We start from the raw sequence: 71,703 nt of genomic DNA, 5'->3' as shown, positions 1-71,703 counted from the left end.
TGCAACAATAAGAACATCATTGATCCTTCCCATGGTTTTCTTGACAGTAGAATCCGCAAGATGCAAATTAAGAGAACACTCTTCAATCTCATGAAAACCAAGAATATCACATAAAGACTTTGGAATCGCGGAAACACTAGCACCCAAATCACACAAACCATTGCATTCATAGTTTTTGATTTTGATTTTGATAGTAGGTTCCCACTCATCATGAAGTTTTCTAGGTATAGAGACTTCTAATTCGAGTTTCTCTTCAAGAGATTTCATCATAGCATCTACGATATGTGCGGTAAAGGATTTGCTTTGGCTATAAGCATGTGGAGAGTTTGCAATGGATTGCATCAAGGAAATGCATTCAAACAAGGAGCAACTATCATAATTGAATTCCTTGAAATCCAAAGTGGGAGTTTCATTACTACCCAATATTTTGATTTCTTCTACTCCACTCTCCACACCTTTATCATCAAGATAGGTGGACTCCGAATCATTGGGGCGTTTTTCAACCAAAGTGGATTCATATCCAGCCCCTTCATCAATAGGTTTGACACGCCAAAACAAAGATTCAAGAGGAGTCACACCAAGCACTTTAAGATCTTCGTGATTTGCATCACTAGAACACACCCTTTTCAACCATTCATGCTTAGCGTGAATTTGGGCGGTTCTTTCTTTGCTCTCATTCATGGAGACACGCATAGCTTTTAAAGTTTCATCCAAGTTAACCTTGGGAGGAGCACATCTAACTTTCAAAGCATCAATATCACAAGACATCCTATCAACGCTCTTAGCCAAATCGTCTATTTTGAGTAGTTTTTCCTCTATGGACGCATTGAAAAACTTTTGAGAGTTGATGAACTCTTTGATATTACTCTCTAAATCAGAGGTTAATTTGTTGTGATTTCCATAGGTGTTGTTGTAGGAATTGCCATAATTGTTAGAGGTGTTACTAGGAAAAGGCCTAGGAACATAATTTCCTCTAAAAGCATTGTTGTTGCCAAAATTGTTCCTACCAACAAAATTAACGTCCAAACTAGCGTTGCTACTCTCAGTCAAGGAAGATAGTGGCATGCCATTAGGATCTAAAGGAGCATTTCTACTAGCAACCAAATTCATCAACTCGTCCATCTTAGCACTAAGCGAGTTAATTTCTTTTATAGCGTGTACCTTTTTGCTAGCAGGTGACCTTTCAGTGTGCCACTGAGAGTAGTTGGTCATGATATCATCTAGGAGTTTTGTAGCTTCTCCTAACGTGATTTGCATGAACGTTCCACCTGAGGCGGAGTCCAAGATATTGCGAGAAGCAAAATTCAAACCAGCGTAAAAGATTTGTATAATTGTCCACAAACTCAAGCCATGAGCGGGACAATTTATAATCATTAACTTCATCCTCTCCCAAGATTGTGCAACGTGTTCATGATCAAGTTGCTTGCAATTCATGATACCGTTACGGAGAGAGATAATCTTAGCCGGCGGAAAATACTTGGGTATGTAAGCATCTTTGCACTTATTCCAAGAATCGATACTATTTTTAGGCAAAGAAGAAAACCAAGTTTTCGCACGATCACGCAAAGAGAACGGAAAAAGCTTCAATTTAACAACATCATTATCCACATCTTTATTCTTTTGCATATCACAAAGTTCAATGAAAGTATTGAGATGGGATGCGGCATCTTCACTAGGAAGGCCAGAAAATTGCTCTTTCATAACAAGATTCAGCAAGGCAGCGTTGATTTCATATGATTCCGCACTAGTGGCGGGAGCAATCAGAGTACTAATAAAATCATTATTATTAGTATTCGAGAAGTCGCAAAGTTTGGTATTTTCAGCGATGATGACTTCAACAAGAACACAAGCAAGCAAGAAAGCTGGCAAAGGAAAACGGCAAAAGGAAAATGAAAATGACAAATGTGAAGTGGGGGAGAGGAAAACGAGAGGCAACTCGCAAAAAAGGTAAATGCAAGAGATGAGTTTGTGACACTTACTTGGATAGATCTTGACTTGATCTCTCCCCGGCAACGGCAATAGAAATCCTTCTGCTACGGCAACAAAAACCTTTCCCGGCAACGGCGCCAGAAATCCTTCTGCTGCTGGCTACGCCTATAGGGATTTCCTTGGAAAATATGCAAAGGATTCTCCCGAGGCCTTGGAGCCTTGCGTTGGTGTTCCCTTGAAGAGGAAAGGGTGATGTAGCAATGCGGCGGTAAGTATTTCCCTCAGTTTGAGAACCAAGGTATCAATCCAGTAGGAGGATCGCGTCAAGTCACAAGTACCTGCACAAACACAAAGAGCTTGCACCCAACGCTATGAAGGGGTTGTCAACCACTTATAGATTGTTTGCAAAGTGAGAACTGAAAGCAAAAAGTAGACAAAGCAAAGTAAAAGTGAAAGCTAATATGATAGTTGTGAATAGACCCGAGGGCCGTAGTGTTCACTAGTGGCTTCTCTCATGAAAGCAAGTAGACGGTGGGTGAACGAATTACTGTCGAGCAATTGATAGAACCGCGCAAAGTCATGACGTTATCTAAGGCAATGATCATATCTATAGGCATCACGTCCAAAACAAGTAGACCGATACTTTCTGCATCTACTACTATTACTCCACACGTCGACTGCTAACCAGCATGCATCTAGTGTATTGAGTTCATAAGAACAGGGTAACGCCTTAAGCAAGATGACATGATGTAGATGGACAACCTCCAATCTATGATGAAAGCCCATCTTGTTACCCTTGATAGCAACAACACGATGCGTGCCTTGCTGCCCCTTCTGTCACTGGGAAAGGTCACCGCACGGTATGAACCCAAAACCAAGCACTTCTCCCATTGCAAGAATCATAGATCTAGTTGGCCAAACAAAACCCAAGACTCGGAGAGACTTACAAGGATATCAAATCATGCATATTAGAAATCAGCAAAGACTCAAATATAATTCATAGATAATCTGATCACAAAACCACAATTCATCGGATCTCGACAAACACACCGCCAAAGAGGGTTACATCGGATAGATCTCCATGAAGATCATGGAGAACTTTGTATTGAAGATCCAAGAGAGAGAAGAAGCCATCTAGCTACTAACTACGAACCCGTAGGTCTGAAGTGGACTACTCACGAGTCATTGGAGAGGCAATGATGTTGATGTAGAAGCCCTCCAGGTCGAAAGTCCCCTCCGGCAGGGCACCGGGAAGGGTCTCCAGATGAGATTTTGCGGAAACGGAAGCTTGCGGCGGCGGAAAAGTGGTTTCATGGACGCCCTGATTTTTTCTGGGATTTTAGGGAATATATAGGCCAAAGAGCTAGGGTAGGGGAACGCCAGGGAGGCCACAAGCCTGGTGGCCGTGGCCCCCCTGGCCGCGGCCACATGGCTTGTGGGCCTCTTGCCTCGGCCCTCAAGTCCCTCGATCTTCTTCTGTTCTGGAAAAATTTATTTCTGGGATTTTATTCCATTTGGACTCCGTTCCAAAATCAGATCTGAAAAGAGTCAAAAACACAGAAAAAATAGGAACTGGCACTTGGCACTGAATTAATAAGTTAGTCCCAAAAAAGATATAAAAGGTATATAAAACATCCAAAGTTGACAAGATAACAGCATGAAACCATCAAAAATTATAGATACGTTTGAGACGTATCAATTATCATAGAGATGCTTACCGCCGAAACTATTCTCGACTCACGTGATGATCGGACTTGAGATACTGGATTTGGATCATGTACCACTCAAATGACTAGAGAGATTTACTTTTTGAGTGGGAGTTCTTAAGTAATATGATTAATTGAACTAATTATCATGAACATAGTCTAATGGTCTTTGAAAATTACGATGTAGCTTGCGCTATAGCTCTACTGTTTTTATACGTTCCTAGAGAAAATTTAGTTAAAAGTTGATAGTAGCAACTATGCGGACTAGGTCCGTAAAACTGAGGATTGTCCTCATTGCTGCGCAGAAGGCTTATGTCCTTAATGCACCACTCGGTGTGCTGCACCTCGGGCATCGTCTGTGGATGTTGCGAACATCTGGCATACACGTCTTTGATGACTACATGATAGTTCAGTGTGCAGTACTTAATGGCTTAGAAGCAAGGCGTCGAAGACGTTTTGAAAATGTCACAGAACATAAGTGATGTTCAAAGAGATGAAATTGAGATTTCATGCTCGTGCCCTTGTTGATAGGTATAAGACCTCCGACAAGATTCTTTTCCTACAAAGTAAAGGAGAAAAGCTCAAATCGTTGAGTATGTTCTCAGATTGTCTGAGTACAACAATCACTTGAATCAAGTGGGAGTTGATCTTCTAGATGAGATAGTGATAGTTCTCCAAAGTCACTGCCACTAAGCTGCTAGAGCTTTGTGATGAACTATAAAACAAATCAAGGATAGATATAATGATCCTTGAGTGATTCACAATGTTTGACACTGCGAAAGTCAAAATCAAGAAGGAGCATCAATTGTTGATGGTTAGTAAACCACTAAGTTTCAAGAAAGGCAAGGGCTAGAAGGGATACTTCGTGAAACGGCAAAACAGTTGCTGCACTAATGAAGAGACCCAAGATTAAACCCAAACCCGAGACTAAATGCTTCTGTTATGAGGGGAACGGTCACTGAGGTAGAGCTACCCTAGATGCTTGGTAGATAAGAAGGATGGCAAAGTCGAAAGAAGTATATTGGATATACATGATGTTGATGTGTACTTTACTAGTACTCCTAGTAGCGCGAGGGTATTGGATACCGGTTCGGTTGCTAAGTGATTAGTAAACACGAAATAAAAGCTACGGAATAAACGGAGACTAGCTAAAGGCGAGGTGACGATACGTGTTGGAAGTGTTTCCAAGGTTGATATGATCAAACGTCGCACGCTCCCTCTACCATCGGGATTGGTGTTAAACCTAAATAATTGTTATTTGGTGCTTGCGTTAAGCATGAACATGATTGGATCGTGTTTATTGCAATACGATTATTCATTTAAAGAGAATAATGGTTACTCTATTTGCTTGAATAATCACCTTCAATGGTTTATTGAATCTCAATCGTAGTGTTACACATGTTCATGATACTGGTGCCAAAAGATACAAGGTAATGATGATAGTACCACTTACTTGTGGCGCCGCCGCTTGAGTCATGTTGGTATAAGTTGCATGAAGAGGCTCCATGCTGATGGATCTTTATACTCACTTGATTTTGAATCACTTGTAACATGCAAATCATACCACATGAGCAAGGCCTTGTTTTCATTGAGATGAAACAAGATAGTAACTTGTTGGAAGTAATACATTTTGATGTATGCAGTCCAATGGGTGCTGAGGCACGCAGTGGATGTCATTATGTTCTTACTTCAATGACGATTTGAGTAGATACATGAGTATTTACTTAATGAATCAAAAGTCTGAAATATTGAAAAAGTTCAATTCTGTTTCAGAGTGAAGTTCGTCGTAACAAGAGGATAAACTATCTACGATATGATCATAGAGATGAATATCTGAGTTGCGAGTTTGGGTACACAGTTAAGACAATGTGGAAGTTGTTTCGCAATTCATGCCACCAGGAACACCATGGTGTGATGGTGTCATAGCCGCGACCTATTTGATATGGTGCATACTATGATGTCTCGTATCGAATTACCACTATCATTTATGGGTTATGCATTAGAGACAACCGCATTCACTTTAAATAGGGCACCGCGTAATTCCGTTGAGATGACATAGTATAGACTGAGGTTTAGAGAAATCTAAGTTGTCATTTCTTGAAAGTTTAGGGTTGCGACGCTTATATGAAAAGGTTTCAGCCTGATAAGCTCGAACCCAAAGCGGATAAATGCATCTTCATAGGATATCCAAAACAGTTGGATACATCTCCTGTCTCAGATCCGGAAGCAAAGTGTTTGTTTCTAGAAACAGATCCTTTCTCGAGGAAAGGTTTCTCTCGAAAGAATTGAGTGGGAGAGTGGTGGAACTTGATGAGGTTATTGAACCGTCACTTCAACCAGTGTGTAGCAGGGTGCAGGAAGTTGTTCCTGTGGCGCCTACACCAATTGAAGTGGAAGCTGATGATGGTGATCATTAAGCATTGGATCAAGTTACTACAAACCTCGTAGGTCGACAAGGTCGCATACTACTACAGAGTGGTACGGTAACCCTGTCTTGGAGGTCATGTTGTTGAACAACAATGAACCTACGAGTTATGAAGAAGCAATGGTGGGCCCGGATTCCGACAAATGGATGGAGGCCATGAAATCCGAGAGAGAATCCATGTGTGAGAAAGAAGTGTAAACTTTGGAAGAACTACTTGATGGTCGTAGGACTATTAAGTAAAGATGGATCTTTATAAGGAAGACAGACGATGATGGTGAAACGTCACCATTAAGAAAAGCTCGACTTGTCGCAAGGATGTTTTCCGACAAGTTCAAAGAGTTGAGTATGATGAGACTTTCTCACTCATAGCAATGTTAAAGGTCTGTTGGAATTATGTTAGCAGTTGCTGCATTATTTATGAAATATTGCACATAGGATGTCAAAACATTGTTTTCCTCGACGGAAAGGTTGTATGTGATACAACCGGAAAGTTTTGTCGATCCTAAGGATGCTAACAAGTATGCAAGCTCCAGCGATCCTTCTATGGACTGGTGCAAGCATCTCGGTGTTGGAATATATGCTTTGATGAGTTGATCGAAGCTTTTGGGTTCATACAAGGTTTGTGAGGAACTTGTATTTCCAAAGAAGTGAGTGGGAGCACTATAGAATTTTTGATAAGTATATGTGGTTGACATATTGTGGATCAGAAGTAATGTAGAATTTCTGTAAAGCATAAAAGGTTGTTTGAAAGGAGTTTTTCAAAGGAATACGTGGATTGCGCTACTTGAACGTTGAGCATCAAGATCTATGGAGATAGATCGAAACGCTTAATAGAAGTTTCAACAAGATGCATGCCTTGACAAGTTTTTCAAGGAGTTCAAAATAGATCAGCAAAGAAGGAGTTCTTGGTTGTGTTGTAAGGTGTGAATTTGAGTAAGACTCAAAACCTGACCCCGGCAGAATAAAGAGAATAGGCGAAGGTCGTCTTCTATACCTTAGCCTTAGACTGTAACGTATGCCATGCTGAGTACCGCACCTGATGTGTGCCTTGCTACAAGTCTGTTAAGAGGTACACAAAGTGATCCAGGATTGAATCACTGATCAGCGGTCAAAGTTATCCTTAATAACTAATGGACTAAGGAATTTTTATTGATTATGGAGGTGGTTAAAGAGTTTGTCGTAAAGGGTTACGCCGATGCAAGCTTTGACACTAATCCGAATAACTATGAGTAGTGAAACAGATTCGTATAGTAGAGTAGATATTTGGAGTATTTCTGAATAGCACGTAGTAGCAGCATCTATAAGATGACATAAGGATTTGTAAAGAACACACGGATCTGAAAGTTTCAGAACCGTTGACTAAAACCTCTCTCACGAGCAAGACATGATCATACCCCAGAACTATATGGGTGTTGGATTCGTTAGAATCACATGGTGATGTGAACTAGATTATTGACTCTAGTGCAAGTGGGAGTGATACGTCTCCATCGTATCTACTTTTCCAAACTCTTTTGCCCTTGTTTTGGACTCTAATTTGCATGATTTGAATGGAACTAACCCGGACTGACGCTGTTTTCAGCAGAATTGCCATGGTGTTGTTTTGTGCAGAAATGAAAGTTCTCGGAATGTCCTAAAAATTTACGGAGAATATTTCTGGAAAATATGAAAAATACCTGCGCAAAGATCCACCGGAGGGGACGGGCCAGTGGGCCACAAGCCCTAACGGCGCGGCCTCCCCCTGGCCGCGGCAACCAAGCTTGTGGGGCCCACGTGGCTCTGCCGCCCCCAACTCCAGCGCTATTTATTCCTTTTCGTCCCGAAAAAATGAAGAGAGAAGATTTCATCGCATTTGCGATACGGAGGTGCCGCCACATCCTGTTCTTCATCTGGAGGGCAGATCTGGAGTCCGTTTTGGGGTCCGGATCAAGGAGATCATCGCCATCGTCATCATCAACCTTCTTCCCTCTCCAATTCCATGAAGCTCTTCATCTTTGTGAGTAATCTATTCGTAGGCTCGCTGGGCGGTGATGAGTAGGATGAGATCCATCATGTAATCGAGTTAGTTTTGACGGGGATTGATCCCTAGTATCCACTATGTTCTGAGATTGATGTTGCTACTACTTTGCCATGCTTAATGCTTGTCACTAGGGCCCGAGTGCCATGATTTCAGATCTGAATTTAGTATGTTGTGACCAATATATGTGTGTTTTAGATCAGATCTTGCAAGTTGTATTTACCTACTATGTGTTATGATCCGGCAACCCCAGAGTGACAATAACCGAAACCATTCCCGGTGATGACCATAGTTTGAGGAGTTCATGTGTTCACCAAGTGCTAATGTGTTGGTTCGGTTCTTTATTAAAAGGAGAACCTTAATATACCGTGGTATCCATTTGGACCCCGCTGCCACGGGAGGGATGGACACTAGATGCCATGCAAGTTCTTTTCCCTAAGCACGTATGACTACACACGGAATGCATGCCTACATCACATTGACGAACGGGAGCTAGCCACATATCTTTCCGTGTTATAACTGTTGCATGATGAATGTCATCCGACAAATCACCGATCCATTGCCTACGAGTTTGCCTTGCTACTGCTGTTACTCGCTACTGCTGCTACTTGCTACTGTTGTCACTATTGTTGTTCCTTGCCACTGTTGTTACTCGTTACACTGCTACTACCTGCTACAATACTTTTTCTGGCACCGTTGCCGGGAAAGAATATTTCCCGTCCACGGGCAACTTATTGGCGCCATTGATACAACAGTTAGGAATAGTCTGCCGTCAACAGATCGTTTCTTGCATCATTGTTATGATACTACTTTGCTACTGATACTTTGCTTGTAGACACTAATCTTTCAGGTGTGGTTGAATCTGACGCATTCAGCTCCTGATACTTGAGAATATTCTTTCACTTCCCGTCGTGTGAACCAACAAATTTGGGTTGAATACTCTATCCTCGAAAACTGCCGCGATCCCACGCGCTGGTGGGCTATTGCAAAACAATTACTAATTGTTGAGCAACTGGAAGCAACTCTTTTCTGGCTCCGTTGCCATGGAGGCATCAAGTCAGGAATAGTTGCACGTCAACAACATTTTTCTGGCGCCGTTGCCGGGCAAGGATAGCTATATTCTCTGAGTTACTTGGGATTTATATCTGCTGATCACTATGAAGAATCTGAAAGATCCAAAAACCAAAGTCTTGCCCTCAACTACGAGGGGAGGTAAGGAACTGCCATCTAGCTCTGCACTTGATTCACCTTCAGTTATGAGTAAGTTTGCGACACCACCTCCTGCTAGAAATCTTGATATGTCGCTTGTGCTTGATGATGCTTATGATGCTACTATGCCTGATACTCCTAGAGATGCTATGCCTGATACTTCTTTGCCTGATGATGCTAGAGATGCTATTTTGCCTGACGATGCTATGCTTGATACTGCTAAAGATACTACTTTGCCTTATATGCCACTAGGGGTGCTCCTTAATGCTCATATTGCTAGAGTTACTGCCAATGCTCGTGATGCTTCTGAAACTGTCGATACTATTAAGATAGAACCTACTTTTGCTCCTGCTAGATCTAGCTCTCCTAGATATGAATTGCCTGATATACCTGAGGGTTATGTTATGGAGGGAGAGATAGCTGAGGATTTTCTTGCGTGTAAGGATGCCTATGACGCTGAGAAATTACTTCTCAAGTGGAATGAAAAATCTCTGAAAGCTAGGATGAAATACGACCCGAAGTTTGCCACTTCACCTATCTTTATCACCGATGAGGATTATGAATTCTCTATCGACCCTGAGATAATCTCTCTAGTTGAACCTGATCCTTTCCACGGTTGTGAGTCTGAGACGGTCGTAGCCCATCTTACCAAACTACACGATATAGCCACCCTTTTCACTAGTGAGGAGAAGATCCGCTACTACTATATCCTTAAGTTGTTTCCTTTCTCTCTAAAGGATGACGCTAAAGCCTGGTTCACTTCTCTTGCTCCTGGATGTGTGAGTAGTCCCCAGGATATGGTCTATTACTTCTGTGAGAAATATTCCCTGCCCATAAGAAGCAAGCTTCCTTGGAGGAAATATACAACTTTGCTCAACTCAAAGAAGAGAGTCTCCCACAAGCTTGGGGGAGCCTCATCCAGCTACACAATGCTTTGCCTGATCACCCTCTTAAGAAGAATGAGATACTTGATATCTTCTATAATGGACTTACCGATGCTTCTAGAGACCACCTAGATAGTTGCATCGGTTGTGTTTTTAGGAAACGAATTGTAGAATACGCTGAGATCCTACTGAATAACATCTTGATCAACGATAATGCTTGGACTCTTCCCGAACCACCTCCTAAGACAACTCCTAAGAAAAGAGGTATTCTATTCCTCAGTCCCAAAGATATGCAAGAAGCCAAGAAATCTATGCAAGAGAAAGGCATTAGATCTGAAGATGTCAAAAATCTACCACCTATCGAAGAGATCCATGGTCTCGATAACCCGATACAGGTAGTAGAAGTAAATTCACTGCGTAGGTTTGATGAGAGTGATATTCCTTTTGGCAAACCTGCTAGCTTATGCTTTGATGAATTTGACAACTTTGTTGCCAAACAACAGAGTTTCAATGATTATGGTAGCACACAATTGGAACGAAGTACTCGTATGCTTAGTCATTTAAGTGCTTGTGTAGACAGAAATGTCAATGATCTGAAGCTTCTGAGTAAACATGCCTCTATGATTACTACTCAGGTAGAACAAGTACTTAAAGCTCAGAATGACTTGCTCAATGAATTAAATGACAACTCTGTCAGAGTCGTTACTAGAGGAGGCAAAATGACTCAGGAACCTTTGTATCCTGAAGGCCATCCTAAGAGAATTGATCAAGATTCTCAAGGAATTAATGCTGATACACCCAATCATCCTAAGAATAAGAAGAAGGATGATAGAAACCTACATGTCAGTTCACCAAATACTGTCACACCTGAAGGACCAAATAATATTTCTGCGTCTGATGCAGAAACACAATCTGGTGATGAACATGAACCTGGTGACAATATGGACAGCGATGTTCATAATAATGCTCAAACTAGCAATGATAATCCTGATAACCCACAACCTAAGAGATACGATGAGAATGACTTCACTGCTAAGAAGCATGGTAAAGAAAGGGAGCCATGGGTTCAGAGACCTATGCCCTTTCCTCCTAAGCCATCCAAGAAAAAGGATGATGAGGATTTTGAGTGCTTTATTGAAATGTTGAGACCCGTCTTTCTGCAGATGCGGTTAATTGATATGCTCAAAATGTCTCCATATGCCAAGTACATGAAAGATATCGTGACTAATATACGGAAGATACCAGATCTTGAGATCTCCACCATGCTTGCCAATTACACTTTCAAAGGTGGAACTCCTAAGAAACTTGGTGATCCCGGAGTGCCCACTATACCTTGCTCCATTAAAGGAAACTACGTAAGAACTGTCTTATGTGACCTTGGAGCCGGTGTTAGTGTTATGCCTCTCTCTCTCTTTATCGTAGACTTGAACTGGATAAGTTGACACCCACTGAAATTTCTCTGCAAATGGCCGCAAATCAACTGCTTTCCCTGTCGGTATTTGCGAGGATGTGCCTATTGTGGTTGCTAACACCACTATCTTAACAGACTTTGTTATCTTGGATATTCCCGAGGACGATGCCATGGTTGTCATCCTCAGAAGACCCTTTTTAAACACTACAGGGGCTGTTATAGATTGCAACAAAGGCAATGTCACTTTCCATGTCAACGGTAATGAGCATACAATGCACTTTTCGAAGAAACGATATCAAGTACATTGCATCAATGCTATCAAAAAAACTTCATCGGTTCTTATTGGGAGCTTTGAATGCCCTATTCCTCGTGTTAAGATGAAGTATGATTTGCTTGTTGGGGAGATTCATATCCCCACTGAGGTGACTTAGTGGCTATTCGACAATTCTCCGTTTCCTTTTGCGATTCGGAAAAGTTTTGTCATGAGGATTTGATCAACCCCATTGACGAATTTCTTTCGATGACCATGAAATGGATGAATCAAGGAGTCACATACCTTTGTTTAAGCTTTCACTTTCTGTTGCTTAGAAGAAAAATGATAGATTTAGTTTAGTTTTCCCTGTTTCCTGTTTTAGCGTCCCGGAGAAAAAGTACCCCGAAAATAAAAGTTCTCCGATGGTCCTGAAAATCTAGTATGATTTTTTCTAGAATATTTGAAAAATACTGGGACTGAGAGCTGGCCTCGGGGCCACACCAGTTGGCCACAAGCCCTGTCACCGCGGCCTCCCCCCTGGCCGCGGCCACCAAGCTTGTGGGGCCCACACGGACCCCCTCCACTCATTCCAGCTCCCATCCTCTTCTTCTACCTCCAGAAAAAATCGTTTCGCAGCTCAAACCCGTGTTCTTGCTCATTTGGCTATGATTTTCGATCTCCTTGCTCAAAGCACCATTATCCGACCCGTTTTGGGGAAATTACTCCTTGGTAAGTGACTCCTCCATTGGTCCAATTAGTTTTTGCTCTAGTGCTTTATCCTTCGCGTATTCTTGCTACCTTGGTGACCGTGTTCTTGAGCTTGAAATGTTGATTTTAGCTAGTCCCAAGTAGTTTTAGCGCGTGATACGGTCTCTAGACACTAGTAGGAGTAGTTTCTACAAGGTGTGGTTGGTCTTTATTCACTTTTCTCTTGAACTTCAAAAATTCAGCAAAAAGAAATTATGTTCCGGAGGAAGTTTCATGGTGGTTCCTCAAGTAAGAAGGGTCCCTGTCTTTCTATTCGGGAGCCCAATCCTTATCAACTAAGGGACGCACCGGTACAACCATGTGAATGGCCTTCCGATGAGTTCATGATCGAAGCAGGCTTCAAGGATGAGTTTGATACACTTGTCCGCAATGCCGGGTTAGAAGAATTCCTCTCTGATAAATGTAAACAGTATGCTTTGCTCACTGCCTCTTTCGTGCGTAGATTTAAATTTTCAGTTGGCCGTGACTCATCCATACTATTTGATCTGTATGATAAATCCTATGCCATGGATTTGGAGGATTTCAATAGGATTTGCAAGATACCCGATGGGGGTAATCTTAAAGATCCTGCTAAGTCTTCGGTTAGAGATTTTGTCTCTAGTATAACTGTTGGAGAAACTAGAGACATCACGCAAGCTACCATAGGAAGCATTCATTTCCCTGCCTTGCACTACTTTGCCCTCTTCATAGGTAGATGCATTAACGGCAAGGTTGAACATTGTAACCTATGCGCATCCGACCTTAGTATCCTTAAGAGCGCAGTGACGGGTGAAAAAAGCTTCAACATGGGAGCTATTATAGCAAGGAGGCTGAATAAGAATGCTATTGATGGGGATTTCTTTGGCGGCATCTATGCCACTTGCATAGCAAATTTTCTTGGAGTACCCATCCGCGCAGGAGATCCCCCGCTCCATACAGCTTTCCTTGACCGCATCGCTATGACACGCTACCAGTTCCTTGAGAGGGATGAATAAACCCTCCTATACCGATTGATATTTAACCGGCAGCGTGTTTTCCATATTACCCTTCCTGCTCCTGCTTTCTTTGACTTTCAGGTAAAACGGGGATACTACATAACCATAGGAGACGCAGAGGAGTATGAGAGGGAGGCGACGGCTGCTCGTCTCCGTGAGGCAGCTATTCAGGCAGTGGCTGCAGCGCTCCCGTATAACCCCGATTATGATTTTGGGTTTCGCCAGGACCGTCCTTGGGAGTAAACCAAGCTAGGCCAAAAGCCTAAGTTTGGGGGAGTACGTGTTTGCTACAACTTTACATTCATGCTTATGCTTTCACTTTGTTAGTCGGTGTTTACACTTTGCCACTGTATTATCCATGCTAGTTTATTTTCGTTTTCTTGTTTTCTTGTTTTGTGTCCTTTTGAGAAAACCCAAAAATATTTTCCTTTCTTCTTTTGCTTGTTGGGAGCTTTCCCGTGTAAATAGTTTTCTTTTTCTTTGGGTCAAGGTAGAAGATATTGGTTACAATGTTTAGTGGCTCTTGTATGCATACCTGTTTAGCTTTCAAAGAGCCATATTACTTTGTCTTCTCCTTTGTGTTTGCCTGCAGAATTCAGCTTAGTCCAATGCACGAGCACTCTTATTATTGTTCACATCGTTCGATCGTGCAAGTGAAAGGCAATAATGACGATATATGATGAAGTGACTGAGACTGGAAAAGCTGGTATGAACTCTATCTATTTTGTTTTTGTAAATACGACTAGCTTGTCGCTCCAGATTCAACTTTGTTGAGAGAGAACCATGTTTGCAATGACAACTTAGAGATCATAATTTCTCATGCCATGCTTAATTAGCTAGGAGCTTATAATGGTTTGTCTTGAATGCTGATACGTCTCCATCGTATCTACTTTTCCAAACTCTTTTGCCCTTGTTTTGGACTCTAATTTTCCTGATTTGAATGGAACTAACTTGGACTGACGCTGTTTTCACAAGAATTGCCTTGGTGTTATTTTTGTGCAGAAATCAAAGTTCTCCAAACGTCTTGAAAATTTACGAGGAGCAGTTTTGGAAAATAAGAAAATTATGTGCGCCAAGTTCCACCTGAGGGGGTGGGCCAGTGGGCCACAAGCCCTGGCTCCGCCACCACCCCCCTCGTGGCGGTGCGCAGGCTTGTGGGGCCCACACGGCTCTGCCGCCCCCAACCTCAGGTCTATAAGTTCACTTTCGTCCCAGAAAAAATAGAAAGAGAAGTTTTCGTCGCATTTGCGATACGGAGCCGCCGCCACCACCTGTTCTTCATCTGGAGGGCAGATCTGGAGTCCGTCTTGGGCTCCGGAGAGGGGAAATCATCGCCATCGTCATCATCAACCTTCTTCCCTCTCCAATTCCATGAAGCTCTTCGTTGTTCGTGAGTAATCTATTCGTAGGCTCGCTGGGCGGTGATGAGTAGGATGAGATCTATCATGTAATCGAGTTAGTTTTGATGGGGATTGATCCCTAGTATCCACTATGTTCTGAGATTGATGTTTCTACTACTTTGCCATGCTTAATGCTTGTCACTAGGGCCCGAGTGCCATGATTTCAGATCTGAAATTATTATGTTGTCACCAATATATGTGTGTTTTAGATCCGATCTTGCAAGTTGTAGTTACCTACTATGTGTTATGAGCCGGCAACCCTGGAGTGACAATAACCGGAACCACTCCCGGTGATGACCATAGTTTGAGGAGTTCATGTGTTCACCAAGTGCTAATGTGTTGGTCTGATTCTTTATTAAAAGGCGAACCTTAATATCCCGTAGTTTCCTTTTGGACCCCGCTGCCACGGGAGGGATGGACAATAGATGCCATGCAAGTTCTTTTCCCTAAGCACGTATGACGACACACGGAATGCATGCCTACATCACATTGACGAACGGGAGCTAGCCACATATCTCTCCGTGTTATAACTGTTGCATGATGAATATCATCCAAACAAATCACCGACCCATTGCCTACGAGTTTGTCCTACTGCTGTTGTTACTTGTTTTGCTCTGCTGCTATTACTACTGTTGTTGCTGTTGTTACTTGTCTTGCTCTGCTGCTACTGTTGCTACTACTGTCGCTTGCTACTGTTGCTACTTGCTACTGCTGCCACTACTGATGTTCCTTGCCACTGCTGTTACTCGTTACACTGTTGCTACCTGCTACAATACTTTTTCTGGCACCGTTGCCGGGAAAGAATATTTCCCGTCCACGGGCAACTTACTCGCGCCATTGATACAACAGTTAGGAATAGTCTGCCGTCAACATATCGTTTCTCGCACCGTTGTTATCATACTACTTTGCTACTGATACTTTGCTTGCAGACACTAATCTTTCAGGTGTGGTTGAATCTGACGCATTCAGCTGCTAATACTTGAGAATATTCTTTCACTTCCCGTCGTGCGAACCAACAAATTTGGGTTGAATACTCTACCCTCGAAAACTGCCGTGATCCCACGCGCTCGTGGGCTATTGCAAGACAATTGCTAATTGTTGAGCAACTGGAAGCAGCTCTTTTCTGACTCCGTTGCCGTGGAGGCATCAAGTCAGGAATAGTTGCACGTCAACAGGGAGACTGTTGGAAATATGCCCTAGAGACAATAATAAATTAGTTATTATTATATTTCTTCGTTCATGATAATCGTTTATTATCCATGATATATTTGTATTGATTGGAAACACAATACATGTGTGGATACATAGACAAAACACTTTCCCTAGTAAGCCTCGAGTTGACTAGCTCGTTGATCAAAGACGGTCAAGGTTTCCTGACCATAGGAAAGTGTTGTCGCTTGATAACGGGATCACATCATTAGGAGAATCATGTGATGGACTAGACCCAACTAATGAACTTAGCATGTTGATCATGTCATTTTGTTGCTACTGTTTTCTGCGTGTCAAGTATTTATTCCTATGACCATGAGATCATATAACTCACAGGCACCAGAGTAATGCCTTGTGTGTATCAAACGTCACAACGTAACTGGGTGACTATAAAGATGCTCTACAGGTATCTCCAAAGGTGTCCGTTGAGTTAGTATGGATCAAGACTGGGATTTGTCACTCTGTGTGACGGAGAGGTATCTCGGGGCCCACTCGGTAATACAACATCACACACAAGCCTTGCAAGCAATGTGACTTAGTGTAAGTCACGGGACCTTGTATTACAGATCGAGTAAAGAGACTTGCCGGTAAACGAGATTGAAATAGGTATGCGGATACTGACGATCGAATCTCGGGCAAGTAACATAACGAAGGACAAAGGGAATGACATACGTGATTATATGAATCCTTGGCACTGAGGTTCAACCGCTAAGATCTTTGGAGAATATGTAGGATCCAATATGGGCATCCAGGTCCCGCTGTTGGATATTGACCGAGGAGTGTCTCGGGTCATGTCTGAATAGTTCTGGAACCCGCAGGGTGTGCACACTTAAGGTTCGGTGACATTTTGGTATAGTTGAGTTATAGGTGTTGGTACCCGAAAGTTGTTCGGAGTCCCGGATGAGATCCAGGACGTCACGAGGAGCTCCGGAATGGTCAGGAGGTAAAGATTGATATATAGGAAGTCCTGTTTTGGTCACCGGAAAAGTTTCGGGCTTATCGATAGTGTACCGGGAGTGCCGGGAGGGGTGCCGGGGACCATCGGGAGGGGTGTCACGCCCCAAGGGATCTCATGGGCTATGGGAAGAGATAAACCAGCCCCTAATGGGCTGGAATAAGTTCCCACTAAGGCCCATAAGGTTTGAGAAGGAAAAAACACAAGGTGGAAAGAGTTTCCAAGTGGGAAGGTGGAATCCTACTCCAAGTAGGATTGGAGTAGGACTCCTCCACCTCCAATTTCGTCCAAACCTTGAGGGTTTGAGGCTGGCTCCTCCCCTCCATCCCTCCTATATATACTAGAGGTATTGAGGGTTTTTGAGACACAACTTTGCCACGGCAGCCCGACCACATACCTCCACGGTTTTTCCTCTAGATCGTATTTCTACGGAGCTCGGGTGGAGCCCTGCTGAGATAGATCACCACCAACCTCCGAATCGCTGTCATGCTGCCAGAGAACTCATCTACCTCTCCGTCTCTCTTGCTGGATCAAGAAGGCCGAGATCATCATCGAGCTGTACGTGTGCTGAACTCGGAGGTGTCGTCCGTTCAGCACTAGATCGGAACGGATTGTGAGATGGATCGCAAGACGGTTCGTGCAACGGATCGCGAGACGGTTCGTGGGACGGATCGCGGGACGGATCGTGGGACGGATCGGGGGACGGTTCGTGGGGCGGTTCGTGGGGCGGTTCGAGGGACGTGAAGACATTCCACTACATCAACCGCGTTTCTTAACGCTTCCTGCTGTGCGATCTACAAGGGTACGTAGATCCAAATCTCCTCTCGTAGATGGACATCACCATGATAGGTCTTCGTGTGCGTAGGAAGGTTTTTGTTTCCCATGCGACGTTCCCCAACAAGTATTAGACGCATGCTCCTAGGGGAAGGGTTGAGAGGAGTTAACCATCGGGCGATCCCGACCTCCACACAAAGGTTGACAATCATTAAACAAATCATGCTCCGACTTCATCACATAACGGTTCACCATACGTGCATGCTATGGGAATCACAAGCTTTAACACAAATATTTCTTCTGATTCACAATTACTTACTAGCATGACTCTCATATTACCATCTTCATATCTCAAACTATTTGCAAGGAATCAAACTTCTCATCATATTCAACGCACTTAATATGAAAGATTTTATTATATCCCTCATGGATGCCCATTATATTAGGATTAAATTCACAACCTACACCAGTTACCATTATTTTTAAAGAACTCTCAAAATAATATAAGTGAGGTACAAGAGTTTAACAATTTCTATAATACACAACACCGTCGTGTTCTAAAAGATATAAGTGAAGCACTAGAGCAAGATTGCCTAGGTCAAAAGATATAAGTGAAGCACAAAGAGTATTCTAATAAATTCACGATTCAACGTGTCTCTCTCAAAAGATGTGTGCATCAAGGATTATTTTGGAAAACTAAAAAGTAAAGACTCATGTCATACAAGACACTCCAAGCAAAACACATATCATGTGGTGAATAAAAATATAGCCTCAAGTAAATTTACCGATGGATTGAAGACGAAACAGGGGATGACTTCTGGGGCATCCCCAAGCTTAGGCTCTTTGGTATCCTTGAATATGGCTTGGGGTTCCTTGGGCATCCCCAAGCTTAGGCTCTTTCCACTCCTTATTCCATAGTCCATCAAATCTTTACCCAAAACTTGAAAACTTCACAAAACTTGAAAACTCATGAGATCCGTTAGTATAAGAAAAATAAATCACCACTTTAGGTACTATTGTGAACTCATTCTTTATTTATATTGATGTAATATTTAATGTATTACAACTTCTCCATGGTTCATAACCCCCGATACAACCCATAGATTCATCAAAATAAGCAAAAACACAAAGAAATACTTCTGTAACTCCAAATATTCTTAAAAAAATAGAAAAATCAGGGAAATTTTTATATAAATCTTTTGTAAAAATTTCATATCCAAAGCACGTTCCAATGAATTTACAAAATTCCTGGACTAAGAGCAAAAGTTTCTGTTTTTCAGCAGAATCAAATTGCAAACACTATAGACCATCCCAAAGGTCTTACTTGGCTCAAACAATAATTAAAACAAGAAAACAAAATTATTGCAGAGGTAGTAATGTGTGCAGAACTCAAAAACAGAAGCAAAAATAAAAGCATAAAAATAAAATTGGGTTGCCTCCCAACAAGCGCTATTGTTTAACACTTGTAGCTAGGCATAACGATTTCAATGATGCTCGCATAAAGGTTAAGAACTGAAACATAAACAGAGTATCATGAATCACATGGCAAGCATATTTAAGTCTATCCCACTTCCTATGCATAAGTATTTTGTGAGCAAACAAATTATGGGAACAAGAATCAATTAGCGTAGGAAGGGAAAACAAGTATAACTTCAAAATTTCCAACACATAGAGAAGAAACATGATATTATTGCAATATGTAAAAGCATATGTTCCTCTCTAATACTAATTTTCAGTAGAATCATGAATAAATTCAACAATATAGCTATCACATAAAGCATTATTTTCATGATCCACATGCATAAAAGTCTTACAATCTTCCAAGGTAGTGGGATTAACATTAACTAAAGTCATGACCTCTCCAAACCCACTTTTATCAAAAAAATCATAAGATTGAACAATCTCCAAATATTTGGGATTCTTTTTACCTAAAGTTGACACTCTTCCAAACCCACTTTCGATATCATATTCATCAAGAGTATTAAATAAATTATCAAGATAATAAGAAGCATTATCACCCCAATCATGATAATTGCAATAAGTATTGGTCATGGCAGACTCATCAAATATAGCATCCCCAAGCTTGTAGGTTTGCATATCATTAGCACAATTGATATTAATAGAATTTATAACAATATCATTGCAATCATGCTTTTCATTCAAGGAAACATCGTGAATCGCTTCATCACAATTCTCAGATTCACGAATCTCAAGCAAAACTTCATGGAGATAATCAAGTACACTCAACTCACTAGCAATTGGTTCATCATAATTGGATCTCTTGAAAAGATTAGCAAGTGGATGAGGATCCATATCAATAGATTTTTAGCAAGCAAAGATGCAAGCAAACAGAATGCACATGGCAACACAAGTAGACAAAAAGAGATCCGGCGAGAAAAAGGCGAATAAAACGGCAAATTGGTGAAGTGGGGGAGAGGAAAGCGAGAGGCAAATAATGTAAATGCAAGAGATGAGTTTGTGATGGTTACTTGCTAGGCTTGATCTTGCTATGTATCCTCCCCGGCAACGGCGCCAGAAATCCTTCTTGCTACTTCTTCAACTTGTGTTGGTTTTCCCTTGAAGAGGAAAGGGTGATGCATCAAAGTAGATAAGTATTTCCCTCAATTTGTTGAGAGCCAAGGTATCAATCTAGTAGGAGGAACAAGCAAGGCCCCAATCTTAGCACCTACACAAACAATCAAACAATTGCACCCAATGCGAAAAAGGGCTTGTCAATCCCTTCAGAGTTATTTGGAAGGATGAGATCTGATAGAGATAGGTATAAAATATAGATAGATCTGAAAGTAAAACAAATGTAAATAAATTGCAGCAAGATATTTTTGGTATTTTTGGTTTATAGATCTGAAACTATAATATGGAAAATAGACCCGGGGGCATAGGTTTCGCTAGAGGCTTCTCTCATAAAGGAAAGTAATATGGTGGGTGAACAAAATATTGTCGAGCAATTGATAGAAAAGCGAATAATTATGAAGATATCCAAGGCAATGATTATGCATATAGGCATCACGTCTGTGTCAAGTAGACTTAAACGATTCTGCATCAATTACTATTACTCCACACATCGAGCGACTCGTGCCTGCATCTAGAGTATTAAGTTCATGAAGAATAGAGTAACACATTAAGTAAGATGACATGATGTAGAGGGACAAACTCAAGCAATATGATGAAAAACCCATCTTTTTATCCTCGATGGCAACAATACAATACATGCCTCGCTACCCCTACTATGTCACTGGGTGAGGACACCGCAAGATTGAACCCAAAACCAAGCACTTCTCCCATTGCAAGAATTACCAATCTAGTTGGCCAAACCAAACCAATAACTCGAAGAGACTTGCTAAGATATGAAATCATGCATATAAGAATTCAGAAGAGATTCAAATAATATTCATAGATAATCTGAACATAAACTCAAAATTCATCGGATCTCGACAAACACACCGCAAAAGAGTATTACATCGAATAGATCTTCATGAAGATCATGAAGAACAATGTATTGAAGATCAAAGAGATGAGTTTGTGATGGGTACTTGGTAGGCCTGATCTTCCTATGTATCCTCCCCGGCGTTGTCGCTAGAAATCCTTCTTGGTACTTCTTGAGCTTGCGTTGGTTTTCCCTTCAAGAGGAAAGGGCGATGCAGCAAAGTAGATAAGTATTTCCCACAATTTGTTGAGAGCCAAGGTATCAATCCAGTAGGAGGAACAAGCAAGGCCCCGATCTTAGCACCTAAAGAAACAATCAAACAATTGCACCCAACGCTAAAAAGGGGTTGTCAATCCTTTCACAGTAATTTGGAAGGATGAGATCTGATAGAGATAGGTATAAACTATTGATAGATCTGAAAGTAAAACAAAAGTAAATAAATTGCACCAAGATATTTTTGGTATTTTTGGTTTATAGATTTGAAAGTATAATATGGAAAATAGACCCGCGGGGCATAGGTTTCACTAGAGGCTTTTGTCATAAAGGAAGGTAATACGGTGGGTGAACAAATTACTCTCGAGCAATTGATAGAAAAGCGAATAATTATGAAGATATCCAAGGCAATGATTATGCATATAGGCATCACGTCCGTGTCAATTAGACTGAAACAATTCTGCATCAATTACTATTACTCCACACATCGAGCGACTCCCGCCTGCATCTAGAGTATTTAGTTCATGAAGAATAGAGTAATGCATTAAGTAAGATGACATGATGTAGAGGGACAAACTCAAGCAATATGATGAAAAACCCATATGTTTATCCTCGATGGCAACAATACAATATGTGCCTCGCTACCCCTACTATGTCATTGGGTGAGGACACGGCAAGATTGAACCCAAAACTAAGCACTTCTCCCATTGCAAGAATTACCAGTCTAGTTGGCCAAACCAAACCAATAACACGAAGAGACTTGCTAAGATATGAAATCATGCATATAAGAATTCATAAGAGATTCAAATAATATTCATAGATAATCTGAACATAAACTCACAATTCATCGGATCTCGACAAACACACCGCAAAAGAGTATTACATCGAATAGATCTCCATGAAGATCATGAAGAACAAGGTATTCATGATCAAAGAGATAAGTTTGTGATGGGTACTTGGTATGCTTGATCTTGCTATGTATCCTCCCCGACAACGGTGCCATAAATCCTTCTTGGTACTGCTTGAGCTTGCGTTGGTTTTTCCTTGAAGATGAATGGGTGATGCAGCAAACTAGATAAGTATTTCCCTCAATTTGTTGAGAGCCAAGGTGTCAATCCAGTAGGAGGAACAAGCAAGGCCCCAATCTTATCACCTACACGAACCATCAAACCATTGCACCCAACGCTAAAAATGGGTTGTCAATTCCTTCAGAGTTATTTGGAAGGATGAGATCTGATAGAGATATGTATAAAATATTGATAGATCTGAAAGTAAAACAAAAGTAAATAAATTGCAGCAAGATATTTTTGGTATTTTTTGGTTTATAGATCTGAAAGTATAATATGGCAAATAGACCCGGGGGGCATAGGTTTCACTAGAGGCTTCTCTCATAAAGGAAAGTAATATAGTGGGTGAACAAATTACTGTCGAGCAATTGATAGAAAAATGAATAATTATGAAGATATCCAAGGCAATGATTATGCATATAGGCATCACGTGCGTGTCAGGTAGACCGAAACGATTCTGCATCAAGTACTATTACTCCGCACATCGAATGAATCCTGCCTACATCTAGAGTATTAAGTTCATGAAGAATAGAGTAACGCATTAAGTAAGATGACATGATGTAGAGGGACAAACTCAAGCAATATGATGAAAAACCCATCTTTTTATCCTCGATGGCAACAATACAATACGTGCTTCGCTACCCCTACTATGTCAGTGGGTGAGGACACCGCAAGATTGAACCCAAAACTAAGCACTTCTCCCATTGCAAGAATTACCAATCTAGTTGGCCAAACCAAACCAATAACTCGAAGAGACTTGCTAAGATATGAAATCATGCATATAAGAATTCAGAAGAGATTCAAATAATATTCATAGATAATCTGAACATAAACTCACAATTCTTAGGATCTCGACAAATACACCGTAAAAGAGTATTACATCGAATAGATCTCCATGAAGATCATGAAGAACAAGGTATTGAAGATCAAAGAGAGAGAAGAAGCCATCTAGTTACTAGCTATGGACCAATAGGTGTGTGGTGAAGTACTCACGCATCATCGGAGAGGAAATGGAGTTGATGTAGATGCCGTGTGTGATCGATTCCCTCTCCGTCAAATTACCGGAAAAGGCTCCCAGATTGGATCTCACGGGAACATAGGCCCTCGGCAGCGAAAAAATATTTCAGTGGATCTTTTTAGAGATGGTGGGATATTTGGGAATTTATAGATCGAAGAATAGGGTTAGGAGACCTGCCCCCTACTCCAAGTCTTTTGGGTTTCGTCTGGTCCAAGAAAAATCATTCCGGAGATTTTATTCCGTTTGGACTCCGTTTAATATTTCTTATCTGCAATACTCAAAAAATGGAAAAACAGAAACTGGCATTAGGCTCTAGATTAATAGGTTAGTCCCAAAAATAATATAAAACAACATATTAATGCATATAAAACATCCAAAACAGATAATATAATAGCATGGAACAATAAAAAATTATAGATATGTTGGAGACGTATCATTGACTACGATGAGACTTTTTCACCAGTAGCGATGCTTAAGTCCGTCAGAATCATGTTAGCAATAGATGCATTTTTGATTATGAAATTTGGTAGATGGATGTCAAAACAACGTTCCTTAACGGGTTTCTTAAGGAAGAGTTGTATATGATACAACCAGAAGGTTTTGTCGATCTAGAGAATGCTGACAAAGTTTGCAAGCTCCAGCGATCCATTTATGGACTGGTGCAAGCATCTCAGAGTTGGAATCAACGCTTTGATGAGGTGATCAAGGCGTTCAGGTTTGTACAAGTTTTTGGAGAAGCTTGTATTTACAAGAAAGTGAGTGGGAGCTCTATAGCGTTTCTAATATTATATGTGGATGACATATTGCTGATTGGAAACAATGTAGAACTTTGGAAAGCGTAAAGGATTACTTGAATAAAAGTTTTTCAACGAAGGACCTGGGAGAAACTGCTTACATATTGGGCATTAAGATCTATAGAGATAGATCAATACGCGTGATAGGACTTTCACAAAGCACATACCTTGATAAGTTTTTGAAGAAGTTCAAAATGGAACAATCCAAGAAGGGGTTCTTGCCAGTATTACTAGGTATAAAGTTGAGTAAGACTCAATGTCGAGTAACTGCAGAAGATAGAGAAACGGTGAGTGTCGTCCCCTATGCTTCAACCATAGGGTCTATCATGTATCCAATGTTGTGCACAAGATCGAATGTCAGCCTTGCCATAAGCATGCAAGGCAGGTTTCAAAGTAATCCAGGAGTGGAGCACTGGACAGAGGTCAAGAATATTCTGAAGTACCTGAAAAGGACTAAGGAAATGTTTCTTGTTTATGGAGGTGACGAAGAGCTCGTTGTAAAGGATTACTCTAAGTCACAAACCGGATACGTATTTATTCTTAATGGGGGTGTAGTAAGCTGGTGCTGTTCCAAGCAAAGCGTCGTAGACGATTCTACATGCGAAGCAGAGTACATAGTTGCCTCAGAGGCGGCTAAGGAGGGTGTGTGGATGAAGCAGATCATGTCAGATCTTGGAGTAGTGCCAAGTGCATTGGACCTAATCAATTTGTTCTGTGACAACACTCGTGCCATTGCTCTAGCCAAGGAACCAAGGTTTCACAAGAGAACCAGACACATAAAGAGATGCTTCAATGCCATCCATGATTACATCAAAGAAGAGGGCATAAATATTTGCAAAGTGCACACTTATCTAAATGTTGCAGATCCGCTGACTAAGCCTCTTCCACGAGCAAAACATGATCAACACCAGAACTGTATGGGTGTTAGATTCATTACATTGTAAATCACATAGAGATGTGAAGCTAGATTATTGACTCTAGTGCAAGTGGGAGACTATTGGAAATATGCCCTAGAGGCAATAATAAAATAGTTATTATTATATTTCCTGTTTCAAGATAATCGTTTATTATCCATGCTATAATTTTATTGAATGGAAACACAAATGCATGTGTGGATATATAAACAAAACAATGTCCCTAGTGAGCCTCTAGTTGACTAGCTCGTTGATCAAAGATGGTTGAGGTTTCTTAGCCATAGACAAGTGTTGTCAGTTGATAACGGGGTCGCATCATTAGGGGATGATGTGATGGACAAGACCCAAACTATAAACGTAGCATGTCATTGTGTCATTTTGTTGCTATTGTTTTCTTCATGTCAAGTATACGTTCCTATGACCATGAGATCATATAACTCACTGACACCGGAGGAATGCCTTGTGTGTATCATTATTGGGTGACTATAAAGGTGCTCTACAGGTATCTCCGAAGGTGTTCATTGAGTTAGCATGGATCAAGACTGGGATTTGTCACTCCGTATGACGGATAGGTATCTTGGGGCCCACTCGGTAATACAACAAGCCTTGCAAGCAATGTGGCTAAAGAGTTAGTCACGGGATCTTGTATTACAGAACGAGTAAAGAGACTTGCCGGTAACGATATTGAAATAGGTATAGAGTTACCGACAATCGAATCTCGGGCAAGTAACATACCGAAGGACAAAGGCAACATTATACGGGATTAACTGAATCCTTGACATAGAGGTTCAACCGATAAGATCTTCGTAGAATATGTAGGATCCAATATGGGCATCCAGGTCCCGCTATTGGATATTGACGGGAGAGTGTCTCGGTCATGTCTACATAGTTCTCGAACCCGCAGGGTCTGCACACTTAAAGTTCGATGACGTTTCGATGTAGTTGAATTATTGATGTTGGTGACCGAATGTTGTTCGGAGTCCCGGATGAGATCTCGGAAGTCACAAGGGTTTCCAGAATGGTCCGAGAACGAAGATTGATATATAGGAATGTTGCATTTGGCTTCCGAAAAGATTTCGGGCATTACCGGTAAAGTACCGGGAGTGATGAAGGGGTTCCCGGGTTTTAACTATTGGAAATATGCCCTAGAGGCAATAATAAATTAGTTATTATTATATTTCTTAGTTCATGATAATCGTTTATTATCCACGCTATAATTGTATTGAATGAAGACTTATATACATGTGTGGATACATAGACAAAACACTCTCCGTAGCAAGCCTCTAGTTGGCTAGCCAGTTGATCAAAGATATTCGGGGTCTTCTGATTATGAACAAGGTGTTGTTGCTTGATAACTGGATCACGTCATTAGGAGAATCATATGATGGACTAGACCCAAACTAATAGACGTAGCATGTTGATCGTGTCATTTTGTTGCTACTGTTTTCTGCGTGTCAGGTATTTGTTCCTATGACCATGAGATCATATAACTCACTAACACCAGAGGAATGCTTTGTGTGTATCAAACGTCACAACGTAACTGGGTGACTATAAAGATGCTCTACAGGTATCTGCGAAGGTGTTCGTTGAGTTAGTATGGATCGAGACTGGGATTTGTCACTCCGTGTGACGGAGAGGTATCTCGGGGCCCACTCGGTAATACAACATCACACACAAGTCTTGCAAGCAATGTGACTTAGTGTAAGTTGCGGGATCTTGTATTACGGAACGAGTAAAGATACTTGCCGGTGAACGAGATTGAAATAGGTATGCGGATACTGACGATCGAATCTCGGGAAAGTAACATACCGAAGGACAAAGGGAATGACATACGGGATTATATGAATCCTTGGCACTGAGGTTCAAACGATAAGATCTTCGTAGAATATGTGGGATCCAATATGGGCATCCAGGTCCCGCTATTGGATATTGACCGAGGAGTCACTCGGGTCATGTCTGCATAGTTCTCGAACCCGCAGGGTCTGCACACTTAAGGTTCGACGTTGTTATATGCGTATTTGAGTTATATGGTTGGTTACCGAATGTTGTTCGGAGTCCCGGATGAGATCACGGACGTCACGAGGGTTTCCGAAATGGTCCGGAAATGAAGATTGATATATAGGATGACCTCATTTGATTACCGGAAGGTTTTCGGAGTTACCGGGAATGTACCGGGAATGACGAATGGGTTCCGGGTGTTCACCGGGGGGCAACCCACCCCGGGGAAGGCCATAGGCCTTGGGGGTGGCGCACCAGCCCTTAGTGGGCAGGTGGGACAGACCAAGAAGGCCCTATGTTCCATAGGAAGAAAATCAAAGAGAAAAGGAAAAAAAAAGAAGGAGGTCGGAAAGGGAAGAAGGACTCCACCTTCCAAACCAAGTTGGATTCGGTTTGGAAGGGGAGACCTTCCCCCCTTGGCTGGGCCGAACTCCTTGGGGGTCCTTGGACCCCAAGGCAAGGCTTCCGCTCTTCCCCCTATATATACGGAGGTTTTAGGGCTGATTTGAGACGACTTTGCCACGGCAGCCCGACCACATACCTCCACGGTTTTTCCTCTAGATCGCGTTTCTGCGGAGCTCGGGCGGAGCCTTGCTGAGACGAGATCATCACCAACCTCCGGAGCGCTGTCATGCTGCCGGAGAACTCTTCTACCTCTCCATCTCTCTTGCTGGATCAAGAAGGCCGAGATCATCGTCGAGCTGTACGTGTGCTGAAAGCGGAGGTGCCGTCCGTTCGGTACTAGATCGTGGGACTGATCGCGGGATTGTTCACGGGGCGGATCGAGGGACGTGAGGATGTTCCACTACATCAACCGCGTTCACTAACGCTTCTGTTGTACGGTCTACAAGGGTACGTAGATCACTCATCCCCTCTCGTAGATGGACATCACCATGATAGGTCTTCGTGCGCGTAGGAAATTTTTTGTTTCCCATGCGACGTTCCCCAACAGTGGCATCATGAGCTAGGATCATGCGTAGATGTCTTCTCGAGTAGAACACAAAAGTTTTTGTGGGCGGTGATGTGCGTTTTGCTGCCCTCCTTAGTCTTTTCTTGATTCCGCGGTATTGTTGGATTGAAGCGGCTTGGACCGACATTACTCGTACGCTTACGAGAGACTGGTTTCATCGCTACGAGTAACCCCGTTGCTCAAAGATGACTGGCAAGTGTCGGTTTCTCCAACTTTAGTTCAATCGGATTTGACCGAGGAGGTCCTTGGATGAGGTTAAATATTAACTCATATATCTCCGTTGTGGTGTTTGCGTAAGTAAGATGCGATCCTACTAGATACCCATGGTCACCATGTAAAACATGAAACAACAAAATTAGAGGACGTCTAACTTGTTTTTGTAGGGTATGCTTGTGATGTGATATGGACAACGATGTGATGTGATATATTGGATGTATGAGATGATCATGTTGTAATAGATAATATCGACTTGCACGTCGATGGTACGGCAACCGGCAGGAGCCATAGGGTTGTCTTTATACTAATGTTTGTGCTTGCAGATGCGTTTACTATTTTGCTAGGATGTAGCTTTAGTAGTAATAGCATGAGTAGCACGACAACCCCGATGGCGACACGTTGATTGAGATCATGGTATGGCGCCGGTGACAAGAAGATCGTGCCGGTGCTTTGGTGATGGAGATCAAGGAGCACGTGATGATGGCCATATCATGTCACTTATGAATTGCATGTGATGTTAATCCTTTTATGCACCTTATTTTGCTTAGAACGACGGTAGCATTATGAGGTGATCTCTCACTAAAATTTCAAGACGAAATTGTGTTCTCCCCGACTGTGCACCGTTGCTACAGTTCGTCGTTTCGAGACACCACGTGATGATCGGGTGTGATAGACTCAACGTTCACCTACAACGGGTGCAAAACAGTTGCGCACGCGGAACACTCGGGTTAAGCTTGACGAGCCTAGCATGTGCAGACATGGCCTCGGAACACATGAGACCGAAAGGTCGATCATGAATCATATAGATGATATGATTAGCATAGGGATGCTTACCACTGAAACTATACTCAACTCACGTGATGATCGGACTTGAGCTAGTGTAAGTGGATCATGAACCACTCAAATGACTAGAGAGATGTACTTTTTGAGTGGGAGTTTAGCGTATAATTTGATTAAGATAAAACTCTAATTATCTTGAACATAGTCTAAGTCCACTTTGAATATATTTGTGTTGTAGATCATGGCTCACGCGACAGTCACCCTGAATTTTAATACGTTCCTAGAGAAAGCTAAGTTGAAAGATGATGGAAGCAACTTTGTAGACTGGGCTCGTAATCTTAAGCTAATCTTACAAGCTGGGAAGAAGGATTATGTCCTTGATGCTGCGCTAGGAGATGAACCACCCGCTACGGCTGATCAGGATGTTAAGAACGCTTGGTTAGCACATAAGGAGGACTACTCAGTAGTTCAATGTGCAGTCTTGTATGGCTTAGAACCGGGACTTCAACGTCGCTTTGAGCGTCATGGAGCATTTGAAATGTTCCAGGAGTTGAAGTTTATCTTTCAGAAGAACGCCCGGATCGAGAGGTATGAGACCTCCGATAAATTCTATGCTTGCAAGATGGAGGAGAACTCGTCTGTCAGTGAACATGTGCTCAAAATGTCTGGGTACTCAAACCATCTAGATGAGCTGGGGATTGAACTCCCGCAAGAGGCTATCACTGACAGAATCCTTCAGTCACTGCCGCCAAGCTATAAAGGCTTTGTGTTGAACTACAACATGCAAGGGATGAACAAGTCACCCGGCGAGTTGTTTGCGATGCTGAAAGTCGCAGAGTCTGAACTCCGTAAAGAGCATCAAGTGTTGATGGTGAATAAGACCACTAGTTTCAAGAGAAACGGCAAAGGCAAGAAGGGTAATTCAAAGAAGAGCGGCAAGCCTGTTGCCAATCCGACGAAGAAACCCAAAGCTGGACCTAAGCCTGAAACAGAGTGTTACTATTGCAAGGGTATGGGTCACTGGAAGCGCAATTGCCCCAAGTATCTGGCAGATAAGAAGGCGGCCAAAGAAAAATCAGGTATATTTGATATACATGTTATTGATGTGTACTTAACCGGCTCTCGTAGTAGTGCCTGGGTATTCGATACCGGTTCTGTTGCTCATATTTGCAACTCGAAACAGGAACTGCGGAATAGACGAAGGCTGGCAAAAGATGAAGTGACGATGCACGTAGGAAATGGTTCCAAGGTTGATGCAATCGCCGTTGGCACAGTTTCACTTCAGTTACCATCAGGATTAGTTATGAACTTGAATCATTGTTATTTAGTGCCTGCGTTGAGCATGAATATTATATTTGGATCTTGTTTATTGCGAGACGGTTACTCTTTTAAGTCAGAGAATAATGGTTGTTCTATTTCTATGAGTAACATCTTTTATGGTCATGCACGCAATGTGAGAGGATTGTTCATATTGAATCTTGATAGCGATACACACATACATAACATTGAGACCAAAAGAGTTCGAGTTAACAATGATAGCACCATATTTCTATGGCACTGCCGCTTAGGTCATATTGGTGTAAAGCGCATGAAGAAACTCCATGCCGATGGACTTTTGGAGTCACTTGACTTTGTTTCACTTGACACGTGCGAACCATGCCTCATGGGGAAGATGACTAAAACTCCGTTCTCCGGAACAATGGAGCGTGCAAGTGACTTGTTGGAAATCATACATACCGATGTGTGTGGTCCGATGAGCGTAGAGGCACGCGGCGGATATCGTTATTTTCTCACCTTCACTGACGATTTGAGTAGATATGGTTATGTCTACTTAATGAAGCACAAGTCTGAAACATTTGAAAAGTTCAAGCAATTTCAGAGTGAAGTTGAAAATCATCGTAACAAGAAGATCAAGTTCCTACGGTCTGATCGTGGGGGTGAATATCTGAGTTTCGAGTTTGGTGCTCACTTAAGACAATGTGGAATTGTTTCACAGTTGACACCGCCTGGAACACCACAGCGTAATGGTGTGTCCGAACGTCGTAATCGTACTTTATTGGAGATGGTGCGATCTATGATGTCTCTTACCGATTTGCCGTTATCGTTTTGGAGTTATGCATTAGAAACAGCTGCATTCACTTTAAATAGGGCACCATCAAAATCCGTTGAGACGACACCATACGAACTGTGGTATGGCAAAAGGCCAAAGTTCTCATTTCTTAAAGTTTGGGGATGTGATGCTTACGTCAAAAAGCTTCAGCCTGAAAAGCTGGAACCCAAAGCGGAAAAGTGTGTCTTCATAGGTTACCCAAAAGACACAGTTGGGTACACCTTCTATCTCAAATCCGAGGGCAAAGTGTTTGTTGCTAAAAACGGAGCTTTTCTCGAGAAGGAGTTTCTCTCGAGAGAATTGAGTGGGAGAAAGATAGAACTTGACGAGGTTGTCGAACCTCTCATCCCTCTGGATGGTGGCGCAGGGCAAGGGGAAACCTCTGCCATTGCGACGCCGGTTGAGGAGGAAGTTAATGATAATGATCATGAAACTCCGGTTCAAGTTTCTGTCGAACCACGCAGGTCGACGAGACCACGTGCTGCTCCAGAGTGGTATGGTAATCCCGTCTTATCAATCATGTTGTTGGACAACAATGAACCTGCAAATTATGAAGAAGCAATGGTGGGCCCAGATTCCAACAAATGGCTAGAAGCCATGAAGTCCGAGATAGGATCCATGTATGAGAACAAAGTGTGGACTTTGGAGGTACTGCCTGAGGGCCGCAAGGCTATTCAGAACAAATGGATCTTTAAGAGGAAGACGGACGCTGACGGCAATGTGACCGTTTATAAAGCTCGACTTGTGGCAAAGGGTTTTTTCACAAGTTCAAGGAGTTGACTACGATGAGACATTCTCACCCGTAGCGATGCTTAAGTCCGTCAGAATCATGTTAGCAATAGCTGCATTTTTCGATTATGAAATCTGGCAGATGGATGTCAAAACGGCGTTCCTTAACGGTTTCCTTAAGGAAGAATTGTATATGATGCAACCCGAAGGTTTTTTCGATCCTAAGAATGCTAACAAGGTGTGCAAGCTCCAGCGATCCATTTATGGACTGGTGCAAGCATCTCGGAGTTGGAACAAGCGCTTTGATGAGGTGATCAAAGCATTCGGGTTTATACAAGTGGTTGGAGAATCTTGTATTTACAAGAAAGTGAGTGGGAGCTCTGTGGCGTTTCTAATATTATATGTGGATGACATATTGTTGATTGGAAACAACGTGGAGTTTTTGGAGAGCATAAAGGATTACTTGAATAAAAGTTTCTCTATGAAGGACCTAGGAGAAGCTGCTTACATTCTAGGCATTAAGATCTATAGGGATAGATCAAAATGCCTGATAGGACTTTCACAAAGCACATACCTTGATAAAGTTTTGAAGAGGTTCAAAATGGAACAGTCCAAGAAGGGATTCTTGCCAGTTTTACAAGGTATGAGATTGAGTAAGACTCAGTGCCCAGCAACTGATGAGGATAGAGAGCATATGTGCTCCGTCCCCTATGCTTCAGCCATAGGCTCTATCATGTATGCAATGTTCTGCACTAGACCGGATGTTAGCCTGGCCATAAGTATGGCAGGTAGGTTCCAAAGTAATCCAGGAGTGGATCACTGGACGGCGGTCAAGAATATCCTGAAGTACCTGAAAAGTACTAAGGAGATGTTTCTCGTGTATGGAGGTGACGAAGAGCTCGCCGTAAAAGGTTACGTCGATGCAAGCTTTGACACAGATCCGGACGACTCTAAGTCGTAAACCGGATACGTATTTATTCTTAATGGGGGTGTGGTAAGCTGGTGCAGTTCCAAGCAAAGCGTCGTAGCAGATTCTACATGTGAAGCGGAGTACATGGCTGCCTCGGAGGCGGCTAAGGAGGGTGTCTGGATGAAGCAATTCATGACGGATCTTGGAGTGGTGCCAAGCGCACTGAATCCAGTAACCTTGTTCTGTGACAACACGGGTGCCATTGCCTTAGCAAAGGAACCACGGTTTCACAAGAAGTCCAGACACATCAAACAATGCTTCAACCTCATCCGCGACTACGTCGAAGGGGAGGACGTAAATATATGCAAAGTGCACATGGATCTGAATGTAGCAGACCCGCTGACTAAACCCTTCCACGGGCAAAGCATGATCAACACCAGAACTGTATGGGTGTTAGATTTATTACAATGTAATTCGCATGATGATGTGAGGGCTAGATTATTGACTCTAGTGCAAGTGGGAGACTGTTGGAATTATGCCCTAGAGACAATAATAAATATAGTTATTATTATAATTCCTGTATCAAGATAATCGTTTATTATCCATGCTATAATTGTATTGAATGAAGACTCATTTACATGTGTGGATACATAGACAAAACACTGTCCCTAGCAAGCCTCTAGTTGGCTAGCGAGTTGATCAAAGATAGTCAGTGTCTTCTGATTATGAACAAGGTGTTGTTGCTTGATAACTGGATCACGTCATTAGGAGAATCACGTGATGGACTAGACCCAAACTAATAGACGTAGCATGTTGATCGTGTCATTTTGTTGCTACTATTTTCTGCGTGTCAAGTATTTGTTCCTTTGACCATGAGATCATATAACTCACTAACACCGGAGGAATACTTTGTGTGTATCAAACGTCGCAACGTAACTGGGTGACTATAAAGATGCTCTACAGGTATCTCCGAAGGTGTTCGTTGAGTTAGTATGGATCAAGACTGGGATTTGTCACTCCGTGTGACGGAGAGGTATCTCGGGGCCCACTCGGTAATACAACATCACACACAAGCCTTGCAAGCAATGTGACTTAGTGTAAGTTGCGGGATCTTGTATTACGGAACGAGTAAAGAGACTTGCCAGTAAACAAGATTGAAATAGGTATGCGGATACTGACGATCGAATCTCGGGCAAGTAACATACCGAAGGACAAAGGGAATGACATACGGGATTATATGAATCCTTGGCACTGAGGTTCAAACGATAAGATCTTCGTAGAATATGTAGGATCCAATATGGGCATCCAGGTCCCGCTATTGGATATTGACCGAGGAGTCTCTCGGGTCATGTCTACATAGTTCTCGAACCCGCAGGGTCTGCACACTTAAGGTTCGACGTTGTTTTATGCGTATTTGAGTTATATGGTTGGTTACCGAATGTTGTTCGAAGTCCCGGATGAGATCACGGACGTCACGAGGGTTTCCGGAATGGTCTGGAAACGAATATTGATATATAGGATGACCTCATTTGATTACCGGAAGGTTTTTGGAGTTACCGGGAATGTACCGGGAATGACGAATGGGTTCCGGGAGTTCACCGGGGGGGCAACCCACCCCGGGGAAGCCCATAGGCCTTGAGGATGGCGCACCAGCCCTTAGTGGGCTGGTGGGACAGCCCAAAAGGGCCCTATGCGCATTGGAAGAAAAATCAAAGAGAAAAGAAAAAAAAAGTGAGGAGGTGGGAAAGGAAAGAAGGACTCCACCCACCAAACCAAGTAGGACTCGGTTTGGGGGGGAGTCCTTCCCCCTTTGGCTCGGCCGACCCCCTTGGGGCTCCTTGAGCCCCAAGGCAAGGTCCCCCCTCTCCCACCTATATATACGGAGGTTTTAGGGCTGATTTGAGACGACTTTTCCACGGCAGCCCGACCACATACCTCCACGGTTTTTCCTCTAGATCGCGTTTCTGCGGAGCTCGGGCGGAGCCTTGCTGAGACGAGATGATCACCAACCTCCGGAGCGCCGTCATGCTGCCGGAGAACTCTTCTACCTCTCTGTCTCTCTTGCTGGATCAAGAAGGCCGAGATCATCGTCGAGCTGTACGTGTGCTGAACGCGGAGGTGCCGTCCGTTCGGTACTAGATCGTGGGACTGATCGCGGGATTGTTCGCGGGGCGGATCGAGGGACATGAGGATGTTCCACTACATCAACCGCGTTCACTAACGCTTCTGCTGTACGGTCTACAAGGGTACGTAGATCACTCATCCCCTCTCATAGATGGACATCACCATGATAGGTCTTCGTGCGCGTAGGAATTTTTTTGTTTCCCATGCGACGTTCCCCATCAGATTTGAGACAACTTTGCCACGGCAGCCCGACCACATATCTCCACGGTTTTACCTCTAGATCGCGTTTCTGCGGAGCTCGGGCGGAGCCCTGCTGAAATAAGATCATCACCGACCTCCGGAGCGCCGTCATGCTGCCAGAGAACTCATCTACCTCTCCGTCTCTCTTGCTGGATCAAGAAGGCCGAGATCATCGTCGAGCTGTACGTGTGCTGAACGCGGAGGTGCCGTCCGTTCGGCACTAGATCGTGGGACTGATCGCGGGACGGTTCGCGGGGCGGATCGAGGGACGTGAAGACGTTCCACTACATCAACCGCGTTCACTAACGCTTCTGTTGTGCGGTCTACAAGGGTACGTAGATCGAACATCCCCTCTCGTAGATGGACATCACCATGATAGGTCTTTGTGCGCGTAGGAAAATTTTTGTTTCCCATGCGACGTTCCCCAACATTAACGGGAGGGGCCACCCACCCAGGAGAGGTCCTAATAGGCCCATGGGTGGCGCACCAGCCCTTAGTGAGCTGGTGAGGCCAGCCCAATAAACCTATTTCGGCTGAAAGCAAAATTAAAAGGAAAAGGAAAAAAAAGGAAGGAGGTGGACAAGTGGGGAAGGAGTCCTTCACCAAACCGAATTGGAGGAGGAATCCTCCCTCTTGGGCTCGACCGAAGCTCCTCCTTGCAGTAGGAGCCAAGCCAACCCCTCCCTCTTGTTCCTCCTATATATAGTGGAGGTTTGAGAGGCTTTTTTCATCCCAAGCCATTGTGCAGCCCTCTCTCCCGCCACCACTTCGTGACACCCCGTAGCTAGTTTGGTACGGCACGGCGAAGCCCTGCCAGAGTAGCTCCACCACCATCACTGCCACTCCGTTGTGCTACCAGAGAATTCAGCTACCTCTTTGTCTCTCTTGCTGGATCAAGAAGGGGGAGATCATCATCGAGCTGTACGTGTGCTGAACGCGGAGGTGTCGTCCGTTCGGTACTAGATTGGGACTGAGTTTATGGGACGCTTGCTATTCGAATCGTGAAGATGTTGGACTACATCAACCGCGTTTCTCAACGCTTGCCGCTTAGCGATCTACAAGGGTATGTGGACCCGATCTCCCCTCTCGTAGATGATCATCACCATGATAGGTCTTTCGTGTGTGTAGGAATTTTTTTGTTTCCCATGCAACGTTTCCCAACACTTTGAACGGGGTTGTGTCGCCTGGCTCGCCGCCAACAGCAACCGCGCCAATCGTGTCTTCCGATGCATCGTCTGCATCACCATCCCCACCTTCGGCTCCACCACCACCTGCGGTGCTAGCGGCTGCTTCTCAGCGGCCTCACACCCGCAGCCGGTCGGGTATTTCTTGTCCCAAGCAATGTACAGACGGGACGGTCGCATGGCTTGCAACCTATGTGGCACAGTTGCAGGATGACCCATCTGCTGAACCACAACATTTTCAGGTTGCTCTCAGGATTCCTCACTCGCACACTGCCATGGAGCAGGAGTATGAGGCGCTCTTGAAAAATGGTACTTAGAAGTTAGTTCCTCTGGTCTGTGGTGTCAATTTCATTGATTCCAAGTGGCTCTTCAAGGTCAAAAAGCATGCTGATGGTTCTATTGAACGCTATGAAGCACGGTTAGTGGCGAAAGGGTTCAAACAACGGTATGGTCTTGATTATGAGGATAGTTTTAGCCCGATTGTTAAGCCAACTGCCATCCGACTGCTGCTGTCTTTGGCGATTACTCGAGGCTGGTTTCTTTGCCAACTGGATGGTTAGCATGCCTTTCTACATGGTGTTCTGGATGAGGAGGTTTACATGCGTCAGCCCCCGTAATTTGTAGATCCTGGTCGTCCTCATAATTTGTGTCGTCTGGAAAAGGCAATTTATGGGTTGAAGCAGGCTCCTTGTGCATGGCATGCTCGGCTTGGTTCTGCTCTTCGGACTCCTGGCTTTGTTCCATCCATGGCTGACACATCACTGTTCCTGTTTGATCGACCTGGGGTGACGATGTATCTGCTGGTATATGTTGATGATGCTATTCTCATTAGCTCCTCTAACGCTGCTGTCGACCGTCTTGTGACTGCTCTCAGTGACGAGTTCGTCATGAAGGACTTGGGGGCTTTTCATTACTTTCTTGGGGTGGAAGTCTCTCGGTCTTCTGCTGGGTTGACTCTCACCGATACAAGTACTCTATGGACTTGTTGCGTCGGGCAGGTATGCTAAAGTGCAAGCCAGCTCCAACTCCGTTGTCTGCCACTGATCGGTTCTTTGCTCCTGACGGGGACCCACTCACTTCCAATGATGTCACTAAGTACCGGAGTATTGTTGGAGGTCTGCAGTACTTGACTATCACTCGGCCGGATATCTCTTTTGCAGTTAATCGTGTGTGTCAGTATCTTCCTGCTCCCCGGACTTCGCATTGGTCAGCTATGAAGCGTATCCTACGCTATATCTGTCTTATTGCCTCGTATGGTCTACTCCTTCAGCCTGCATCCTCTGGAGAGCTCTCGACCTTCTCTGATGCTGATTGGGCTGGGTGTCCTGATGATAGCCGATCCACGGGGGGATATGCAGTCTTTTTTGTCCAAATTTGATCGCCTGGAATGCTCGCAAACAGTCTACGGTGTCTCGCAGTAGTACTGAAGCTGAGTACAAGGCGGTTATTAATGCCACAACTGAGATCATATGGGTATAGTCATTATTGAGGGAGTTGGGCGTCTCTCAAGCCCAGCCACCGGTCCTTTGTTGTGACAACATTGATGCGACATATGTGTCATCTAATCTAGTTTTTCATGTTCGCATCAAACACATCGAAGTTGACTATCATTTCATAAGGGAACGTGTTGCACAGAACCTACTCCACATCAAGTTCATCTCTTATAAAGATCAACTTGCTCACATCTTCACGAAACCTCTTCCACAACCACACTTTGTAGGTCATAGGCACAATCTTTGTACCACAGGTTACAGTTAACATTGAGAAAGGGCGTTAGACTATATTATACGTAGCATCTATACATGACTTGTAACTGTATTGTATACCTCTGTGTATCCCTATATATATATATATATATATATATATATATATATATATATATATATATATATATATATACCACCAGTGGTAGTTACCACCACTTGTGTTTTGTATGTTGTATGTAGTATCTATCAAATCGAAGAGTATGTATGCGTAATATGTAGTATATAATCATGTTTAGATAGTATATATACTATTTGTTTGATAGTATGTATCATATTTTGTGTATGCTTTTTTTTACATACAAATATATGCGTATTTCACAAATATAATAAAAACTATGGGTCAACTTGTAATTTTTTCATGTAACTCACTTTGAAAAATCTTATATATAGTATATGAACATAATAGGAATGATAAATTAGTATATATGCTCCTGCGTGGTAGTATATGGCACACGTGGGCTACCCCTGGGTAACTACCCCTCGGTGGTATATATATGAGATAGCCACATCCATTTCAGGCTTCGTGCAATTTTCCAAACCGTATGTTTTACACGCAGCAGGACAGCCATGTGCTCACCTATTTGGAAGCTGCATGTACATTCTCTTTGCAAAGTGTTTTCGCTGTCTTGGAATGGGTATGCGCTCGCCGCTAGACCGGTCGTTGAATGGTCGCTAAAACGTACAGAAGGTGGCATGGAAACCGACTTATAAGAACACTGAAACACGCTAGTTAGCTGCACGTATGTACCTACGTATGCCTTTTCACTCTGTAAATAAACAAAGGAACACGGCGATCAAGCTGATCACGACCTGGATTTAGACTTTGACAAGGAACCGAAGAGGAATGCCAGCAAAAATCAACACGGCCGGTCTAGTATTCTCTCGTCCTCTCCGCCGACTCCACCGAGCGAACCGACCAGCTGGCTAGCCAGCCGGTCGTCGTCGCCCAGTCCTGAGACTGCCGGACGACGACCAAATAAAAGGGGGAAATATTATTTTTGAACTCTAAAAACTTATTCTCAAGTCTATTTTTATTCTTTCTTGTTTTTGTATGTCCCACCGCTCATGATGAATGATACTCTTGAGTCTATTTTGGTGTAAAAAGAAATTCAAAACAGGGGAAAATGGGGACGCGGGGTTTCTCAGTGAGCACGGATGAGTAGTAAAATAAGAAGAAAATTCAAAAGCAATTAATAAAAATATGATTTTTTATGACAATTGTCTAGGAGCTTGCAAAATTTCATTACGGAATCACATTTTGGGAAGACATAGCAGAAATAACAAAATCAATACTCAGAAAATGCTTTTTTCAAAAGCATTTTAGAGGGTTTTTTTTTGCTACGACTTTCACAAATGTAATTTCATGATGAAAATTTTCAAGTTCTTAGAAGATTTGTCAATGTTTGTGGCAAAAAAACAGCTTTTTGATTATTATTTTTAAAGTTTATTGGTAAGCCGAGCTCATTTGAGCTCGGGCTGAGAAGGCGACTTTTCAAAAAATGGACCCTGTACGCATGACATCTGTATTCTCGCACCATTTGAAGATTTATAATCCAATTTTCTGCATTTTGTTTGCTAGGAGAAAAGTGAAATACTATCTTGGGTACAGATTTGTATGTCCTTTTGTTTGACTAGCTATATATGTGTTACATGTTATTTAAAATATATCTTTACATTTGTTGTCGAGTTTTCAAACATACACTCCCTCTTTCCGTCTAGGTGCATAGGGTGCCTTAGGAACTACATCGCGACCAAGACGTATGGAGAAACGTCAACACTATGTTTGAAAATCGTGGAAATAAGTTCATCACATGCCTACGAAGAATGCAACTACAAGAGTCGGTTAATCCTACGTGTGTGGGATAGAAGAATTGAGATAGGTGAGGTTTCCCCCTCCCCTCCGCTGCCCCCCGAGCGGGCGGCCGAGGGGCTCCAACCCTAGTCGCCGGTCTCTCCCCATCCCACCCCTCCCCTCTGTCGCCGCTGGAGGAAACCGCCGGGCTAAGCCCGGGTGGATGACGGCGGTGGCGGAGGAGCCTCTCCTTCTCGCGCGCGTGGGTGGCGCGGGGCATCCAGGCGCGCGGATGTGCGTCCCCAGATCCGAGACTCTGCGCAGCGGTGGATCGCTCCCGGCGGCGAGCAGCGGCAGATGCAACTGTTGCATCTGGTCGTGGCGCTGTCTCCTCGGATAAGCGACGGCATGGAGGGACTTGGTCGGCTAGTCAGCTGCAGGTATAGTTGGCCCTTTGGTCAGATCTGATCTGGCCTGAGTTGCTAGCTTGCTCTGCGGTGGCGTAGATCGGTGGTCGCCTGTGCGCACGATGTGAGACGGAGATTCGTCGAGAGAGAAAGGCGCTTTCCCATCTTCTTAACCTGAAATGAAGGGGTACCCCCGGGAAGAGATCCAGTGGAGACAGCTGGGCCTGTAGCTCAGAGGATTAGAGCACGTGGCTACGAACCACGGTGTCGGGGGTTCGAATCCCTCCTCGCCCACAGCCTTCCAAAGGGGGAAGGGCCTTTACTTTCCCCCTGAGGGTAGGAAAATCATGATCGGGATCGGATCCGGGAGAAATCCTTGTTCTTGGTTTGTTGCTAAGAGGATGCTTGGATCCAAGAGACTAAAACTAGTCTGACTAAAACTAGTCTCTTTAAGAGGCTAAAGTTTCAAGCACCCCTGACTAAAGAGAGGCTAAAACTAGTCTTGAGGCTAAAATCTTTTAGTCAGGGGTACCCCTACTAAAATGTGCATTAGTCCTCTCTCTCCTCATTTAACTCCTCATGCAAGTTCTGGATTGGAGGGTTTGGAGGATAATAAATGCTCATTAACTTGATTGTAGTCTCTTTAGTACTTGGATCCAAGCATGGGTGAGACTAGCAAGTTTTAGTCTCATTACTTTTAGTGATGGGACTAAAACGTATCCAAGCACCCTCTAAGTTCGGCGATGGCGGCACGCTTCTATGTCGTCACCTTCTTGGGGGCATCGCCGTGGAGAAGCTCAAGACTTCTATCCGCTACCTCGGGGGAAACCCTAGATTAGTAGATCGGATGGCGGCGGCGCGCAGGTGTCGTTTTCCTCTTGGGGACGTCATTCTTGGAGGTGTACATGGCCTTGAGGGACCAGTGGACGACTTTTTTGGTGAAGCGGTGCTTCATCTTACTCATTGATGGCGGTGGATCTCGGCAGCATGGCGCAGCGGAGACTCGGTGTCTGATGCGTGGAGATGGAGACTCGTGCAGGATGTGGAAGCTCTCTGGCTTCATGGTGGCGTCGATGGCAGAGAGGTGTGTGTTAGTTTCTTCTCTGAAGTCGAATTGGTGGAAGATGGCGGCGACGACACATGAGAGTGCGTCGGACCGGTTTGTACCCTAAACCCACTATGTGGCTTGGTTGGGGACTCCGGCTTTAGATGTTAGGCTTTGGTACGATGTTTGTTTGGTATTAGGCTCGGACTATCGACACCCCTTCATCAAGTGGTTAGGAGTAGCGATAGTTGTTGCTAAGGTGGTGGCTTCGAACAAACTGATGTACTAATTGTAAGGTTTCTATGAATAATTAATAAAATGGTTGCATGCATTGTTCAGATGCAGATGCCGGGGGAAATCCTCCTTTTCTAAAAAAAAAGAAGAATTGAGAAATGCATGCGTGAGATGAAATAATTGAGATATGTTGGGAAGGGAAACTGAGAAGTTAATGGGGGCTACGAGGGGAGCCCAACGAGGGAATCCATAAGTCATGAGAGATATTAATACAATCATAACTTAGAGCATCTTCAATGAATCTTTACCTAATAATAAAAAGGTTGTCGCTTCCGTCGGAAAACCCACCGAGGTGATTTTACAAAAAGCCCTTACTATTTATGACATTAAACTCGTAGTATATATTAAATATATTTTTAAATACTCATATCTTTTAAACCGTAACTCCAAATTTAACATATTATACATGGAATTTGATTAGAAAAATATGTAGAATTTAAATATGATATTTTTTTATCTGTTAAACGTTTAATAAAAATACTACCTATGGTGCAATCTTAATAAATAAGTCATTATTCGTCTTTCTTTCATATCAGTATTCATCCGGGTTGGGAATGAACACGTCAACAAAATCAGGATTAGAGATGAAACTGAAGGTCACTTGACTGATTCTTTGTACGTATTAAATCTACATGCAAGCCGTGTTAAAATAGAAAACCTGTGAAATTTTGAACTGCATTTTTGTAGGATAAGACCATCTTTATTTGTATCGTAACTATAAATTCTCAAATTATAGACATTTTTTATAAATTAAGAGTGTGTGCCGTGTGGTATTTCTTTCTCCCGTTGCAACGCATAAGCCCTTTTGCTAGTGATGTAAAATAGATGGAGGCTACTTTCTACATCACGAGAGGGCAAAAACACTGCTTTAACAGTTAGAGCAAAATTTGCATCACCAAGTGCTATTTTTACATCAACAAGTGGTCCAACAGAAGATGTAAAATAGGACACCCACAAGAAGACTACCATGATGTATTTTCCAACACCTATATACATCCGTTGGAGTTGAAGATTTTTGGTGATGTAAAAATCACCTTTTGGTCTTGTGAATTTTACTCGAAGCAAAATTTAGTTATGTATTTTACATCACTATTGGAGTATACTCCTGGCATACGTGATTTTCACTAGGTGTATTACACATTGAGTATTTTTATGGCATGTTACACATGTTTTGTTAGTTAAATTGAAGAGCTAAAAATACATGTCTGACATACAAATGCGGATGGAGGAAATGAACCAAATCACGCATGGTCCAAAAGTGCATTATATAATGCCCTTTATCATTCAGAAGTAAGTAATTTATTTATTTGAGAGCCAATAAAGAAAATCGAATAAAGGAAAAAAGTTTGGGGTATCTGTTCGTGGGCTTAAGATGCTACTATATCTGACTTTACTAGCCGATCTACCAAGCCCAACAATTCTGCTAAAAAGAGTACCAAGCCCAATAAAGGAGCCAGTTAGTCCAGAACTCCGACTCCAGCGACACGTCACCTTTTCGAGGCAAAGCAAAACCAAGCCAAGTATCCATCCAATCTAACCGGCAAACGCAGCGACGACTCGCCGGAGAAGAATCCCGTCGGGAAATCAATCCATCGGAGGAGCTTCACGATGGCGGGGGAGGGGAGGCCGGACGCGCAGCTCTTCCAGCTCCTTACCGACCTTCTCCAGGAGGTACGTACGTGCGCGCGCCGTCTCGATCCGCGTCCGATCTCGATTCCTCGCCGGTCGGCCGCCGTCGATTGGAGCCTGGCTTGACGGTTCCCTACCAGGAGGATCCGTTTGCTCCGTTAGGAGGTCCTTCGTTTCACGGATCTGGTCGGGATTAGAGGGGGGGACGCTTCTGCTATTGCTTACAATCGTTGACACTACTGTATTTGTATCTCATAAGGCCCATCTCATAATATTAGCCAGAATGCCCAAGACCCAAGTACCTGTACTAGCTTACCTGGTCTTCACTCAAAAATCGTGAAATCAGCAGTGTTTGTATGTTTGTTTCATCGTGTGCTGATTTGCAAGACAGAACAGGATAGCCATAATCCCCATCTAGTTCTCTCCGACTACAATTATTTAGGCATGGAGGGAGTATTTTGCATTGTTTTATCAGAAACTTAGCGACTATTATGGGTATCTGTGTCTAGCTGTATCTGAATATTGGCAATGCCATGCATGTGATGCTTTGTCTCATAATATATATACCAGTTCATTGATGTTGTCTCTGTTGATTCGGACACTTGTTATGCAAAAACTGTTAGTTTACTCTTAATCCTCAGTTTCCTGGGTATATTTCTTACTTCAGAGAATTCAGCCTCGTATATTTTCCATGGCAGTACTGCATTTGTCTTGTGGTGATGGACTCTTGAGTATAATTACATTGGTGTCTCCATGCATCTGCATCTACAGTACTTGCTGTCTCGAGCTGTATCTGAATATTGGGAATGCCATGCATGGATGTTTTGTTCCAAAATTTGTAGTATACCAGTTCATCAATATTGTCTCCTACGATTCACCTCAGTTTCCAGAGCATATTTTTTACTTCAGACAATTTAGCCTTGTATATTTTCCATGGCAATACGGCATTTGTCTTTTGGTTATGGACCCTTGATAAATTAACAGGTTTTCAATTCTCTTTTGTTAATATATGTAGGTGGAGTCAATGAGCAACCAGGAAGAGGTAGAATTGAGAGCAAAGATTGAAGCGCTGGGCCTAGAAATCACCAAGGTTCCAGAGCAGGCACCTAAGCAACTTGATGAGGTAACTGCAACACTCTTACCACCACATCCTGCTGTTCCCCATTCCATGAATCTATGTTTTATTATCTCATTAGCTTTGGCCCAACTCTCTCTTCAGTTAGAGATAGCCGCAGAGCTGGACAGGTTGTCGGCAAGGCTCGATAATGTCGACAAGATGATATCATCTGCCATTACATCTGACCCAGAGGTGAAATCGCTTCTGAGCAGCACCTCCGATGTCTGGATGCCCGTCATCACCGCGTCCGCCAATGAAAGGCGGGGGTTCACGGGAACAAGCGGCGACAAGGAAGAGCAAGAGAAATCTAAGTAAATAGCTGGGACTGAAGCCCTTGTACTCCTTTGTGCCTGCGTTGTTCTGCATTTTCCTTCCATGAGTATATGTTCATAGCTTCCCTCCGTCCCAAAATTCTTGTCTTAGGTTTGTCCAAAAATAGATGTATCTAAATACTAAAACGTGACTAGATACATTCATATCTAGACAAATCTAAGACAAGAATTTTGGGACGGAGGGAGTATGTATCAAATGTTCTTTGGGGCAATAACAGAAAATAAATACACATGTTGTTAATGTACTTGCTATTCTAATTCGCGCTATGGTTGAGGTAATAAAAGTCTGCCAAGCATTCTATCTGGCTTCCAGTTCCCTTTTTGCCCTTCAGTTTCAAAGCTGCACCTGCACTGCAAAGTTTGTTCTAGAAATGCATTGCACTGTGGTTGTAGAATGTAGAGAGCATAAGCTTTGTTTGGGGTTCATTTGCCATACTTTGGTTTCGACGGACTTTTTAGAACGATATATTGGCCGCAAGAATGTGCTTCAGAACAGTAGTGGTTGACACACATCATCTCCACAGTGCACCATCTTAAAAATGCAGCTAATTCAAAATTTTGAATCCTACTTTAGTCGAAAAGGCGGTGCAGAACGGGGCAATCTGGTCTTTCACATACGTATTAGAGAGACAAGCTTAGAGCATTATCCTCTAAAATCTGTGCTATTTATCCAATCACATGATCCGTTGGCTGCTACTGAGGCCAGTAGCTTAGCCTCTTGGCGCGAAACCAACGACCGGGAGAGCACCACGAGCTCAAATCGACGGTGGCCCGGCCGTACGTCGGCCCTCCTCCGCCACCCGCTCCCCTCTCCCGAGTACCTCCAAAGTTGTCACCAGCCATCCATGGCGACGCCCTCCCGTACCACCGCCACACACTTCAACCGTCTCTTCCCTTCTCTTCTCGTCTTATCCACACTCACTCTAGCTGCACCACACTACACCACGTGACCTCTACGCCTGCGCCCGTCTTCACGAGCTGCTTGCTGGCTAGCTAGGTGGCGCGCTGCCGGCGAGGTGATCGGGTCGACGATCGCGTGTCGCCGCAGCCATGGCCGACGACGGCAAGCCCCGCGACCAGACCCTCCAGGAGCTCGACGCGCTCAGCCACACGCTGTACCAGGCGCACAGCAACCGCCGGCACGCGTCGCTCGCCCTCCCGCGCGGCGTCGCCGGCGAGGATGTCGTAGCGGCGGAGGCGCTCCGGGCCGAGGCCGCGCGCCCGCGGACCCGCCGCCTGTCCATGACGTCGCCGTTCCGGTCGAGGGGCAAGGGGGGGAAGAAGGAGGAGGACGATGACGACGACGACGACGACGACCGCGGCGTGCTGAAGGCCGCGGTGCCGTCCAAGAGCCGGAGCTTCGCCGCCGCGGCCTCCCAGGCGCTGGGCGGCGGGGAGAAGAAGAAGGGGTTATGGGGCTGGAAGCCGATGCGCGCGCTGTCGCACATCGGCATGACCCGCCTCGGCTGCCTCTTCTCCGTCCAGGTGGCGGCGGCGCAGGGCCTGCCGTCGTCCATGGACGGGCTCCGCCTCGCCGTGGCCGTGCGCAAGAAGGAGTCGCGCGAGGGCGCCGTGCAGACCATGCCGTCCCGCGTGCAGCAGGGCGCGGCAGACTTTGAGGAGACGCTCTTCGTCCGCTGCCACGTCTACTGCAGCGGCGGGGGCGCTGGCAAGCCGCCGACGAAGTTCGAGCCCCGGCCGTTCCTCCTGTCAGTGATCGCCGTGGACGCGCCGGAGCTGGACTTCGGGCAGAGCACGGTGGACTTGAGCGCCCTGGTGAAGGAGTCCACGGAGAAAAGCCAGCAAGGGGAGCGCGTCCGGCAGTGGGAGATGGCGTTCCCGCTCACTGGCAAGGCCAAGGGTGGTGAGCTCGTCGTCACGCTCGCGTTCCAGATCATGGAGGACGGCGGCGTTGGGCTCTACAGTCAGCCGGCCACCAAGACTGCTGCCTCCTCCTCTACGTCGTCGGCGTTGTTTGCCCGGAAGCAGAGCAAGACGTCGTTTAGCATCGCGAGCCCCAAGGTCACGCGCTCGGAGCCGTCATTTACGCCTGCGAAGGCCACGCCGTCGCAGGACCTGAGTGGCATCGACGACTTCAAGCTCGACGGACCTAGTGCTCCGGCGCCCGAGCCCAAGCAGGAGCAGGAGAAGAAAGAACCGGAGCCGCAGCCAGAGCCGGAGGCGAAAGTGGATGACTCGGACTTCCCGGAGTTCGACTTCGACGTCGTTGACAAAGGCGTGGAGGGGCAAGAAGAGAAGGACGAAGCGAACGCTGACATCAAGAAAGAAGACAAGGATAAGGAGGAGGAGGAGGAGAGTTCAACGCCGGCGGCCGGCGATGAGGTGGTCAAGGAGGTCGTGCACGACAGCGCAAGCATGTGGCGCCTCAACGAGCTCGAGGCCATCACCAATCAGATCAAGGCGCTCGAGTCACTGATGCTCGGCGACACGCCGGAAGAGGAGGCCGACAAGCCGGCAGAGCAGCAGGAGGACGAGGCGGCGGTGGAGGGGCTGGAGGCCGACGAGGAGGAGGTCACGAGAGAGTTCCTGCAGCTACTGGAGCAGGGAGAGGACAATGGCAAGTCAGCGGCCGCTCCTCAGGTGTCATCACTCAAGTCCAACGCGAAGCCGGGCTCCAGCGCCGACGAGGCTTGCTACGTCTCCGATCTCGGCAAGGGGCTCGGTCCCATCGTGCAGACCCGCGACGGCGGCTACCTGGCAGCGACGAACCCGTTCGACATCCCAGTGGCGAAGAAGGAGCTCCCCAAGCTCGCCATGCAGCTGTCCAAGCCGTTCATCCTCCGTGGCCAGAAGCTCCCCGGCGGCGGCGCCGAGGTGTTCCAGCGGCTGTGCGCTGGCGGGTGCGAGGCCCTGTGCGCGAAGCTGGCTGCACTCACCGCGACCGACGAGGTGGTCGGCAAGACGGCAGAGCAGATTGCCTTCGAGGGCATGGCGTCGGCGATCATCAGTGCGCGGAGCAAGGAGCTCGGCGCGAGCTCCAGCGCGGCCGAGTCCGTGTCTCTGCTCCGGACAATGTCGGCCGCGATGAGCGACGGGCGCAAGGAGAGGATAGTCACCGGCATCTGGAACGCCCATGAGGCGCCGGTGACCGTGGACGAGATCCTGCCGTTCTCACTCCAGAAGATCGAGACGATGGCGATTGAGGCGCTAAAGGTGCAGGCCGGCATCGCCGAAGACCAGGCCCCATTCGACGTGTCCCCGGCCACTGATGCACCGGACGCTGGGCATCCCCTGGACACCGCCGTGCCGCCGGAGGAGTGGGCGAGCGCGTGCGCCGGCTCGGACGCGGTGACCATGCTGGTGGTGGCGCAGCTGAGGGATCCCATGCGCCGGTACGAGGCGGTTGGCGCGCCATCCATCGTGGTCATCCAGGCCGGACGCGCCGCCACCGGCGCCGACGGCGAGCCGAGGTTCAAGGTGGCCAACATGCACGTGGGTGGCATGCGGCTGAAGTCGGCTGACCGGCGTAGCGTGTGGGACGGCGAGAGGCAGAGGCTGACGGCGACGCACTGGCTCGTCGCATACGGGCTCGGCAAGGCCGGCAAGAAGGGACGGCCGTCGGGGTCCGGTGCGGCGAAGGCCGGGAACGACATGCTCTGGAGCATGTCGTCGAGGGTGGTCGCCGACATGTGGCTCAAGCCGATGCGCAACCCGGACGTGAAGATCGCAGCCAACTAGCTGCCGCTGAGGTACTCCTCCGCTCTGCTACCGAAACACTTATATTCCACACGTCCAATTATTTACTGAATTCCTGCACTGTAATTTGTAACAGGAAAAATGTAACCGTCGATGTTTTCTACCTACATTTGGTTATGAGAATGCTGTAAGTAATTTTTGAAATAAATAATATAAGTATTTTTGTACAGGACACAGGAAATGGGAGCCAACACTTGCAGAACTGCAATAGTAGTTCTAAACATAGTTTAAAAAACCGAACCAAAAATCGAACCAGAAATGAAATCGGTTCAGATTTTTATCGGTTGGACCGCCGGTTCACCTGTTAGAATGTCGGTTCTTTAAGCCAAAGAAATAATAAATATTGAAAAATATATGTGTTAATATAGTGTGAAACAATGATCAAATAAAATTATTTTCATGTAATGAACAACAAAGTAATATACCTGAGTTAGTTATAGGGTCGTGGGAAGGCCTCGCGTATTGCTCACACAACCTGGAATCGAATCCCACTTCTTCCAATTTCTATTAAAATATTTTTATGGCTTTTTCTATTTTAGTGAGCCGGTTTTCACTAGTTTCCAAAAAACCGGCCGGTTCACCTGGTTTTCTCCGGTCCGATAGCAGAACAATTTTATTAGCTTAAAGAATCGATGAGACTGTCGGTTCCAGTTTTTTCCGGTTGGACCGCCGGTGCGGTCCGGTTTTTTAAACTAGGGTCCTAAATGTTACCCCTAGAAATACTGTAGATGGCTACTTGCAAGAGAATTTGACCACCAAAAAGAAATAAGGAACAGTAACATCACACATAATATTATGGTTCCAGTCTTTCATTCTTCACAAAATTATTTACAATGGATCTATAATCGATCGTTTGCTTACACAACAAAATGACATTTTTTCTCACACAACAATCTTCGGATGGAGATACTACAAAGCATCCTGAATACACCACCAGGCTGTATCATGTGTGCCAGAGGGGTGCTGAAGTTCATGGACTTATGGTTGTCTAAGATGCATCTAGAACATACAAATCCTTCGTACGGTCCAGTTAGTTGTTGTTCCCTACAACTACAAATCACACGCACACTCGCCATAATCAGAGAGAACTCAGAACTGTGGGTAAAATACTTCTGAGTGCCTCTGGGAAATAAAGAATGTATCGGTAAACTTTTGAAGAACAGGTCATATCATGTGTCAACATTTTCCAGATCACGAGGAATCCCTCCACTGGGTGGCCTGAAATAAACATATCAGCACAGAGAGCTTTCAAGAATGTACAACAGAAAATACAGTCTGTAGATAAGAGCTACCAACAACAGAAAATACATTATGTACATAAGAAGATAAGCAAATTGTTTCAGACATCGAAGTGCAGACTTACAATCCAGTAAATATCTTAATGGTATCGTAGAAGAACCATTGCATGGTCACGACAGGCCCTACAAGGGTAATTCGAATGGGCAGGCTTCTTGTGAACAGCCCACGCAATCCAATGCTTTTTATAGCCTGAAAAGGATTCAATGTGATTATTAAAGGAACAGAGTGTCAAGACTTGGAATTAACTAATTTGTTGGGTGGGCAGGTACAATCGCATCCTTACATGTATAACGTTTTTAGCCTTTTTGTTGTACAGAGAAGAAACGATGTTATCTGCAGGATTTGAAACAACAGTACCAACAGCACCAGAAATATATCCAGCCAAGCACGTGGCACCAAGCTGCTGCGCTGTTGAACAATCCCGTTTCTTCTTTTGAATGACTTTCTGGTATAGGAAATCCACGGTATGCTCAAATGACGAAAACATTATCATAGAAACTGCAGGAAATAAAATTTACGATAAGATAAACCTGTACATGTCAGAAAAAGGTGATGCACGCATGGACTAATTAACTTGGGAAAGGTTCAATTATAACATAAAGATAACTTTCCATGTATCAGAAGCAGACTGACTGTCATTGTTCCTAGCTCACTGAGTAGAACAAATGACCACCACAAGACAAAAGGTGGACACAATTGTGATATAAATGCAACCTGTGTTTGCCTCTCACGCTAAACTCATGGAGCCCCTTTTTACAGTTGAAGCAACAAGTACTCCCTCTGAAATAAGACTGTTTAGCACACTACGTATGTTGCTAAATGGTCTTACATTTCTTTACAGAGGGAGTACCTTTTAATTCACTCTGATAAAATCGGGAACCAAGCAAGATTTAATTCACTCTAATACTGCATAGCTGCAACTATTTTTAGAAGAACATACCTGCACCATATATCTACTCCCTCCGTCACGGTTTAGAAGGCACAGTTATACTTGCGTGCATTTCCAAAATAGACAAGGTTTAAGGCGCGAAAGCAATTACTTCTATTAATTAGTAGTAGTACTACTCATGCATGCGCCCTCCCAATTTGCTGCTCACACATTAGTATTAGTATTTTCTCAGTTGATTAGGCGCATTAGCATTTACACCTGCTACATCTCACAACCAATCGATGACTACCTTGGTCCCAGAGATTTTCCAAACGTGTCTTCTAAACCATGACGGAGGGAGTAACTAGATTTATCTTCTAAGGGGGGAAATTAACACACTTATAACTTTCTGATAAGTTACTTTACATGGCACAATAGGATTTTGCGAACAATTAATATGTGAAACAGGGGGGGTTATTACATGGAAGATTTCGTCCCCAAAGAGGTAAAAGCCCCCTGTAAAATCTGCAATAAACAAGAAATGCACTTCCCTTAAATTCAGAACTCAGGAAGACTAAAGATCATACGTCCAGGCATACAAATAGTGAATATAATGAACCTAAGAATAATACAAAGGAAGCTTACCCAGACAAGCCTTCAGCGGCATACACCCTTGGAAAGCCATCGACCAAACCTTTTGCAAACATGGGCTGTGTCTGCACACGGACTTTGACCGATTCAAAGGGGGAGAGGGCAACATCGGCTATGATCTGAGCAGAGGCGCTGCTAAGAAAGTAAATCGTGCTCCTGTTGCTGCCCACCAGCACATCAGAATACTGCTTCTTGAAAAACTCGTAGAGGCCAAACTTGCAGCCACCCTGAGCGCCGTAGCCGAATAGCTTCCCTCCCCAGCCTCTCCAAAGCGACGAAGCGCCCTCTTCTCTTACAAGAACACTGAGTCCCGAACATATAGTGTTATACTTAGTTGGATTCACCTGAGCAAAACCAGATAAAAGGAAAAAAATTATAAAGCTGAAGGCATTCGTAGGATCATTTCTGAGGCAGTAGAACACCGCAAGGCATTAATTAAAGTGGACAAAGCACTATTACAAGCCTCTATACAAGATAGACATAAGGGTCCTGTTATTTAGATCAACAAAGGGGCCTGTCTACAATACACTTGTTCGTGACCAATCTGACATGATCCCCCAGCTTCCAACTCTGTATGTTTCTTCTACCGTTACCGACTAACAAATCGATATTGGATATAGGAGTAGGCAAACTTGGTCATGGCTACGCTACAAGCTATACAGTATATGGCCTGCTACACTCAAACGCTAGGTCGGAGCTCGCACGAGATCGTCCCCACAAGAGGAAGAATCCCCAATTGCATCGACCACGCTGTGATTCGACCTCGAGCGGTCGAGCGGGCACCATTTCTCCTTCTCCCAGCTAGAATCATAAATACCAAATCCAAGGGCATTCCCCTCCGCGGAGGGTTTCCAGCGGTATCATACGGCGGCGGCGCGCACACGTACCTGCATGTTGACCTTGAGGACGTCGAGCGGGGTGATGGCGAGGTGGGTGGCGCCGGCCGCCAGCATCCCGCCGCCGAAGCAAAGGGCGTAGTACTCCGGCGAGAACAGCCTCATCCCTCCCCCTCCCCGTAGGTCGCCTCCCCTCCTCGCCGCATCCGCACCCGCCGCCTCGCCGCCGGCTCCTCCGCGCGAGGCCATTTTTGCGGCGCCGTGGGTGGGAGGGAGGAGAATCCCGGCGCGCGAGGGGGGGAGAAAGTGGAGGAGGAAGAGGAGGATTCGCTCGGTCGGTTCCGGTGTTCGTGGAGACTGGACCGAGAGCGGGCCACGTGGCCAGGCCGCGGGCCGTGGCTTCGGGTAGCTGTGCGGCTGTTTGTTTAAGCGGCTGACTTGGCACGTCCAGGGCCTTGAACCCTAGTAGCACGGCCCGGATGGTGACAGGTGGAGGTATGAATGTAGTTGGGCTGGACGCGGCTGGGTTAATCGCCTGGGCTGTACTATGTATGGGTCTATAGTTTGACTGGTCCGTCCCAGAGGTTAAAACAAGAGGCAGGGGACATGCAATTTTTCGGAAAACCCTATTTGACGCGTGTCACGTCAAATAGTCTGGGCTTCTCACACACTCAGCCATAGTTCGGGAGTTGGCCGGCCGATTAACCGTTCCAAAGCCCCGGTTTTGGGAAACTTTCAGATGTTTCCAGCCGGTTTTTTCCGGTATTGCAAAACTCCTAGAAGGTTCCCTGAACCGATTATTCTCTTTTTCGCATTGTTTTTTTTTATTATTTTTCATTCTATTTTTTGTTTCTGCCTTAAAAATTGTTTTCGATTTTCACAAATTTTTCCAAAATTCTTATAAATGTTCTAAATTTTCAAAAAATATTTGGGATTTTCAAAAATTGTTCTTCAACTTCGAAAAATGCTTTTGCCTTTTTAGAAAAAATCTGGATTTTCAGAAAACGCTCTAGATTTCTCAAAAATGTTTTTAAAATTCGGAAAATGTTTTTGATTTTACATATTTTTTATGGATTTCCAAAAAATGCTTTTCTATTATCAAAAAATGTTCTTCAAAATCAAAAATCATTTGTACTTTTATAAATAAATATTCTCGATTTTCATAAATCTTCTGAATTTTTAATAAATGTTCTGTATTTTCAAAAAATGGCCTGTGTTTTAAAATGTTTTTCAAAAAAATATCTTGTTTTTCGAAATTTGTTCTCCAGATTCAAAAAATGTTCGTGTTTTCAAAAATTGTTCACATATATGAATTTGCTCAGTATTTTTTGAAAAAAAATTTCATTTTCAAAATTTGTTCTAAAGATTCAAAAAATGTTCATGCTTTTAAAAAATTGTTCGTGCTTCCAGATTTGTTCGGAGTTTCCATAAATGTTCTATGTTTAAAAATTTTGTTCTCAAGATTTAAAAAATGGTCGTGCTGAAAAAAACTTCATGGTCCCAAATTTATTTACGATTTTCAAAATTGTTCTTGTTTTTAAAATTTGTTATCAAGATTTACGAAATGTTCGTGTTTTCAAATTTGTTCTCTGATGTAAAAAACATTCATGTTTTCAAAAACAGATTGAGAAATACAATGTTTGTTTGTTTTGATAAAAAAAAGAATAAAGAAAACTGGAAGAAAAACGAGCGAAAAAAGAAATAAGCAGAAAAGGAAAAAACAGAAAAAAGGAAATTATCGGATTTTCTTGTAAAAACAAACTTGATCGACCCAGTCGTGTGCCGCCTTGTGCGTGGGAGCGTAGGAGTGGCATTTCCTATTTGGCCCCATAGGCGCTAATTAACGTTCATTTTTGATAACTGGCGTCTGTGGCGTCCGGTCCGGGCCGGTCCATTAAGGGCTTGTGACATGTTTTTTTAAAAAAGCAATGAACTTTTTTGAATATTAATTATTTGTTTTGAAATTTTATAATCATATTCTTTAAAATCGATTTACTATATAAATATTTATGAACTTGTTTTCAGTTCAATGATTGTTTTTCAAATAATACATGAATTTTTGAATTTTTATGAGTTTTTCTTAAATTTATTGAACAATTTCGAAATTTAATGAACTCTTCCTATATTTATGAACTTTTTTCATTTTCAATGAACTTTTTTCTAATTAATGAACTTTTTAAAAAATGTGTGGACATTTTTTAAATATATGAAAAACAATCAAAAGGATAAAAATATTTTATTTAAAGCCATAATTTGTTTCTTGATAACAAAAGAAAAACTGAAAAGGAATCTATTGGGCCGGCCCATTCTAGAGTGCTGCAGGCGCCGGATCATTAGTGTGCGCCTGCAGCGCTGCATAGGAGTTTTCAGTAAGAGTTCCCGGAAAACACCTATGTGTTGCTTATTGCCGGAACTAGTCGGGGCTTCGCACAGAGTGCCCCCGACTGGGCCGACCCAGTAGGGCGCGTGGGTACTATAACCTGTAGCGTGTTAACAATTATTTTTCTTTTCTATCTTAATTTGTTTTTTGGTATTTTTTTTCTTTTTCCTTTTCCGTTTCTCTGTTATTTATTTCATTTTTTGTTTACTTTAGAGCATCTTCAACGGGCGCCCAACCGCCGCGTGCGTTAATTGTTATGCGCTAAAACTGAGCGCGCTGGATCGTCCTAGTGCGTCGGCTCTAAAGAACGTGTCAAAGTATAGCGCGCGCGAGCCGCTCTAACGGACGCGCTAAAACTGAGCGCGCTGAAGCGTCCGAGGCTTGCATCTTGGTCATTTTCATCAAGACAATATGGATATTCCAAACATCAAAAAAAGACATAGCATAGTTTATTAATTCCACAACATCAAACGTATAACATCAAACACACAAATCAACGAGTTTTAAGATCAAACAAATAGTTCGACACCACAACATCAAACATATAAGTCAACATTCATTTTGGTGGTCATTTCATGTCCATCACTCCTCGATTAGATCCTTCTTAAGATCATCATGCGTTTCGGCACGTCAAATGATATGATAGAAGTCAACAAATCGGGCCACCCTCACAACGTGATGACGCACTCGCACAGGATGTCTCAATAGCTCATGCTTAGAGTAGTCTAAATCTTGGGCGCGTTCATTCTTAATGATCATGTTATGCATGATCATACAAGTGTGCATGATTTACCAAAGGATCTTTTGATCCAAAATCTAGCCGCTCCTCTCACAATAGCAAATTGGGCTTGCAAAATTCCAAAAGCTCTCTCCACATCTTTCCGAGCCGCTGCATGACCATTGTGAAAATCTAAATTTTTCTTACCTTCCGATTTTTTCAACGGCTTGACAAATGTTTTCCACTTTGCGTAGATGTCATCCGCAAGATAGTAGCCATAGTTGTATGTATGGCCATTTGCTACAAACTGCATCGATGGTAGTTCACCATTTGCAATCTTATTCATGAGTGATGACCGATTAACAACGTTGATATCATTCAAAGATACATGCATTCCAAAAAAGCATGCCAAATCAAAGTCTCTTGATCGGGCATCGCTTCAAGGATTATAGTGGAACCCTTTTTTGGCCGTGGAATTGCCCATGCCATGCCTTAGGACAATTCTTTCAAATCCAATACATGCAATCTATTGAGCGAAACATTTCCTGAGAACCCACGAGCTTTGTTCATCTCCAATAGTCTTGCGACGTCTTCAACATTGGGAGATCTCAAATACTCCGGGCCAAACACTTGCAAAATTACGATTTCGAAGCGCTTGACACACATGATGGTCTCACTCTCACCCATGGTCATGTGGTCGTCAGCTACATCAACCGGAATATTGTATGCCAACATACGCAAAGCTGTTGTCACCTTTTGAAAGGTACTATGCCCGAGTACTTCGACGTCATTCCTCCGCTGCTGAAAAAACCGATCATGACTCGTCAGTTTCTCTGCAATGCGCGTGAGCAACTCGGTGCTCATCCTAAATCGGTGTCGAAAGTACGACTCTGGGTACACGAGATTATCCACAAAATACTGCCTCAGCAATCTGTTCTCGGTATCGATCTTATCCCTTCAAATTTTCTGCCGACCAATAACCAAACCACCGTGCTTCGAGCTTTACTGATGTGCATAGCTAGGATCATTGCAAGGCCCTCCTCCTCTTCAATATGAAATTCTTCTTCAGAAGAATCATACGACGAACTCTTCTATAATATTAAATTTAAACTAGTCTATAAAATCTACAAAAAACATGCACCAAATTCATGTAAAATATATGAAGTTGAAGCAATACATACCTTGCAAGCGTTTTGTCGAACACGTTGTGAGCGTCGAGCGACAGTGGGCGGCCGAGCGCTCTTCGTTGGAGGAATGACGCGCGAGAAGGCCGGCGACGACTAGAGGGAGACAAAGGAAGCAGCGAAGACCCAAGGATTGCCGGGGAAGCGTCTATAGGTCGCCGGAGCAAATGGGGTGGCGCGGGCGGCGGCGTGAGCGCCTGCTTCCAGTGGTGGGTAGACGAGTCGCGCGAGCCGTCGTTGTCCAGCGCGCGGTAGCGGGCGCACGAAATATAAGGCGCGCGATGACGTTTTGCCCCGCATGTTGGACCGTTTATGGCGCGCGCATATTTTTTGCGCCTCCGATGGAGCGGCTGCGCGCTAGCTATAAATTTGTTTTTTGCACCGCGGTGCTTATATAGCGTGACTGTTGGAGATGCTCTTAAGTCCTTTTTCTTCTCTTTTTTGTTCTTCAAAATTTAAACAGATATTCAAAAAATGTGGAGAAGCTCAAAAAATGTTCTAAATATTATTTATTATTATGGTAAATTAAAAAAAATTCACCATTCAAAATTTTAAAAACTGTTCAGATTTTATAATATTGTTCATGAATTTTCATAAAATGTTCATGTTTAAAAAATGTTCGTCTTTTCAAATTTATTTGGGTGTTTCATAAATTTATTTCATGATTTGAAATTGTAAACAGATAAGAAAGAGATTTTCTTCTGAAATTAGTCGACACTTTTTGAAACACAAATATTATTATGAAAGTCGTGAACAAATTTTGAGCTTGAGACTAATTTCTCAAACACAAACATTTTATTAAAAGCATGAATTTTTGTTGAAAAGAAGAACTATTTTTTAGACACAAGTATTTTTATGAAATCGTGTGTGTTTTGTCGAAAACAAAAACATTTTCGTAACTCCCTGAGTTTTCTCAAAACACGAACATATTTTTTAAAATGTGCAGTTTTTCAGATTAAACAACAAATTTTGAAACACGGTTATTTTTGAAAATATGAACACATTTTGAAAGTAAGATTTTTTCCAATTCCTAATTATTTTTGAAGCGCAAACATTTAGCTAAAAATTGTGAACATGAGAACATTTTTTGAAATTCAGAACAAAAAAATAAAAAACGTCAAAGAATATGAATACGAAAATAAAAAAAGAAAAAAAGAAAAGTAAAAATTTGAAACGAAAAAATAACATTCTTTGATAAAGAAGAATATTTCGTGATAAACAAGAGCTTTTTTTTTTGAGAAACAAGAACATTTTTGGAAAATCTGGAACATTTTATGAAAAACCGAAACCTTTTTTAAAGTTATGAATAAGTTTTGAGAAAGGGCAATTATTTAAATTTTAGAATATTTCTGTAAAGCAAGAACAATTTTTGAACAAGAACTTAGTTTAAAAAGATAAATTAACCTTGAAAACAAAGGAAAAAAAAGAGGGAACAGAAAACGGAAAAAAAATAAAAGAAAAAGGAAAGAACAAAAAGAAACAGAAACATAAAAATGAAACAAGAAACAGAAAAAAGGTATAAAAAAAAGGGTTCAGGAAACCTTCTAGAGGATCTGAAAAACAGCTGGATAGGCAAAACTGGGTCGTTCCATTGCGTCGCTGTTGGGTCTCTCGCTTGTGGGAAGTGCCAAAAGAATAGGGAATTACCTCTTGTGGCTTGGTGAGTTTCAGTTTCCTTAAAAAAGGAAATCGTGCGCACAGCCAAGTGTCCGTTGTGGGCATTTTTATTTTTTGGTGGGTCCTCATTTTAGTGCTTTGTAGACTTCTTCTTTTTCTTTTGACAGCCATGCTTTGTGGGCTTTTAGCGGGAAAATGTGAATTGTCTGATTGGTTTTTTTGTCTTCACAGAACGTACGTATGTCCCATGAAGGGCTCTTTGTACGGTTTTCGGAGATGCTTCCAGCCGTATTTTTCATATTTTCTTTTTTAATTTTTCGTTTGATTTGTTTTTTTCTAAAATTTATGAATAGTGTTGGTGTAACTTGCATGTCCATCATCAAACATGTAACTGGAGTGTCGTCTTCGTCCTTCAACTGCATGCCTCCAAATCTAGTGTATTTTGAGGCAAAAATGTTTGTTAGGTTAGCTAGGCATGTGTTTTATTTTTCATCAGTTATAATTTCACACTCGGTTCGTAGTTTTTTATTTTCGGTTGCAAGAAAAGCCTTGACTAATAAATGGTATTGTAACTTTGTGTAGTTGTCCGAGATGCAAGCCAGTCCTCACAACTAGGCCCGTGGTTTGTTTCATCCAATTACAAATTCACCCTTGAGTCACAAATAGGCTTGTAGTTTTGTAATTCTCCCAGGTACAAGTCCATCATCTACACGTAGCTTGGTTCATAGTTTTTTTATTGTCCCAGTTGCAAGTCCATGCTCGACTCATAACTCGTATCCTAGTTTTGTGTAGTTGTCTCAGTTGCAAGTCCAACCTCGAGACACATAACTGGGTTCATGATTTGTTGTTGTCCCAGTTATAAGTCCACGCTCGACTCGCAACTCGTATCGTAGTTTTATGTATTTGTTCCAGTTGCAAAACCATCCTCAACTTGCAACTGGTATGAACTAATATCATAGTTTTGTGAAGCTATCCGAGTGGCAAGTCCATGCACGAATCATAACTAGGACCGTAGTTTGTTTTGTTACAGTTGCAAGCCCATCTTTGACTCGCAATTCAGCCTTTCTTTTGTTTTTCATCTCAGTTGCAGTTTCACCATTGACTCATAATTAAGCTCATATTTTTTTTATCTAAGATGCAAGTTGATCCTTGACTCGCAACTGAGCTCTAGTTCGTAGGTGTCCTAGCTGTAAGTCCAATATTGACTCACAAAAGGGCTCGTAGTTACCTGAGTTGCAAGTCCACCATCGACTTGCAATTCGAGTATGTGTTTTTGTTTTTGTTAGAGTTGCATGTCGACTTTGACATGCAATTGTGCTCATTGTTCGTAGTTGTTTCCATTGCAAGTTTACGCTCAACTCGCACATGGGCTCGTAGTTGTCCCAGTTGGTAATCCACCCTTGGCTTCCAACTGGGTTTTTAGTTTTCTTATTATCCATACAGTAACTCCATACCGACTCGGAAATGGTATCATAGTTTCTGTATACTTGTCTCAGTTGCAAGACTACCCATGACCCGCAATTAGGATTATAGTGTATTCTTTACCTATTAATAAAGCACCTATTGCTTCTGTGCTACGTCATGAAAATTGCCCTTAAAGTTTGTATAAATTACCCACCATGCCACCGGTAAGTAATAGAAAACGTTTCACAAAGCGAAAAATTTCGGACTGGGCCGGCCCATGTAAAAACCTCCTATATTACACTCTGCACCCTGGGAGAATATCCAACACACCGTATGGGCCGGCCCATGCACAGGCGTCAGTTTTTTTAGTTCCGTTTATTTATTTATCTGCAGTTCCATTTTATTTTTCTATTTTAAATAATTTAGAACTTCAAATAACCTTTAAACTTTTAATAAACTTAAAAATTTAAATCAACATATTTAAAAAAATAAAATGTTTGTGACTTCAAAAACTGTTCGGAGTTTTTGTAAAGAATTCTCGCATATACAATAAAATGTTTGCAAGTTTGAAAAAATGTTTGTAAAATAAGAAAAGTCCATGATTTCAAATCAAACTCCATGTATTAAAATTATTAAAAGCATTTAACAAAATGCTTTCTAATTCAAAATATGTTAATGCATTTAAAAAACTTCCTAAATTTTTAAAATAGCTAATGCCTGTTTTGATAGTTTCTTTTTTTCCGTTCCATTTTTGTTTACTTTTGATTTAAATAATTTAGAATTACAAAAGCATTTGCATATTAAAAAAATGAATTTTGAATTAAAATGTTGATGAAAACATAAAATGTTTGTGGATTCAAAAAAGGCGTCGGATTTTTATAATTTTTTTTGCAAATTCCAAAACAATGTCCGTGAATTTAATAAATATATTACTGACTTATGAAAATGTTTGTTTATTCAGAAAAACTTCATGCGTTTTAAAAATGTTTGTGAATTTAAAGTAAAATCCTCCAACATCAAAAATTATGTTGGTCTTTTCTAGAATTGGTCGCCAATTCAAAAGAAAATATTTAAACCTGTTTGAAATATAAAAAATATTCATGATTTTCAGTAAATGTTTGTAAATTGTAAAAAATGTTCTCGATTTTAAGATTGTTCTCACATTTTTTAAAATTGTTCATGAAAGATCTAATGCATGTAGTTAAACATTAATGCTTCTAAGTCTTTGTGAAAATATACCCGTGTGATTTTTCAAGAATTAACTGTTGGATGGGTCGGATTATTATTGTATGTTTTCTAAAAAAAATTCTTCAAATTAAGAATAATTCTTTGAGTTAACAAGATTTTTGACAACCATGATATTTTTTTTAAAATATAAAGATTGCTTCAACTTTTGAATAAATTTAAAAGAAGAATAATTTCCTTGCATTTATGCATAAAATTTTAAAATCAAGCGATGATGTGTGAACATAATGTGGTCATCTTAATTGAAGATTATGTTTTTTTTCTCCCGTTGTAACGCACGGGCCATTTTGCTAGTTCATCCCTATTGTATCTCCACCCTTGACTCACAACCAAGCATGTCTTTTCATCTCAGTTGCAAGACCACCGTCGACTCGCCACTTGTATTGTAGTTTTCATCCTAATTGCAAGTCCACCTTTGATTTGCAACTTGTATTGTAGTTTTTCATAGCTATCTCAGTTACAAATCCATCCTCGGCACAAATGTTTTAAATTTATAAAGATTTCTAAATTCATGAACATATCGTAATTTCTTAGACATCTATTAGTTCTCAAATATATTTTAAATTCATGAACATCTTTTATATCACAAATACATATTTTTCAATTGTGAATATTTTTAAATTTCATGAACTTTAGAATTCATGAATATATTTTAAATTCGTAATATTTTTTTGAATCCTTGATTTTTTTCTAAATTTGTTTTTAAAAGTCACGAGCATTTTTTAAAATTCGTATATATATTTTGAAATTCAAGAATGTTTTCCAAAATTCACAAACATTTTCTTATAAAATCCTTATTATTACCCCAAATACACAAATTTGTCTGAAAAACTGGTGTTTTGACGTGCCTCTTTTGAGTTTCTGTTTTTATCTGTTGTTTCATGCTCTTTGCAGCAACGTTCGGCCGTGAACAAGACTAAGTCAATAAACAAGATTATCATGCTTCTTACACAATCATCAAAGGGCCCGTGATCAAGCACAAGCGGTCTCACTGGGAAGGTTCTAATGTGTTCAGGGAGATTCACACCAAATCTCTCTCTAATAATAAAGCGTGAAACGTTTCTGTTGTCCGTCGCAATCATTTTACAAAAACACCCCTTGCTTTTTCAGTATTCAACCCGCAGTTCGTTTTTGAGTCAAAAAAGAATCCTTTTTGTCTTTGTCAGGAAACCCGCAGATGTTTCAGGTAATCAACCCGCAGTCCGGATTTAAGTGAGAAAACGGATCGTTTTTTTTTTGCATTTTTCTGAACCCCCGATGTTTCAGGTAATCAACCCGCCCTTCGTATTTTAACAAAAAAACATAACTTTTCAGTTAATCAATCCATATTTTATCTAAAACAAAATTATCCACATCTTTTAAACCGTAACTCAGATTTTAACATGTTATATATGAAATTTGATTAAAAAAATGTGTAGAATCTAAATAGGATGTTATTTTTAGCTGTTGAATACTTCTTAAATATTATTTTTGGTACAAATTTAATCTGTAGTGCATAGTTCTTTTTTTCTCTCTTTCCGGCGACGATACGAATTGCAATAAACATCCAATAAATTAAAATCAAATTGAGAGGAAAGAAAACATTGTTAACAACACATGCACACCTTTGAAAAATCTCGTAGGGAGAAACAAAATATTTCTTATCTTATTCCGAGTGACTGTATATTCAAACGCGTTTTATTGTGTGAGCACTAAAGCCATCGTCGGCAAGACAAATGTGATGCCATGCGCAAATATCTTGCGTTCAGAGAGTGTATTATTTTCTTTTCTGTTGCAACGCATAATAAAGCGCAGACTGTTTCTGTCTTTCGTCGTGCCACGTTTACAAAAAAGCTCCCGACGTTTTCTGAAATCAAACCGCAGTCCGGATTTAAATCAGGAAACGAATCGTTTTTTGCATTTTTCAGAAAACCCCCTGATATTTCAGGTAATCAACCTGCAGTCCGAATTTAAATAAGAAAACGAATCTTATTTTGCATTTTTCAGAAAACCTCCTGATATTTTAGGTAATCAACACGCCCTCCATATTTAAGTCAACCGAAACGTTTTTTTTTCTGTTTTAACAAAAAAAACCTGATTTTTCAGTTAATCAATCCACATTTTATCTAAAATAAAATTATCCATTTCTTTTAAACCGTAACTCCGATCTTTAACATGTTATATATGAAATTTGATTAAACAAATGTGTAGAATCTAAATAGGATGTTATTTTTAGCCGTTGAATACTTCTTAAATATTATTTTTGATGCAAACTTAATATGTAGTGCACGGTCCTTTTTTTTCTCTCTTTCCGGCGACGATACGAATTGCAATAAACATCCATTAAATTAAAACCAAATTGAGAGGAAATAAAACATCGTTAACCACACATGCACATTTTTTAAAAACCTCGTGGGAGAAACAACATATTTCTCATCTTATTCCGAGTAACTGTACATTCAAACGTGTTTTCGTTTTGTGAGCACTAAGACCATCGTCGGCAACACAAATGTGATGCCATGTGAAAATATATTACATTCGGAGCGTGTGTTATTTTCTCTTCCGTTGCAACACACGGGTTCTTTTGCTAGTAACAAATAAGAAAATTAGAACGGTACAATGATGATGTTTGTTTTTTGAGCGAGGAAGGATGACGTTATATATGAGGTATTATCTCACATCTAGATGTGATACGGTCAGATCATTTTCTAAATTTACGTACATTTTATTAAACCATGATATGTTTCCAAATTCGTGAACATTTTTAATTTAAAATATGTTCCAAAGTTTGCGAACATTTTCTGATTTGTGAACAGTTTTTGGAATTCGTCAAAAAATATTCAAACGTACTATGAACAAATGCCTGAGCATTTTTTGAGTTCGCGATCAAATTTTTTTTCAAGATCAATGAACTTCTTTTTATTTGGAAAAGTCTAACACTCAGCCGACGGATTCAACCTGGGGCATCTACCACCATTAACGCTTGACACGTGTTCTCTATTGGCCGATCACCACTCTACTCTCGCTCAGTCAATTTGCTTTTCTTCACTGTTTGCTTCTCTGCTCCTCTTTCTGCAACATGATCTCTACTGCAAAATAATAATTATAACATCATCTGTGTTGCAAAATTTTATGTAGCAAGATCTATGTTACAAAGGTTTCTGCAATATGATATTTGTTGTAAAAATAAAGGATCACACGCGACCGCTAGATTGCGAGATCTGACGGCGATCCGCCGAACTGTTTGTTTCAGGAGTTGTTTCTACAACACGGTCGTTATTTCTATAATGCGACTGATGTTTCAGAAATTGTTTGTACAACATGGCCATTGTTTCTGCGAAGGAGATGATGTTTCAGAAATTAACCTAGGCTTCCCGATGCCATCTTCTCGAATATGCAGTTTAGCTCCTGCACGCCGGCGGAGGGCTGATTTTGCGGCAGGCTGGCAGCGGCACCGCGCGGGGCGCAACTCTGTCGAGGCCGAGGAAGAGTGTCTAGCTTCTGCAACAGATCGTTTGTTGCGGAAAATAACGACTGACCATGCGTCGGGATGCCGACGCTAGATCAAACGGCTGTGAGCTGGGACATCCAACCGTTGTCCAAATGATGGATAATTTTTAAAAATCAAACGACGAACGCGTAACGTTTTCCTTATTATTTCACAAACAGTTCTTTCAAATGCGTGTACGTTTTCTGCATTCGCTAAATGTTAAATTCTGCTTAAAGCCGTCCACGAAAAACAACAACTCAAACACTAGGAAGCGCTACTCGTTCCCTTTTTTAATGGAGCAATGCTACATCTACGTAAATGTTTACGTATGTTTATGGGATAGTCTGATTTGACAATCATTGATTCGATTAAGATGAGGATGAGGCACATCCACCCCTGAAAATCAGGGAGGCATATTTAGATTAGTTGAAAGGTTTAGTAAACGTAAATAAGATTTAGTAGGTCTATCATTTTTGTTTTTAGTGAGAGGCGCGTTTGCCGGGTTTCCAGCGGGCATTGCATGACGCCGTATGGAGGTTCCTCCCGTGCAGCCGTCCCATCACGGCCTAACAAATCTCGGGCACTGCTGCCACAGTGTCTCAAAATACCCCGCGTGCGTGCCGGGCGCCACCACCTTTGCCGAATGCCGGCCACCACGCGACGGGGGCCGCCGCCGCCGTGATCGATTCGATCCCTCCACTCGACCAAAGCAGTAAATCGACATGTGCAATGTGCGCGTCTTCTTCCTGACGATGCTCCTTCCTTCTTTTTCATAAAAGCGTACGTACCGTACCGTACGTGTGCTTTCATGTCCTGTCACACACGCAAGACGCTGCCTATAGCAAGCAAGGGAGACCGAGACGCATGCATGACTGCATTTTAACGACGAAAAATGTTTTTACAGACACGTATTAAGTGGTGCATCATCGACCCATCGCGTGCACACCGTCCAGTTGCACCTACGAGTATACAGTACACGGTATACTGATTTTTTGTGTGTGTGCATGGTACGGTATACTGATATGTACAGATGACATGGCACATGGGAAATGTATGTAAACGAATCAAATGGCGCGTATGTACGTACGTACATGAAGGACTACGTCTGAACATAATCTGCACTCTGCAGCACCAGCTGCAACAGACCAGGAATGTTCCAAGTCCAAGGTACAGCGCACCGGCCGGTCCGTCGCCTACGATGCCGACGACCGGCAGCGGCCTGCCACGGCACCGCACGTCGTCGTACACGCCGGAGGGTGGGTGGTTGGCGGCGCCGGCGCCGGCAACACGACGACGAGGGCGCGGCGGCAGGAGGGGCAGGTGGAGCTGGAGAGGAGCCACACGTCGACGCAGGCGGCGTGGAAGCCGTGGCCGCAGTGCGGGAGCACGCGCACCTCGTCGCCGCGCGCGAACTCCGCCAGGCAGATGGCGCACTCCGGCCGCTCCCCCTCCTCCTCGTCAACTTCCCTCTGCTCCGGCCGCCACGACACGGTCGGCAGCGACTGCAGCGCCTTCTTCTCCAGGCCGCCGCACGGCGCCTTGGCCGGCGTTCCCCCGGGCACGTCGACGGAGAAGGCGGAGGGGTTGCAGAGCAGGGAGCAGCGCGCGACCATGGCCAGCCCGACCACGCACAGCAGGAAGCAGAGCACCGCAATCACGATGAGGACCGTGTCCGTCTGCGCGCTCGTCCCACCGCCGTCCATGGCCGCCGGAGCCGCGGCCATCGCGGCGAGGCGGTCGACGGACTGCTGCAGCAGGTGGCGGGGCATTTTTCCGGTTCGTTCCCGGTGGCCGGTGGGTCGAGAGGCCGACAGGATGAGGAGATGAGCACCGTGCCGACGAGCGCGCGGGGCCAGCTTAGGTCGTCTCTTCAGTGTGCTCACTGTGTACGTAGTGGGAATTGCGAAGGAGGGAGGGAAGAGTTTGGTGCTCCGGCAGCGGTTTTTATAGCTAGCCAGTGTCTGGATTAGCCCGGTCATACGGTAAGTGAGTGGCTAAGATTGATTCGGTGGTAGGATATGATTGATAATCAAGCTGGTATAAGTGGGAGTGTCACTTTCGACCAATTCTTGTTTGAATTCTCGTTGAATGTCTTCATTGGTACAGTCCCTCTCCCTGCATTTTTCCTCACCTTTTCAGCTGCAACTGGGTACACGTCACTCTCAAAATTAGGTGCGACCGATCCGGACTAATTAAGTGATTGGTCTATTGCTACTCCTAGTCTTAATTATACTACACTACAACTTTACAAACATGATCACGGTCCAAGTGGTGTATAAGTACGTACAGTATCAGAATGAAGAGGCATCTCAAGCGAGCCGACCGACCATACCATACCATGATCAAAAGCTACTCCTACTCCTACTACACTAGCGAGTACGTACGATGAGCAGGAATAACGGGTGCCCGACCGACCACACCCATGTGTAAAAAGGTCGTCCGCCACGTCGGATACGTGTGACAAAGCAAAGCCAAGATCTATCCGGATAAACATATCCGCCGCGCGCCGTACCTACGCTACTCCACGCACGGCACCAACCTTTCTTTCAGCCAAGGAAAATATGCACGCCCACTTGTAGTGTAGTACTCCTACTCACTTTTGGCACTAGCTGCTCGATCGTACTACAAGCGCTACAACGTGATGCCAAACCCGTCCCGATTCAATGCATGCATGAACGTGGAGACGAAATGTTGCCGTCGTTCAAATTGCGCGGCAACACGCGCGCGCGCGCGGCCTAAACCCGTCACGAGATAAGTGTCTTGGCGGCTTGTCAGGTGGAGCTAGTCTACTACTATAGCCTAGTGGCGACCCGGGCGCGACGGATGCCATGGACGGACGGGCACCGGCAGCACGAACTGGGGCGGCCAGCTCTGCCATGCAACTTGTTGGGACACTCTCGACCATCTTTACGTGCATGCCCTTTAGATTCAGTTGGCTGGATCGGTCGATCACGTTTTCTTTCTTTATAACTCTCCCTTTTTCATGCCACTTGTGATCGGCTAATCTAGATGTCAATCATGGTGGTTAGAATAGGATCGAAAGCCAAAGCAAATGCAAAGCGTAAAAGGAGGACCGACCGACGGGATAACCCGATCGATCCGTGGCATAAATAAAGGAGATCTGTGCCTACTAGATCGACGGATCGATCACACCCAGGGCGCAAGATAAGATTGTATACTCCGTAACCATGCCATTGTCAACACCGACGGACGTGGTTAGGGTTGGTACGTGGTTGCCACCTTAACCGGGGAAAGCATGCGCTTTTACCGGTCTAGGTGGAGGATCCATCGATGCTGCTTGCCTGCTTCGCCGTGCCGCCGGCTGGTGCCGGGGTCAGAGAAGACATAGTATTTGGGGGTACGGAGCGCGAGAGGTCAAGGAACCCTCGAATCGAATCGAATCCATGGGAGCAATTCAAAGAAAGTTGGTGGAGCGTCAACTGGTTGTTGCACTTGCATTTCTGGGTGGGGCGGATGGTCGAAATGGGCGTCATTCGTATCCGTGGGGTCGACGGCCGGGTCGCCGTGAAACGCACGAGGGAGACGGAGAGAGACCTCCCTCGATCAGTCATGGCAATGGCCCCGTGTTCGTCCGTCCGTGCAGCCGTGAAGGTGGACGCTTACGCGTGTCAGTCTAAAAGCAACTATAATCGGTCGATCAAAATAGACGCGTGCTTTGTCCGTCTTTTATTCATTTGCATAGTCTCATCCATTCCTTTTTACAAATGGTTCGTCCCTGCAACCAACAGAATAATCTATTTTTTATCCGTACAAAATAGTTTTTTATGTTAAAAAGACCCGCGACCACAAATCATATTAGCGGCCATGCCATCGTCATGATTTCATGCCGGCGATATGGCATCAGCGTGGCACGCGTGACCACGCTCACCTCCGGCCAACCGGACCCCTTAGGATTGGACAAACCGAAGGCCTGTCGATGGTAGGGGTGGAAGCCATGCGCATACGGCGTGGCCGACATGCACGACGAGTCCGAAAGTGGGGGACGAAGGGGCCACGAGCCGATGCTCGCCGCGACCACATCGACACCGACAAGTCTGGCCTGGGTTTAACCTTCACATCACCAGGGCCTGCCTCGTGACCTCGCAGGCGAGGTGGTTGGTCTCGCGGTGTTGGCCTCTTTGCTGTGCAGCCGCTGCGTCAATACTCGCTTTTTACGCATGCCGACAGTACTTCCTCCTCGACGGCTGGATGGTGCGTTGCTCTTCCATCAGCACCTTCTTCTTCTTGGTCAACGTTGACGCTTTGCAGGCATCACGGGCCTTGCCTACTTTATCAGAGACGGGGCCGGTGGAGGGAAGGCCGGCGGTGGCGTCGAGGGTCGGCGCGTCATCGACCATGGCGCGTGTGCGAGTGGGCGGGATTTTTTTTTTTTGAGAAAGTTCAAAGGCGGACGTCGCGTGTGTCTATCCCGTGTCCGCACCGACGTAAATGCGACTCAAATTTAGGCCTGAAATGATTGTGGGCACACAAAAATGGACGCGCGTCCGTTCAAATCGTCGCGTTGGACCAAGTTTTATGTCTATACCAACCAAAATAGACACACTTGGACGAAATAGGTCCTCAGTTAGAGTTGCTCTAACTACTTCGCATAAACAATGGCATGCACATCTTTGTGACCGTGATGATTTTTATTTAAAGCGTATAGACGCAAACGTTCATGTAAACGCGCATATACTCATTGATATAAATGCATGCTTGCATACACACCTTATTTATATGAGCAACTTCAACATACTGAGCTCGCATACCATTTTAAGATTTATGAAGTTATCATAGACGCCTCATCGTTGCTCTCACTGCTGGTGACGAGCTGCTCCTTTTCATGTTGGTTCTACCGGAGGAGGTGGTGGTTGTAGGCGGCGTCGGTCTGCGCCTCCCGGAATTGCTCCTCTAGCTCCTCTTGAACCATGTCTATGTGATGGGCACCATCCTCACTCGATAGTCATGGTGCAATTCACTCGCGATGGTGATGCGGATGAGGAGAGAGCGGCGCAGACGAGGAGGGTGGCATGAGGATGTTGTTGTTCGTCGGCTAGCCATCCGGAAGCAACGGCGACCATCTCCTTCTTTTGGTCCATCGCCAGCCTGTCTCAGAGAACTTTAGAGCGTGAGGAAGCCTTGGTGGGAGTGGTGCTGAGAGGAGAAAGGGGGGGAGGGTCTTTGTCCCCGACGGACGGACCAGGGCATGACAAGGTTACACACCGATTGCGGCCCTTCGACCGCAAACTTGATCCAAACTAGAGTCGGGAATGGACGAAAAAAGGACAACGGTCCGTTTACGACCGCATGTTGGAAGGCTTGCTTTGTTGGTTTAATCGTAAACGAATGCGGACGGACACGATGAAACCACGCGTTGAAGTTTGCCTTCTATTTCCGCGGAGCGTTTGTGTCACGCCCAAGATGCGACCCTATCCTCAATTTGGCACGAAGGCCTCGTCAGGGATAGAAGCGCATCTCGTCATGTCGCAAGAATGGATATCGTTACAAGTACATGTACTGAAAAGAAGAGATATATTTAAAGAATTGGCTTACACTCGCCACAAGCTACATCAGAGTCACATCAGTACATTACATAATCATCAAGAGTAAGAGTAGGGTCCGACTACGGACGAAAACAAATGAGAAAAGAAGAACGACGTCCATCCTTGATATCCCAGGCTGCCGCCCTGGAACCCATCCTAGATCGATGATGAAGAAGAAGAAGAAGCAACTCCAAATGAACAATCAACGCGCTCGCGTCAAATAACCTTTACCTGTACCTGCAACTGGTGTTGTAGTAATCTGTGAGCCACAGGGGACTCAGCAATCTCATTTCCAAAGGTATCAAGACTAGCAAAGCTTAATGGGTGAGGTATGGTTAAGTGGTGAGGTTGCAGCAGCAGCTAAGCATATATTTGGTGGCTAAACTTACGAGTACAAGAAATAAGAGGGGGGAAGATCTACGCATAACGGACGTGAACTACTGATGATCAAATGAATGATCCTGAACACCTACCTACGTCAGACATAACCCCACCGTGTCGTCGATCGGAGTAAGAACTCGTGAAAGAGACAGTCAAGGTTACGCACACAGTTGGCATATTTTAATTAAGTTAACTTCAAGTTATCTAGAACCAGTGTTAAACAAACTTTCCACGTTGCCACATAACCGCGGGCACGGCTTTCCGAAAAGATTTAACCCTGCACGGGTGCTCCAACTAGTCCATCACAAATTACCACAAGCCGCATAGAAATCCTCAATCACGAACCTCGCGATCTCGTCGGATTCCCTAGTGGAAAACCTCAACTCTGAGATTACCCAAAGCATCACCGGAATCCCGATGCACAAGATATCTCGTCAAAGGTAAAAACTAATCCAGCAAGGCCGCCCGACGTGTCGACGTACCCGATAGGAGCCGCGTATCTCGTTCTCAGGACACGACGAATGGAACTAGCTACGAGTGCCAAACCTCGAGTTTCCTCGCGGTGGCCCCGCAGGCACACCGTTTGGGACCAACACCATCAGCACTGCCCCCCTGTTTATGTAAAATTACTCCTCGGGTAGCGCTAACTCCCTATGCATTTCAGTGTTAACAAAATTATTATGTTGCGCAAATGTAGAACCAAAGTTGGGCCTTGCCAGACCAGCTTTAATCTAAAACGAATTATCAAGGGGGTCCCCATAACAACCCCGATCGTGTTAGGAGCGCTCGATTATGGAACATAACACCGGTAGCCGAAACTAAGGGGGCAAAGGTGGAACAAAACACCAGGCTAGAAAGGCCGAGCCTTCCACCTTTTACCAAGTATATAGGTGCATTAAATTAAATAGCATTAATATGGTGATATGACAAGGAACCCATGTTTTCACATGGAAACAACTGCACCTGCAACTAGCAACGCTAACACAGGGTTAAGCAAGCGGTAACATAGCCAATCAGTGGTTTGCTAGGTTGAACAGGTTGAAGGTTAGCATGGCATTGTTGGGAGGCTGACATTTAACATGTGGTAGGCAACGAGACATAACGATAGAAGCGGTAAAACTAGCATGGCAATGATAGTAATGGTATCTGGGGAAATGGTCATCTTTCCTGAGATCCCGCTTGGAAGAAGAATGCCTCCGTGAAGCAGACGAACCGACGTAGTCGAACGGGTCCTCACAATCCGGCACGCTGCGAAACTCTATCGAGACGAAGCAAATCGGAAACACAAATCAACACACGAAATTCACGACATGATGCACAACACATATGATGCATGAGCAGCTGAATTCAAGCAAGTCACGGCATGACAATTCACACAAACAAACA

At 43.7% G+C, this 71,703-nt stretch overlaps 4 protein-coding genes and 1 non-coding gene across 6 annotated transcripts; 3 read left to right on the top strand and 2 right to left on the bottom strand.

Moving 5' to 3' along the window:
* The first annotated feature begins 40,808 nt into the window (after positions 1 to 40,808).
* TRNAR-ACG lies at positions 40,809 to 40,882 on the top strand. The gene has a single exon. It is a non-coding gene; the product is annotated as a tRNA-Arg (tRNA).
* Positions 40,883 to 43,396: 2,514 nt separating this feature from the next.
* Positions 43,397 to 45,308, top strand: LOC123397933. Its single transcript, XM_045092446.1, has 3 exons — positions 43,397 to 43,598; positions 44,572 to 44,679; positions 44,776 to 45,308. The coding sequence occupies exons 1-3, from the start codon at positions 43,536 to 43,538 to the stop codon at positions 44,986 to 44,988; spliced, it is 384 nt and encodes a 127-aa protein (XP_044948381.1). The 5' UTR covers positions 43,397 to 43,535; the 3' UTR covers positions 44,989 to 45,308.
* Positions 45,309 to 45,670: 362 nt separating this feature from the next.
* Positions 45,671 to 49,064, top strand: LOC123451914 (protein PLASTID MOVEMENT IMPAIRED 1). Of its 2 annotated transcripts, none has more exons than XM_045128471.1 (2): positions 45,671 to 48,715; positions 48,893 to 49,064. In XM_045128471.1, exon 1 carries the CDS (start codon positions 46,056 to 46,058, stop codon positions 48,702 to 48,704), a length of 2,649 nt encoding a protein of 882 aa, XP_044984406.1. In that variant the 5' UTR covers positions 45,671 to 46,055; the 3' UTR covers positions 48,705 to 48,715; positions 48,893 to 49,064. The 2 variants fall into 2 exon arrangements, with proteins under 2 accessions (XP_044984406.1, XP_044984405.1); XM_045128470.1 differs by lacking the exon at positions 48,893 to 49,064 and adding an exon at positions 48,799 to 48,891.
* Positions 49,065 to 49,488: 424 nt separating this feature from the next.
* On the bottom strand, positions 49,489 to 52,747 carry LOC123451913 (mitochondrial phosphate carrier protein 1, mitochondrial). The gene is made up of 6 exons (XM_045128469.1): positions 52,428 to 52,747; positions 51,535 to 51,884; positions 51,371 to 51,414; positions 50,305 to 50,519; positions 50,086 to 50,210; positions 49,489 to 49,940 (listed from the first exon to the last, which is right to left on the bottom strand). Exons 1-6 carry the CDS (start codon positions 52,623 to 52,625, stop codon positions 49,892 to 49,894), a joined length of 981 nt encoding a protein of 326 aa, XP_044984404.1. The 5' UTR covers positions 52,626 to 52,747; the 3' UTR covers positions 49,489 to 49,891.
* Positions 52,748 to 65,256: 12,509 nt separating this feature from the next.
* On the bottom strand, positions 65,257 to 66,386 carry LOC123451912 (probable E3 ubiquitin-protein ligase ATL44). The gene has a single exon (XM_045128468.1). It carries the CDS (start codon positions 66,370 to 66,372, stop codon positions 65,587 to 65,589), a length of 786 nt encoding a protein of 261 aa, XP_044984403.1. The 5' UTR covers positions 66,373 to 66,386; the 3' UTR covers positions 65,257 to 65,586.
* Positions 66,387 to 71,703: the final 5,317 nt, after the last annotated feature.

The sequence above is a fragment of the Hordeum vulgare genome, chromosome 5H (assembly GCF_904849725.1).
Source record: "Hordeum vulgare subsp. vulgare chromosome 5H, MorexV3_pseudomolecules_assembly, whole genome shotgun sequence".
In the NCBI taxonomy this organism is placed as follows: domain Eukaryota; kingdom Viridiplantae; phylum Streptophyta; class Magnoliopsida; order Poales; family Poaceae; genus Hordeum; species Hordeum vulgare.
Note: the sequence above shows the minus strand (reverse complement) of the source record. Positions and strands in the feature narration are given on the sequence as shown.

What these genes read in the sequence shown, in the direction of transcription:
- LOC123397933 (XM_045092446.1), top strand. Translation starts at nt 43,536, where the DNA reads ATGGCGGGGGAGGGGAGGCCGGACGCGCAGCTCTTCCAGCTCCTTACC. An exon ending in TTACCGACCTTCTCCAGGAG is followed by an intron (nt 43,599 to 44,571) that starts GTACGTACGTGC and finishes TAATATATGTAG; the next exon opens with GTGGAGTCAATGAGCAACCA. An exon ending in CACCTAAGCAACTTGATGAG is followed by an intron (nt 44,680 to 44,775) that starts GTAACTGCAACA and finishes CTCTCTCTTCAG; the next exon opens with TTAGAGATAGCCGCAGAGCT.
- LOC123451914 (XM_045128471.1), top strand. Translation starts at nt 46,056, where the DNA reads ATGGCCGACGACGGCAAGCCCCGCGACCAGACCCTCCAGGAGCTCGAC.
- LOC123451913 (XM_045128469.1), bottom strand. Translation starts at nt 52,625, where the DNA reads ATGGCCTCGCGCGGAGGAGCCGGCGGCGAGGCGGCGGGTGCGGATGCG. An exon ending in GCCGCTGAAGGCTTGTCTGG is followed by an intron (nt 51,415 to 51,534) that starts GTAAGCTTCCTT and finishes TGTTTATTGCAG; the next exon opens with ATTTTACAGGGGGCTTTTAC. An exon ending in ATTAAGATATTTACTGGATT is followed by an intron (nt 49,941 to 50,085) that starts GTAAGTCTGCAC and finishes TGTTTATTTCAG; the next exon opens with GCCACCCAGTGGAGGGATTC.
- LOC123451912 (XM_045128468.1), bottom strand. Translation starts at nt 66,372, where the DNA reads ATGACCGGGCTAATCCAGACACTGGCTAGCTATAAAAACCGCTGCCGG.